Raw genomic sequence first — 72,089 nt, 5'->3', positions numbered from 1 at the left:
TGTTTCGTTGTCATGACAACAATTTAACAACGAATTATTAAGCGATGGCAATAAACTATGTATTAGATATATAAAGTTATAGCTTAAATAGTACAGTATTAAAAATACAAAATCGAAATAGTTTGTTTTTAGAAAGTTTTAAATAAATATATTTCAAATGCCATAGAAATTATTATCATGCCTTTGTTTTAACTTGTATAAAGCTAACAAGTAAATAAGAAGTTGCAGAATCAAAACTAGTCGGTTATAAAAAAATATTCAATAATTACCGAGTGAAATTCAATAATTGACCTTCAAGTTTGTATCAAACTCAAACGTTGACGGTACGTCAAAGTTCTGAGCGATTCGATTCTGGATTCATTGATTTAACCAAGTTAAATATCTTGGACTAACTAATTAATAAGGAATTCGTAAGAAATATAAGGGGATTACTTTTATATTCGTGTTTAAACAGCCTTGGCAAACTACAGCTGCTGCATTTTGTTTTTGTAGATAAGTAGGTGGTCAGTTTTGTCGAGTTTCAAGACTAAAATGCCGGTCACAGTTGGGCAACTTTGTAAGTTTTTTTTTAACACAAATTTTGTAAGTTATAAGTGTTACACAAATTGACATTTTGTCGTACTGCTTTGACTTCAAATATCTCCTCTTTGGTTAGGAATTCCAAATTCAATTTTTGACAGCTGTTTACTCGTGCATTTGTTTTACAAAAAGCATTCATGTCACTCTATTTATATAATGGAAATCATGATATATCGCGTTATTTACGAGTACGAGTTCCACCGTAGCACCAGTGCTGCAGAAACGGCTCGAAGAATTAATTATGTGTATGGCGGTGGTCGCAAAACAAAACACAGTGCATTTTTGGTTCCAACGTTTTCTGTTCTAGAAACTTCTAGCTAGACACACTGCCCAACAAACTGCTACCAAATTAAAGGAACTTCAATTGGTATATCTGAGACATCCACCGTACTACGTATTTTGATAACTTCTTCTAAAAAACTTCATCTCTGATGGGGCAGTCGAAACCAACCAACCAACCTTCAAAGGTTTTATTGATTCCGGTCCGAATGGTTTTTTAGAAAAGGGACCAATGAACTATCTATAAGATTGCAATGGTACATACTTTGGTTAATAAAATATATCATATTTAAAAAAAATACTTTTTGTTCCTTTCATACAAAACGCCTATTTAATGTGTAAGAACCTAATATTAAACTAGATGGCTTGGTGTCAAATCCCAATACAAAAATCAATGGCGCTACAAGCTTTTTAGGTCTGGGACTCAAATTTTTGTATCTGTTTCATGATCATTTGTTAATCGAATAGGCAAGTAGGTGATCAACCTTCTGTGCCTAAAGCACGCCGTCAAAATTTTTTGGGTCTAAAGGCAAGCCGGTTTCCTCACGATGTTTTCCTTCACCGTCGAGTTAATGTTAAAAGCGCACATAGAAAAATAATCCATTGGTGCACAACCGGGGATCGAACCTACGACCTCAGGGATGAGAGTCGCACGATGAAGCCACTAGGCCAACACTGCTCAAATCCTTATACAAAATTTGTAATAAACCGAAGATATCGGACCTCATACTACAGATATGAAAAACTTATTTCTGAAGGCATCTATAAATATATAATAACCATGTGACATAGATTTATTTCTAAATAGACAATTTATCAAAGGTTTCCCAGCTGGAACAGTTATTAGGGAGCGTTCAAGTATTACGTCTCGCAATTTTTGGAGTTGTTTGAGCACCACCCCCCCCCCATGAAACGGACCGTAACGTTTTCTGTATCCAATAGTAAAACGTTTCGTGTCCACCTCCATTGACTCTTTATACCTAAAACTTCCGATTAAATATATCGTATCGTAAATCAATCCCTGCTCCGCATCGTAACGTTTAAGAGTCCCCCCCCCCCCCAAATTCGTACTTGGGAGCGTTCAAGGATTATTGGAAAATCCAATTTTTTTTAGTATGTTGTTTCATTCGTGTCCACCTCCATTGACTCTTTATACCTAAAACTTCCGATTAAATATATCGTATCGTAAATCAATCCCTGCTCCGCATCGTAACGTTTAAGAGTACCCCCCCCCAAATTCGTACTTGGGAGCGTTCAAGGATTATTGGAAAATCCAATTTTTTTTAGTATGTTGTTTCACACAGATCATAATTAGCCAAATCGGTCCAGCCATTCTCGGGTTTTAGCGAGACAATCGAATATCAATTCATTTATATGTATTCTAGCGGATCCGATAGACATTGTCTTGTCTTACACTCGTCTTATATACAAAAAAAGATTTATATACATACCAGCTGTTTATTTGTTAAATAAATAAATAATATAGATACTAACTGCAGCGCCATCTGCCGGGCCGATTTGTGACTCTAAGCTATCCAGGGCGCCACCCAAACATTGTATATCATTCATTCAAATCGGTCCAGCCGTTTAAGAGGAGATCAGTGAAATACACCCGTACAGTAGAAATATGTATATATAAAGATAGATAATGATTTTTACTAAACGCACAATGGGGTATCGTAATCGACTATTTATCTAAAATAATATTAAGCTTTAATAAAAACATCTCTCGATTTTGTTAAGAAACAAAAACATACACGAAATAGAATATACTCGTAGGCATCGTCAAAATAAGGAGTTATTTACAGAACTAAGTAATTAGAAAAGGTGTAAAATAACAAAGCCTTAATTAGGCAAAATGGCGATTGAGAAAGTTTTGTCAATCCCCCTAATTCAGGGAACGTGCCTTTTACTACGTGAGTCTATCGGTATCTGGATTTGACGGAGTATTCTCGACATTCCTACACACATAACCACAAGCTTACAAGTCAATTGCATATGTGTGAGTGACCACCCGAATTTGGCGAGATAATAAGTGTATTTTAGAAATAAGAGATAGACTAAAAAAACTTTTTATTTGTTTAATAGTATTTATGAATAATTTTAAAGCGCCTTTTCTAGAAAACGTAAAACATATCTATATATTTATTTCTCCGTGATTTCAAGCGCTCAAGAAATGAGCTAAAAACTGATTCTGACTGGCATTTTTAACAGCTTAAAAAATGCCAGTAGGAGTTTTAATTCTGATGTATAAAGAGGGTTATCAGAATACGAGTGTGTACAAGCTTGGTAGGCAAGGTTTTTAAGTAAACCACAGGAGTATCTATTTGTGTACAATTTTATGCTGTAGTTAGAAATCTTTACAAACATCACATACATTTCATCATCATTTTGTTCCCTGTTCCTTGTCTACTTCTTTTGCCTTACTTGGGAGACATGTCGTCGATTGGACACACTACTTTGTCTACAATTAAGATTGAGCAGTAAATGTAGCGTACGCTAGAATGGCAATCTCATAAAGTCGTAATAGTTATTTATATATTTACACACATCGTTGTATTACAATATAAAAATTGAACATAAATATATAAAAAAGAGGGCAACTGGCGGCCTTATCGCTTTCGAACTATCTCTTCCAGGCAACCACTGTGAGAAAGAAAATGTATTAAATTAGATAAGGTATGCAAGATGTGCAAAAATACATATTACATATAGTTATTAAGACAAAACTAAACAGGAACAAAAAACGAACTAAATTAAAAATATGACATATTTATATAGTGGTCCACAGATTAAGTAGAAACGACCATTGAAATAGCGCATCACTAATCAAATGAAAATAAAATCTTTTATGCAATTCGTGATGACACTTTATGGCGTCGTTTACTTAAAAACGTATTTTTAAAAAAATCTTGATGTGTTACTATACACTAGGCGTATGCTTTTGCATAACCCGATTTTCTATTTCTGTAGTACAAGTTATTATTATAAACAAAAACATATTCCGAGGTCTTATCAAATAAGTTTAACTCAATAAGTTTCGGACCCGGAACGGATTCACACTTCCTTACTATTTTCTTATCCTAACTTTGTTTCTTCGTAATATAAATATTTTCACATCGGTTTACCTCGTATTTGCTCTCGTGGAAGTCCGGGTCTATTTATTTACTTCAAAAATGTATTTTTTCAAGATATGATGCTATTTTTGCTACTGTTCGCTTTATATTGGAACCTTATTCGTGTTTACGGTCCAATACGAAATTAAAAAGTGACACATTGACGATTTTTAAATAATGACGTTTGACAGTTCGCATTTATGTACAACGGTACGGTATCAAGTTGAGTTGAGAAATGACATATATGACATGTGCTATTCATATTGTCAACGTTAAGGCCGATAAACAAAGAATCATCACTGCTTACAGTTTGCCAGCCAATAGACTCGAAATTGTGTGCTCACGCACCTTCAGCTGTTAAAATTTAGAACAACCACGTGAGACGTGTTAGTACTTGGTCAATGTTCTAATGAAATTTGAATGTATGTAATACATTAAAATTATTTAGAATATTACTAGAGACTGTAAAAAGTTTGTTCCATGTACATTTGTCTGTATATTAGGTAAGAATATATAAGAATTACTATTTATTAAGTTTATCAACGCAAAGCGTTACGATTCAATAAGTGTGTTTTTGTAAGTTATAAATGCGACGAATTCAAAAGGAAACCTTCGAAGATCCATTAAGCAAGGGTTGATGAGAAAGTAAAAGCTGTTAAAAATCCCCAATCAGGAAACCGATTAATTATATCGTGAAGGGTCCATCCCTAAAAACTTCCCTTCGTCACTCCTAATTAATGTCTACTTAACTACTAATCAAAGAGATCAATTTCGTCGCAATTGTACCATTTAGTGGAGTGCCTTAGAGAGAATTAAATATTTCAAATTATCTATGGAACTTCATACTTTCTTAGTCTGTGAAGGAAAAAACAAAACGCACTTGAACGTTTTGTTTCGGATATACATTATATTATAAATAATATGTTTTTTATTAACTTCTTAATTTATTTGCTAAATGAAATTTGCTTACAAAATCTGGTCATACTTCATGAGATAATGAGCGGTCCATTTAAATGAAAGCAAATATGTATATTATATATACACGATTATAACATAAATCCCTTACGACCCAGATTGGGTGAAGAGGCCCAAAGCTCATTTATCTAAACTTCCAGAATAATTGAAAACGTCTGACAATAAAGTTGAGATGTCTCAACTTGTAACCTCTTTTGATTCCAATAAACTTTTCCCAATGTTTATGGCCAGTCTGCGATTGAATTTTGACAGAGTTATTTAAATGGATCGAAAGTTTCCTGATTTAATTAACAGAGTTCTGTGTTCATAATTTATTGAAGGAAGAGAGTTTAATCGTTTTCGTTCCGATTCAATTAGCGTTAGATCTTTTTTTAATTGCAACACTGAAGCTGTCATTTTTCAAAAAATAATCGCGCGTTAATCTATATTATAATAATTATAAAGCCTTTTTATTTCCGTATCCTTAATTCCCATTTCCAATGCCGTTAGTTAGTGCCGTTACAGCTAAATGTTTTTTTAATATAAATATAATTCCAGATAATTTCCCGACTATGTAATCGTCGGAGGTATTTAATAGCTTACGTATGGTATTGCTAACCTGGAAGATTAAATACTACTATCTATTTCTATTAACAACTTTTTTTTATGACTTTTACAGCAAATCCCACAAAGATGCCTCTTAACCTAATGTTGAACATTATTTCCCTTAAATTTGTCTCTGTTACTTTTATGCACATAGATTGTTCAGTGTTATACCTGTTATATCCATACATTAGACTATAGCTAAATGTTAGTAGTCATGTGGTATTTGCTTGTGGACATTCAACATTCAAAATCATTTATTCATATAGGTTATAATGCAACTTATAAACGTCAAAAATGTATATGAACTGAATTTTACATTTACTGTCAGTTCTCAAATCGAGGGCGTAGAACGGAAGAGAAAAACTGGCAATAAACTCTCCGATAGTCTTTTTAATCGCCAAGTTTTTGTTTTACCCTATTGTACCTTGAGTAAGGGCCTCCTAAAATCCTTTCCAAAAGTCACGCTTTTCTTTGCCAATATTTGTAATGAATAATCTCAAAACCAGTCCGTTTTCAAAACTTATATCTAAATTATTATAGATTTATTTGCTATGTGCGAAACAGGACATGTGATTAATACAATGTTAACTATGTTTGCGCTAAGCTTTATAATAATTGATGACGATTTAATGACTATAATATTCAATACTATTGTATGTAACAAGATTGATTTAGCATATTTAAATCACTTAGTAATTAACGCCAACATAAGCAACCGATATGGTTTTAAATGAATAAATGAAAGTAAATTTTACGGCACCAATTGAAAATGGAGGTTGGCGCGCGTACGAGTCTTCTAGCAGTGGCAGTCCATGGACGGCTTATATCACTTAACACCAGGTGAGCCTCCAGCTCGTTTGCCTCCTGTAACATAAAAAGAATGAATGTCAATCAATAAATTTTTCTTTGGTTAATTTTGAACTGAAATCGTATCGCCGTTGGAAAAAAAAATACCGTCACATTTTTCGGTTAAGCGCTATCTTTTTCTTGTCCCTACCACGGTTGAATCGAAGATTCGAAGCCATTGATAACAAAAATATATAATAACGATAACAGTGAGAGTAATAATTATATTACAATTAATGAAATTCTGTAATAATCTTAGTAGCAATAAGGTAAAATGAAATAATTGTATTAATGTCTATGATAATAAAAGCCTTTTGTTAAACTTTATCTAATTTAACTCTATTTAACCAATTTCTGTATAGTTGCAATAGAAGATCATTTTTCGATAAATAAAGTCATAAAAAAGTTTCACTTCTTACGTATGTACTAGTACACGTGTTTGTTTGTTTTCCTATAAGTTTGTTTGACACATTAAATATTGTGTTTTATTACCCTCATACCAATGTATCAATGCACCGAGCGATAATGTTTATAAATAAATAAATGAATTGTATCACAACTTTACGCACGTGCCGTTTCGGACACACTCTTTCTTCTTCATTTTTTCTAAAACATTTGCATCTGTTTACTGATAGATATAAAAACATTGATCAAATTGGAATACTAAAGTGCCCTTCCTTGTCAAGAGCGCTCAGATTTATCGAACGTGCGTAACTTTTATTAGAATTCTAAGCAGGCCAATAACCTCCACTTGCGAGAGACAGGGGAAATAGGGAAGAAATCACGCAGAAAATTGACGTTCATAAGACGGGCTCGATTCGAGGTTTTACTTCGTAATTTTCAAGTGCTACTTTCCTCTATTTGGTATATTTATTTATACAGCCAATTTAATTGAGATCTAAAAAGAATCGGATCACTTAGCTCTCAATCTAGCTAATGGCGCAATTGGAATTACGCAAGCTCAATTGAGATCGGCACCGGAACTCTGTAACTCTCAGTAGCTGCAGCGATTTCAACCTGACTGTATTGTTGAGTTTTTGTATCTAACCCGTCGTTTGTAATACGGATATTGAGAGAACTACATACCTGCAAGTATTGGACCCGATCTCCCCTAGCTATTTCTAATAGCGAATGTCCCGATCTGTGTAGGATACTTGCTGTGTCAACTATCTTCACACACTAACAATGCTCGTGGTAAGGCGGACGCAACCGCCGCATCGCATGTCGGAAAGCGAATAAACCTCTGCTGTTACCGCATCCCACCTAAGGCGATTGTTGGTGGCGCCTTAGGGCTTTAGTGGGTATGCACAATCTCGAGTCGTCATCGAGTCGCCGCGGTAGGATATTCGCAATGCATTTCCCCAAGTAAAAAAAAATCTACATTGAAATTGCATACAAAAACGTGTAGAAGTTCTGTGGTTGTCTTAGTTGAGTACTACACATTTTAAAACGGTAACGTTAAAGTGAAATTCACTCGTTAAATAACGTAACTTAGCGCTTACTTAGAAGATGTGCTCATTTAATATAACGGATACTTTAAGATAACTCTGTGTAATTTCTTTCGAAGTCTCAAGCACAAGTTAAGTTGCGAATATCGAATATTGAAAAGCTCTATAAGTTAAGACGTTGAGTTCAAGTATGTCGCTTGCCAAATATTTCTAGTTTCAGAAATGGAACGCGAAAGCCTACCCACAAAGTATGTCGAAAAGTTTTACGTCTAAAATGTTTAAATCTAAATTAAAGGATTGGATTGGGTTTTTCTTTTTTATGGAACCGGGGCAAACGAGCAGGAGTCTCACCTGATGTAGAGCGATACTGCCCGTTACTGATACGTTGACACCCTCAATGCCAGATGGCTCCAGAGTGCGTTGCTAGCCTTTTATTTTATATATTAGTGGACAGCTGGTTCCACAGAATGCTGGTGTCCGGCTTAAACTGCCTTACAAACGCTTAGATGTAGAGGAAGTCGAGGTGATACAGGTGGAATTTCGTATTCTCCCTAGACGGCCGTTGATCTCAGCTTCAAATATTAATTCACACCACTCCCATTTACAGTAAATGTGGTAGAAGTTGCAGATAATTAAATAAACCTTCAAATGTCAATGTCATAGTAATAATGGTATAGAAATCGAAATTGGAACCTAATTCGTTACCTTTATAAACCAGTCTTGGCCTGGTAGAATTCAGCGTGGAACTGTCAACCCTGAGGACGCATTTGCCTAAATGAATATGCGATAAACTATAATGTTATAAAAACATTTGACTTAATGTTCTATGAGACCTGGATGGGACAGAGAGAGGCTACGGTATTTCACCTCGCTCCAAGTCTTTTCGGCTCTCTTTACCTCATCTGCAACTATAGGTACTTCACCAGATTTGCTTGAGACGGTACCGCTTCCGGTTTCCTAGTGGGTTCAAATCACTTGTAGCGCTTGAACTGCTGACTAATCGGGTTTTTAGCTCGGCTCCCAATGTAACTTCTTAGAGATTCTCGGGCCAGTAGAACCCTAGAATATCGATACAACAGCGGTGGATATGGTATAATAATATATAAATAAAACGAAGTTCTGTCAGCAATCATGGTAAGATATAGAGGTACTCACTAACACTTCGAGTTTTGTATTTGATAAAAAAGTTTGTCAATTTTGTAAAGTGTTTCATGACTTAATTTGACATAAAGATGAAATGGAGTACATTAAATGTAATTCAACTGTTTAAGTGTTTAAGATAGATAAACGTTAATATTTAAAGTAATTTTAATGTTCTTTTGCATGTATACCTTTAGTAGTTTCCACCCAAAATATATCCCCGGAGGAGTTCATGTATTTTGGCAAGATTTTGTAAAGTGAAGAAACGCAATCAATCAATCAAAATACGTTTATTCAGTTTAGATGCGTCTGAGCGCATGCTTATGATTGTTAAAAATGTTTACAAAATTCGTGAAAGAGCAACACTACGCCATCCATTCGCAAAACTACCAGGAGGCCTTGTTCTGAGCAGAACGGGCAAGAAACTCAGCAACTTTTACCCTCCCTCTACATTAAAATTATTCTAAAGAAAATATCATAAACCACAACGTCATTAAAGTTACATAAGTAAAAAAATCTATTCTGTGATTTACAACAATGATCGTTATTTTCAATTATCCAAAGAAAAAATACTCGAAAAAACCGTAGCAATCGTACGCGAATAATTAAGTTCTTACCGAGAGACACGGCCAGTATTAATATAATGGAAACAGTATTTTAATTAAATAATTCATATGTTCATACAATACTTGGTTTTAAATTATTAATATTCCGGGAACTTGTGTTAATAGAAATAATCAAAGGACGCAAGAGGAGAGTATAACCATTTCATTACTTTCATTGCAAGGGCGTGTGGTTTGTAGAAACGTATGATTAATCTTGATATAATTTCTTGGCAAGGAATTATTATTTTACTCTACGCAAAATATCTGTCTGTATATAGTCAAAGTCAAAAGGAAACCCATGAATCATGATTTATGTAATATTACCTTATAGAATTCTATTTAGATATCTATATAATTAAATGATATCCAGATAATTAAACAAATAAGACATTTTTTTCCAAAATATTAGTAAAAATATTTTTATAGATACATTTTCTGTAAGTACATATTGAAAATCACAGTATACTACTCTCATAAAATTAAGGTTTATAATTAATCAATCTTTTAAGGTCTGGCCTCACATTTCTGTATCATTTGTTAATCTAATAGTCAAATAGGTGATCAGCCTCCTGTCTCTGACGATGTTTTTCTCACGATGTTTTCCTTCACCGTTTCACCGAATGTTATATGCGCACATAGAAAGTCCATTGGTGCACAGCCGGGGATCGAACCTACGACTGTGGATGAGAGTCGCAAGCTGAAGCCGTTAGGCCAACAGTGCTATATACTACCCTCAAATATAATTATACGGTACGGTCATGATCACATCTAGCAAGTATGCGTTTTCCATCGCGTTATTTGTCTTTAAACCAATTTAAATAACGCTTAATTCCTACGAAGTTCCATTCATACCCTACAGTTTTAATCAAGAACTTTATGGAGTAATGTAACTTTAAGATTAGTAGAGAACCGTAGAAAATAAATTGATGTGTCGTTTGTGTTTAAGACATTTATGAATCACGCGGAGTACCCCCAACCTTTTTAATAAATTTAAATTTCCTGTACCATCTACATACCTAACGCGTTTTGGCGAAAACTCACCGATTTCCAGATTCACCATTTCTTAATCCTTCGAGCCGTTTCTGCAGCACTGGTGCGACGGTGGAACTCGTACTCGTCAATAACACAAATAAAAAAATGTGTGCGTGCAGTGTACACACGTAAGAAATTAAACTTCTTTATGACCTTATTTTTCGAAAAATTATCTACTATATGCAACTTTACAGAAATTGGTTGTTAAAGTTAAATTAGATAAAGTTCAACAAAAAGCTTTTATTACCATAGACAAGAATACAAATATTACAATTATTTCATTTTAGCTTATTACTAAGATTATTACAGAATTTCATTAATTGTAATAGAATTATTACTATCATTGTTATCGTTATTATATATTTTTGTTATTAATGACTTCAAATCTCTTTGAAACAAGAGTTTACGGTAGGGACAAGAACAGAGAGTAGGTAGAGAACAAAGGTAGCGCGTAACGGAAAATGTGACGCGTAACCGAAAAATGTGACGCTAAATGTTTTTCCAACGCCGATACAGAAGTTTTACTTCAATAAATTAAAACGGGTAAAGGAAATAAATCACGGTTTTAGAAAAACAAACGTATGAGTAAATAGCCGAAAAAAAATTGAACTTTGGAATTCCTAACTAAAGAGGAGATATTTGAGGGCAAAGTGGCCAGTACGACAAAACGCCAATTTTTTAACCTAACACTTTAAAATCAATTTTCCTTTAGTTTTTATAATTTATTAATCGATGTACTTTTTCTCCCTTCGGGTTGTCATGTTTACACATTAAATCTTGTGTTTTATTGAATGTATGAGTTCCGAGCGATGGCAAGCCTTTGTAAGTAAAATAATGCAAATAATCTGTACTTTTTATATATAGTATACCAAAGAACTGAATCATCTGAATCACTGATATGAAATGTTTCGCTAACTTCCTACGTATCGAGTTTTAAAGAGCAATATATCTACGTATTTAGTTACGCGCCACAGCGTCGATTATGACATCGAATTCTTACACTACATTGAACGGTGTTTCGGTTCAAATAATTCGAAATTCCTTTATACGATTCGTTTGAAGTTCAGTAGATATGAACTCCATAACCATGCATGTAAACTACATACCTTGCATTTAAATTTAAAAATTTTCGGTATGTGCGGAAGGTCCCTCGAAGAAGGAATCATTTTACGTTTCATTAAATTAAACTCGATATTTAAGATATCATATAAATCAGTTTTTCACATTCTCCTTTGTGATAACAGAATTAATCTTAAATGATAATAAGTGTGTCATCTCTTTCTCTTTCGTATAATGCGATATGATGCAAAAAAAGATGGATGAGCACTTTACTTATTTTTTTGAACTTATATTACAGTGTTTGCTTTTTATTTTATTATTATCAGATCAATAGAGCCAGAAAGCTAAGCTACAGAAGACTTATAAGTCTTCATCTACTATATAAAATAATACACAGGTTTTTTTTATATTATTAAACCAGACAACTTAAATACAAAAAATATTTACTTTAGTTTAGAAAGGTGATCCTAATAGTCAAATATATTCACCTGAAACATAGTTGTATACAGAATTGACTTAACACACTTTGTAAAATTTTAATTACAAAGATGAATTTTTCCCAATACAATTTGGGTTTTATGTTATAAAAAAGTATCATTACACAAATCGATATTAACAGTTCAATGAACATTGTTCGATTATAAAAGTTAACATAACCCCACGTATGAAACTTTAACCGTTTTGAGATCAAAGGCCCATACCTCGCATTCACTGCTTAGACAGTCCCAAGGTTTCCGCATGGTTGACACTTAATTCGTCAAAGTGAACATCTGTGAACACCTGAATATGTATTTTAGCGTAAAGTCACTTGAGTGGTGGATTAACTAAGTTTAATATACGTAAAAAAAATTAAATCTCGTACATAGATTTTGGTATATTGACTAATACACAAAATGTTATCAAAATAAAATAATATAAAATTGGTAATATTTTTTTATATAGAACGGGGACAAACGGAAAGGAGCTACTGTTAAGCGATACCGCCGCCCATTGACACTCAATGCCAGGGGGCTCACGAGTGCGTTGCCGGCCTTTTAAGGATTGGTATATCTCGAAGGACCCTAATCGAATTGTTTCGGAAATATTTCAGTTCTGGGCAGTTGGTTCCACATATTGGTGGTGCGCGGCAAAATACTGCCTTAAAAAAGGCTCAGTTGTGGACGACGGACGTCGCGGTGATACGGATGGAATTTCGTATTCTGCCTCGACGTCTGCGCACAACTCCTCTGTACAAAAATTCTAGAAAAATGTACGTGATGATACCAAGCATCACTACGATTTACAGCGAGGCAATACCTTATGGCATATTTTATAATATTTTTAAAACTGTACATACAAGTATTAATAAATATATAGTATAACAATTTAATAAACCTGTCTCTGTTTTTAAAAATATTCAGTTATATTTAGAAGCCCTAATTATGTAATATTGAATGGATTTTAACAATTTTGTAAATCATAAATATAATTGTATTTATTACAAATGCCGCAACAACCTTTTTAGGTCTGGGCCTCAGATTTCTCTATCTGTTTCGTGATTCATTTGTTAATCGAATAGCCAAGTAGGTGATCAGCCTCCTGTGCCTGACGCACGCCGTGGACTTTTTAGGTTTAAGGCAAGCCGGTTTCCTCGCTATGTTTTCCTTAACCGTTCGAGCGAATGTTAAATGCGCACATCGAAATAAAATCGATTGGTGCACAGCCGGGGATTGAACCTACGACCTCAGTGATGACAGTCGCACGCTGAAGCTACTAGGCCAACACCGCTTTTAAATCATAAACAAATTATTATTATGGTTTAAATCCTGAAATGTCTTCATGAATTTTTTATAATATATACGAGACATGTCGGTACATTTTGCTCAGTCATGTTTTCTTAGTTTTTAAGCGTTACAATTACCTGAATCGTTTTAGAGACCCTAAAATAGTATAGCTAGACGCTAAAGAAAAGAGATCTTTTAGATGAGAAATCATAATTTTTTGAAGTGAAACTTTTTTATCGGCGTTGGAAAAAAATTGCCCGGCACACCGCATCACATCTGGGTGACATCGACTTAATTCGAATAGATTTGAAGCCATTAATAACAAAAATATATAATAACGAAAACAATGATAGTAATAATCATATTACAATTAATGAAATTCTGTAATAATCTTAGTAGTAATAAGGTAAAATGAAATAATTGTATTATTTGTATTCATGTCTATGATAATAAAAGCCTTTTATTAAATTTTATTTAACCAATTTCTGTAAAGTTGCAAATAGTAAACCATTTTTCGAAAAATATGGTCAAAAAGAAGTTTCACTTCTTACGTGTGTACACTAGTACATGGAAAAACATGATGCTGATGTAGTATTGTCTTTTGTTAAAATAGCTTTTACACATTAAGAAAAACACTTTTTGAACGGATTAAAGCTATGTATTATTATTAAAACTTATAATTATTTACATAATTCTAAATTTCAATATTTTTTTACCGACGTTTCGCGTGCTTTTCAGCGTGCGTGATCACGGTGACCGAAGACAAAAGGTGTTAAATGTCAAAAGTACCACAGCTGCAGAGAAAGTTGTTTTATCTGTATTTATTGCCCCGAAGTTGATATCGACTAAAAGAAATCTCGAATTAAAGCTATGTATTATTATTAAAACTAACAATAATACATAGCTTTAATCCGTTCAAAAAGTGTTTTTCTTAATGATGCTGATGTGTTGGATCAACAAGCAAGCAAAATAGCACTACCTGTGTCAAAAAGGTAACAGCATTTTTATGGAGTCCAGACATCAGGAATCTAAAGAAGATCATCTTAAAGGGGAAAAATAACAAAGAACAGGTCCGTTAAGGTACGAGAAAATATCCCGTCGAACTATCGAGTAGTAACATAGCAAGAACAGTCAAGAAACAATTGTCATAAGCTCTTTCCATTTGTTTTGAGCACTATAATTCTGAGAATTATTTAATTTATTTGGAACATTTTACTTAGAATATTATTAAGCATTTATTGACCATTATACAAAGGATTTTATTAAGAATTTATAAAGCATTGGTAAATTAATACTGAATAAAATGTTAAATATTTTATTAAGTTAAATAAATTATTTACTGTTCAAGCCAAGAGATATTCCCAGAAATCTAAGAGTTCATCTGCAAACAATCAATTGTATAAGTATGTCCAAAGCATTTAATTTACAATCGTCTGTCAAAATAAAGCTAGATACAGAAGCATTATTTAAATATCATTGATTAAAGTGAAACATGTTTAGGCGCATAAGGGTAAATGTTTTACGGATGAAACGTCACGAAGATGTGCAGTGTTTTTGTCGAAGAAAACGGGAGCGAGCGATTGAGACCGATTGAGAGAGAGTGAGAAAGGGAGATCGAGAAAAAATACACGCTATTGGTTGATGTATTCGTTCAGTAGTTACATATTAGAACTTTAGATGGCAATTCTGTCGCATAACGTCTTGTTTTTTGATTTATATTGTCATTAGCACGTATATAGTGTGTAAACAGTGGGAATATAGATTTACAAATAATATGGAGTGATCATATACATATAGTTTTAATTAATTTATAAAGAAGTTTCCCTTCTGAAATGTGTACTTTGTATGGACGCACTTTTTTATTTTCTTGTACATGAGTGGTAAATAAAAATAATATCAACTATTATTTAAAACAATCGTTGGTCCAGGAACCGTAACAAAAACAGTACGTAATATTGTACGTATCGTACAACACAGGAAAGTATTACTTTGTCTTTTGTGATGGATTTTTAAATACATGATCTGTATCTGTCCTTACCAACTTGAACAATTCGTCAGAGTAATGATTGTTCAGTTACGCGGTTTAATTTGTTAACCGCTATAATTATCTACTAAAAATTCAAATTCAAATGATTTCTTCTTAGAATTCTCAGTAAAGGCATTTAATTTACCAGGACAGCTTATTACTTCTTCCAATGAAAAATTGAAAAAATTTAAAAAAACTTGAAAAAGGTATAGCTAACACCAGTTTACTAAAAAAGTTAAATCTCTAATTGACAGGGTGAATTCCAAAAGTAACACCAAACGGGAAGAACTTCTAAACACTTCCACAAAATTCTACAGGGATCTGTTGCGAAATTGATGCTCAGCTGCAGAAACTGATTTCTTAAGAGGCGGGCCTGTGCCATGTATCTTATCAAGAGAGGTAGAAATGCAAAAGAAATATAAGGTGCTCAGCCTGATAATATTACGAATTAATCCAAGATTCTATCGTACCTATTCTAACTTTCTTATGCTATCGAGTACTATACATTGAAGAAATACCCAAACATTAGCTTCTATATATAATGGTGATAAAAGTGAAATATCAAATTATAGGCCCATTAGCCCGATGTCAACTATAAATAGATTAGAAATATATCAAGACAAATATATAAATACGTACATTCTTCCATTTTTACAGTGCCCTCACTAGAGTACAAGACAAAAAATTGAGGTTTGTCAGAGCTATGGAGATAAATTTATAAAATATAAACAAAAGAGATAGGATAGATTGCGTAAAGGATAAGGATTGAGGACTATACAATGAGTATTCAAAAGGACAAGATGGGTGGGACATACCTCAAGAAATGAAGCAAAACTATGTTAATATGTTGGTATTCAAAAGCTAAGTCTCACAGTTTAAGAGATCTTGTCCTTTTGAACTTTTTATATTTATTTTGTACGAGGAAAAACTTTTACGAAATAAAACATTTTTTTAATTTATTTATTTAACCCAATATGTATTAAGAAAATTTAAAAGGTGGAGAACAGGACCACAGAATTTACATCATCAATACACATAGGAATTTGTTTCAACGTGTATACACTAGGTGGCTATATAATATGTAAGAATATTATATTGAAATCTCGTGATTCGGTGATAATTCTTCTATATATCGAAACATGAATGGAGACAGCATCACGGTCATTGCGTATGAATTGGAACAGTGGCATAAATTAAAATTTTAACTAAAAGAACCTGTTAAATCTGGTAATTGGTTGAGAAATAAAATTGTTATTCTTTAGCATTTTTTTTCTTAAACTTAGGGTCAAAGTACATACACATAATGTTACCTTTTTTAGAATTTAACACGACCTTAAATAAATATTCGCCATAAAAAAACTGCTTCCCTATATACTGCGTCATCAGAACTGTTAGATTCATATCTGTGTAGTATACTTGCTGAAAAAATATTAAAACATAGTTTGTTTGCGTTTTTATTTTTGAAATACTGATAATATTCACTTTTCAAACCATACACTGTGTGTTTAATATTTAAGAAGTTACTAGGGGATTATTTCAGGAGCAATGCAGGATATAATTTAAGATTACAAAAAATAGGCGCAATATATTACTCCGTATCACCAATTTTTTTTCCTTCAATTAGTTTCTTTCGGGCCTTATCATTATGATAAATGATTTCTTCCAGACAACCGTAGTCTTGAGGATAAATTTAGATAAATAATCACTGTGTCAAGAATTCGATCGTTTATATTTCTAATACAATTAAATTGAGAAAATTACAATTATTGATTTATTTCTTTGGACGACTAATATATCTATTTTAATCATTTCTTTTGTTTGACAGTTGCATATTTAACGCCAATTTATAGTAAAATATGGAAATAAAATTGAAGTCTTTGACATCTTTTGTAACTATAAGAGAGGTAAACTAAAGCATAAAAATCACCTTTTTTGCAAAACAATTTTTCGTACCCAAATGAGATTCTAACAAAACAGCAAACAAATAATGCTGACATGGCTTGTTGATATTATAATTCCACTGCAGCACTTTTCCAGTCTCTTTCATTGTGTACACGTACATTTTTATCTGTCAAAATTGTAAATTAAATTTATTACTGGCAAAGACTTTTTTACAATCAGTTTAATCAACTAGCCCACGATTCTTAATGGGGATTTACTCGAGCGTCATAAAGATCTGAAGCTTAGATAATAATAAGAAAAAAATGTTATATAATGTAAACCTTTTAGTAGATTTTTTGTATTTGTTACAAAAAATAAAATAAAAATGCTTAAAAAAATAATTTTGTATAATTAATTGATCAAGATCATCATCTTCATCGTTATATATTCCATTTAATGAAGATTCTGTTGAAAGTTTAAGATTGTCGAATATTGTTCGGGATTATCGGATATTCTAAAAATTTTATACATTTTTCTAATATTTCTAATGAAAATTTTATTGTTTTTTTGCAAAGTCGTTTCACCAAAACATACACACTTTATGTTAATATGTTATACATTTTTAATATTTTTAAACTTTAACTTACATAAATTTAATTTAAATCACAAAATAAGCCAAGAAATTAGAAATAATATCATGCCACGTACAAGCTGTGATCAGCTGTGATGAAGGCAACACAAATAATAGTAGGGACGAAGTTGTAAGTAATAGATAGAGAAAAAGTGAAAGAGGAATACAAATACTGAGAGGGGAATATAGGCATCTTTCAGCTGCACGTATTAGACTTTATCAACGAATTTTTGTCACTTCGGCTTGTGTAAATCGTCAGTAGATATTATTCGTCATCTTGACTTATTTTCTTCTATATGACTTTTTTTACAACTTTGCAGGCCTCCACTTTCTTTAGGTCATTCCTTTATCCTAGATGGGCAGAAATAACCTATATGGGGCTCATATTTGGTAGAGTTGCTTAACCGAATATAAGGTATATCCTGCGTTTGTGAAGTTAGCAGAGCACAAATTAGAGTTCTAGTAGCACACTATCTCTCTGTATATTAATCTGCCATGCTGTAGTAAATCCCGAAATCCCCGCTTGGGCTGCCCCTGTCTCTTGAATGCTACTATAAGTATCATTCAAGAGACCGGCATCGCTAACTATCATGTGACCCTTTATCCCGGATGCCCAAAAGTACTTAACAATTTTAGTATATGTCTGCCGAAGCGAGTATATACTTAATAATTACCTCATCAATCGTCGCTTCTTCAAGGAAAGTAAAATTCAACTGGCCAATATATTGATTATTCTCATTTATGAAGAGTCGATTTTCGTAAGTAGTAACATTCTTCAATTTTGGACCTTTGCATTTTTCAAATTTATTCCATTCCACTACGTACGGACCCTGAAAATAATATTTATAGGTTTCATTTAGGTGACAATCTAACTGGGACCAATATTATGTTTTAACAGTCATGGTATGGTTATGAAGTCAAATACGGTTTACGAGAAAAGTCTACTGTGACACGCAAATTTCAATTGTGCGTATAGGACGGAAAATCGATTCGTGTTGTCAGGACTCGAACGCACGACCTAACCATCGAAAGCTGACTTGTCGGTTTTAGAACCCTGAATACCAATAACGTTTTGCAAGGTGCCATGAAGTTTTTTTAGGATGCCCGATCTTTGAATATACGTCAATGGTTTAAAGTCAAATATGTATGAAGAACTAAAAAAAACTTCATTTACAAAGTAGTATATACAGTTTAACAATAACTAACGTAATTGTTAATATTTTTCGGACCAAAATCACAATTCACCAAAACGAAAAGCGAAAGAATATACAAATACATGTTTATTTCATAGCTGAATATCAAATAATAAAATTTTGATCCCTCAATCCTACTAATTTCATTTTAATACCGGCTTTTAATAAATTCGTAATGATTGCTGAGTGAAAATTAAACACACTTTAATTTGTTGGTTCAATTATTTTATATGCGAATAGCGGATACGAATGTAATGATATATTTTGTAATAAAGTCATTATTGTATAGTGATCACTTTGAATTTTTGTATTCTAGAGTATTCCTTTTTTGAAAATGATTTTTTTTATCTGTAATTTGCGGATAGATAGACAAACGATGATGATGTTTGATTCCTTTGTTTCAATTAAAAATATTATCTATATCATTTTTGTCATGAACTTTACATGAGACATTTATAATTGTGACATTTAATTATTTTAATAATAAGTAAATTGCTACTGCCCCGGTAACAACACGCAAGTTAATAGCACGTGTCAATGTCAAACTGACAATGCTCCATGACAAGCAGTCATATAGCGCAAATAGGCAATAAAGATTATTTGTGTATACAGAAGTATGGGTAATTAATAATGATATATTCTGCAATTTCAAATGAAATCATCTTCACATCAAAACATTAATGAGTTTACGTTAATTTCAGCCGTTCTTATTGTGTCTGCGTTTACATTCGAAATTCAATTTAACTCCATCAAACAACATATTTAACCACGTCTATAGCTCATACACTTGTTACTTGTCAATTGGGGCGGTAGATAATTGTTAAAATATTTAACTTTTAGTGCACTTTAAGAATAAATTGTAAAGTAATAAACAAGTATTGATTCTCTTTTGAAGAGAAAATCTAATGACGGGCAAACGTTAAAGTTTCAGATGTCAACTGTCTTATATTGTTCGTAATGAAAACGAAAGTGTAAAAAGAAAGTATGTATATTGTAGGCATGTGTGCTCAAACTCCCTCCGTTCTTGTTATTTGTTTTGCAAACAATATGACACCATTTAAGGTGAAGCTTTCAGTTCGTGCAATCGTACACTAGGTACGTGTTTAATTTGTGTCATAAAGGTATTTTTATTGTCATACTGTTGAATTATTTCTAAAAGAGGAACCTTTACATATCTTTTAATAAAATATTATGTTTCGTTTTATAAAAATGTATCAATTGTGGTTTACAGTATATCTATGTGGATACAGGAATAAGCGGATGAGCGGGATGGACTTATTAGTAACAATATTATTCAGTTAATATTAGGTCCTTACATATGAAATTGGCGTTTTGTCGTACTGGCCACTTTGACCTCAAATACCTCCTCTTTGGTTAGGAATTTCAAATTCAAATTTGTACAGCTATATTCTCATGTATTTGTGCTTCGATGACCGTCATTCATTTGTTTTTTTCTGTTTGCGTCACTCATTTTACAAAATGGAAAACTTAAAGTATCGCATTGTTTACGAATACGAGTTCCGCCGTGGCACTAGTGCTGCGGAAACGACTCGAAGGGTGAATGATGTGTATGGCGGTCATGTTGCAAAAGAAAACACAGTTCGTTTTTTGGTTCCAACGTTTTCGTTCTGGAAATTTCGACCTGCAGAACAAGCCTCGTGGACGGCCTGAGCCGACCCAAGCTGATAAAGAAGTATTGAAGGCTATTATGGAAGCGGATCCATCGCAAACCACGTCCGAGTTAGCTGCAGGCTGCGGTGTTAGTGATAAAATTATATATATATAATTATATTTTAAAATATTCGACTTTTTGTTCCTCCCATACAAAACGCCAATTCCATATGTAAGGACCTAATATATACATTGATATCTTTTAATGATGTGTTTATTTTGGTGTATGCCACATTTCAGTAGGGTTTGATCGTAGTCTCAACTTATATTCGTTTTGAAGGTATGATTATCAAAAAGGTGTTTATTTAACAAGTTATTTTTTTTTAATATATAATATTGGATTGGATTGATATAATATTATTTATATGAAGTTCTTTCATACTTCACAATGTTTTTTTTTGGATTGATTTAGACAAATTAAATAAAATTAGATCTCAATTCTATAATTTACATTATGATGAAATTACAATTAAAATGTGTTTAAAAATTCAGGGTGATATGTCATATGAAGTGCAACTTATTTGAATAGGTGTAAGAATTATACTTTATTTACTAATAAATCGTAAACAATAAAAACTGTGCCTTAACTAGAAGCCTACCGAATATTACAATAATCACGACAACCGCATGTCAACGTTTTACAGCGATTGCATTTAAAACAAAACGTATATACACACTGACAGGTGTATTTTTAAAATACAATATGGATATTATATAAATGTTTTTAGTCTCGTATATTTCAAAATGGGCTTAACTATACGTTTGAATAATACAGACATTTGTATATGCAGTAAGCATACGGTTACGGATGTTTACGGATTGCCTGTTAAATATTGGTATGTTTTTGGCTTACGCAACATATTTCAAGTTTATTCACAAGTTCAAACATTATAGATTACATAGATGCATTTTGGTATGTTGTTTTAAACATTAAATGAGTAACCTAACAAGTACAATTTTCTAGTTAAAAGGTTTATTGATAGGATTAGTACTTACTACTAAAAACACTTTTAAATATTTCACGGAAATCCTAAATAGCATCTACAATTATTAAAAACCAATACTTGCCGTTTCTGTGAATTGTGCAAAAATCGCATGCATTTAAATAGGACATTAATACAGAGTACCTATATCGAATATTTTTTCGCGCATGTTTTATTGATGAAATTTGAACATGATACATTTTTTCTTTAGATGATATGATATGATGATTATTCTCCTAGAAGGGGTACGGACGGGACTTGTATTTGGGGCGTTAGGGATTAATGGTATAAAAAAAAACATATGTTGGTGACATGTCAATTACGGATCGGAGGATCAAGGGCGTCATGTCGGAGCATATTTCGACCTGAATTAGGTGAACGCTGGAGTCTCACTAGGAGTATATGCGGAGGATAGCACTGGGCATACTCTATACACTATCCGTGCAGGAATTTCTCGGCAAGTTCTTAATCAGAATTGGAACAGACATCTCTCAAATTGATACTCCGCTGGAGTGTCAACCTTGGATGGATTTAGTCTGGTCCAATGTAACCCTAAGAAAACAGAAGTTTACTCGTCTACCGCAAGAAAAGAACATCCTTTGTCACTACTCCTCTTTTTGAAGACACTCTCCTTAAAGCCATATCTAGCAACTGAATACTGGGCGTTAACATATCGAATAACGTTCAGTTTCGCGGTCATTTGGAAAAGAAGGTTAATTAGCCTCTAAGAAGTTTGGTGTGCTCAGCAAGACAAGACGATTGAGTCACTTTCCGAGCAGCTTAATCTCTTGGCGATGCGTAGGTATATGGATTCTCTCTGCATCGTCAACCTCCATTTTTCCGCTGGCTAGGACAAGCCAGAAGTGAATAAAGGCCTATTTCACGTCAGACTCTAGTGTTCTAAGGCAAATCTGACATCAGGAAAAGATACACTAGGGCAGATTTCACAAAGGTATCGGTCTCAAGGTCACAAGGGTCTTGGGTCGTATTATTACTATAGCGGCTGCATTCGATTTCGTATGGATATGTATTCCAGCCCAAATCCGTCTAATTACCTTGTATAAACTGTAATGTGTCCCGTTAATTAATCTATATAAGTAAGTACCTATTATGAGCCTCATTCCATAAGTTATACAAAAGGAATCTGCAACCCACACATATAAACTGTTTCCTTAGCATAATAATGAGATACAAAATCTTCAGTCATATTGTGCGGGTCACCAGTTCCACTGGATTTTGACTAATCTTTCTTTTTTCTTTGAAATAAGATTTCAGCCTCTCGGGATATAATTTCAAGAAGGATATAAAGAAACTACCCTTTCCGGATTATTGCGTATATAATAATAATAATAACGTGCCTAAGTCACTGCTATATAATAATTGATATCCTTGATTCGAATCCCAATGAAAAGATTAGATGGAACAAATAAAAAAATATAATCAGGACTTTTTGCACAAGTTCGTTTAACAAAACTTTCCAAATACAAACTTAGTTTACAATACAATAAAATTATGAATTTCAGTAATATTTTTTTATATCGATATCGAACTTTCAACTTATTGAGACGTTTATTATTTTATTATTGAGATAACATTGGCTCTTTTCAAACTGGACTTACTATATTTTGCAATCCAGTTTTATCTGCCAGATTCTAAAAAATCGTCGTTGCAAAACAAAGTGATCGTAATTCAGAATGTTTATCGCTAGTACTTGTTGCGTGCTACGAAACAATGTGAGGCGAATTAATGTTCGGCTTGCATCATAAACATCGCACCCTATATCTTCATATGCTCTGGTAACCTTAGATCAGAATTTATAGCTTTATTTGAGATTAAATTAAAACGTGAGTTATGTAAAATACATTAGTTAAATTACATTTTAGTTAACAATTAGAAGCGCAAACTAAATATTAGCAATCATGGCACACTTTATGCCAAAATGAGCTCATTAGTTTTTTCCGCATCCATAAATTTAAATAAAACATTTTCGTTTCCTATAACGTCAATTAAGTCATATACCTAATACCTTTTTATAGGTAATAGAAGCGTCATTTATATTTAAGAACCCTTAAATAAATGAAGTTAGTTTTTTGTTAATCCAGCGTCGCAACCCTAGTTTTATTTTAGTTATAAGCTCATATTTTAAGTCGGAATTATATTTTGAAATAAGTGGCACGCACGTGAAATCAGTTTTACGAAAGTAGTTTCGATATATCCGGTAGTAATTTCTTAAAATAATAGTGTCTATGACTAGTGTCGTAAAATCCACAGTATCGCAGTGACCCTGGCCCCATCAGCATCTAAGCTATATTTTTCTATATTCAATGTAGCTCAAGAGATCCTTATCGTAAGTCGTTGGCGGCTACGATAATGGTTAACAAGAAAGAATTTGGGTGCAATGAAGCTAGTCTGATATAAAATATATTTTTGAATTAGTGAAGAAAAAATTTTTTTTTTTTGAAAAGAGTGTCTACCAAAATATCTAGACAAGATAGACATGTCGAGATGCGTTACCAGCAAAACTTATATTTTAAAATACACGTTTTTAGCAACTGAAAATAGTTTTACATAATTTAGTGGCATCAAAATACACGCGTCTGCGCAGCACTGATGTTTTCGCGACACTACTTTCACGTCATCAAAAAATCTATATTTTTAATTTTTACGATACAACATACAAAAATACACACAGCCCTTAATTTTCACCCCTCCACTACCAACCCCTATATTTTATTTGTTAATTAGAAAATTATGACTTGAGCTCTGAGGTTTATACAGAGAAATATTCACTGAAAAAAGTAATAACTTTTCATTCCGGAAAACCGAACAGTCTCTGGGGTAGCATAGCAAATGTTCCATGTTGGTATGTACTAAAATGGTAGGCTAAGTAAAATCACAGTAAGGAGAAACAAAGTTCATTTAAATTATATATCAACAACCACAAATAACCGCTACTGAATGCGTTGTCCATTTTTGCCCGGGCGTAATGCGAGCTCACGACCTCAGGGTTGAGGACGCCCACTCAGGCCATTAGACCAACACAGGTCAAGTTAAATATGAGTGAATAAAAAAATAATCTTAATAATAGAATAAGCCGAGGAAATCAGTTAACAGCCTTATCCTAGTACTTACAAGAATATTTTATTGTGGACAATATTGTTCCTAACAATAGCCGTGGGTCAAGAGAGGCATTCAGGAAAAATTGTTAATATATTTTATTATGTCTGAAAATTATTTCCTTTGTTAATAGGTGTTGTGGGAGGTGTTTGATTGATGTTTAGTAAACTACCATTCAAAATCATTTATTCATATAGGTAACACAATATGAACGAAAGAAATATATATGAAATTCTTCTAATTTTACATTTACTGATATTTTACATTTTTAGGTCTCAAATCAAGGGAACGGAGGAGAAGAACTGGCAATAAACTCTCCGCCACTCTTTTAATCGCCACGTTTAAAACAAAAACGCATTGTGCAACGATTTTACGCGTAGGTAGTGGCTTCTCCGAGTATTGTCTGTTATGTGTCAAAAATATCGTTTGGTAGGGGATTCGTATATCCAGTAGCTATAGCCTATAGCCTATAGTCTATAGCCAAGAGCTATATACATAAAGAAAAAGAAATCGAAAATGCCAGATTTGATTATTGTCGTACAGAACATGTATTAACAGGGGTGTATTGGTGATGTTATGTCAGGGTATGTACATGAGTGTATGTGTGCGTGCTCACGAGGCTGGCTAATTAGCGTATGACGCGAAGACGAAACAAATCGGTATTTTAAAATTATGTTTTCAAGCATGCCCGATAGCGCTTCAATCGTAGGGCTACAGAGTGTGTATGCATCATAATCGCAGGGCTTTATTGTTTTCGAATTTTTTATTTTTACAGACATTTGAACATTTTATAATTTACATCATTAAAATCGAAATCGAACCGAAGCGTGGAGATAGCTTATTTTATCTTTTCTTTCTTAACAGTCTTTATATTTTTCGATTTCTTTTTTATCACTTGAGTACTACTTTAGTTTAAATATTGCTTTACGGGTCTTGTTTTGACTATTTGTGTTTTTGAAGTGAAACTTCTTAATCAGCGTTGGAAACAAATTTTCCGTCACATTTTTCGGTTATGCGCCATCCTTTTCTTGTCCCTACCACGGTTGATTCGAAGAGATTCGAAGCCTTTAATAACAAAAAATATATAATAACGATATCAATGATAGTAACATTTATTAAATAGTATTGTAACTATTCTATTAAATAGTATTGTATTTTGTTAAAATATCTTTTACACATTAAACGTCGGAAAATTAAAATTATGTAAATAAGTTTTTAATAATAATACATAGCTTCAATCCGTTTAAAAAGTGTTTTCTTAATTCTATTACAATTAGTAAAATTCTATAATAATCTTAGTAGTAATATGGTGAAATGAAATAATGGTATTATTTGTATTCATGTCTATGATAATAATAGCATTTTATTAACCTTTATCTTATTTACCATTATTTAACCTATTTCTGTAACGTTGCATACAGTAGATCATATTTCGAAAAATAAGGTCATAAAGAAGTTTCACTTCTTACGTGTGTACACTAACTAGTACACGCACACATTTTTGTTTCTAGCATGATTCTAAATAATTGAATATCTATGCTTTACCCATCAAACTATTTTTATTTTTAAATGCAGTAAAGTCCATGTACAATTTTAAATGTTCCAGTAATAGCCATTACTTGTAAAAGCCAGGTAATAAAAGCCTTGTAATTTTAGTTACGTACGCCGCACTTGATAATTTTCCAATTCTCATTGCATATTTATACAGTCTAATTCCGCTGCACTTAAGGCAAAATTATACCTTTTGCTATTTTATGTAATTATTTATTTTACCTACTAAAAATGCCGTGTTAGCGCAGTGGTCGAGCGTTTTACGTTTATTAGTTGCTCGTACGGTGAAGGACAATTTTGGGAAGGACCCACAGATGACATAAATGTGTTGAGTTTGACATAAGGGTGACATACTTAGCTTAAAGCGTCGATTTTGAAGCTTAGTTATATACCTAGAATGAATAACGTATCAGACAGAAAAGCATAACTTATTTGCCAGATAGTCTGCTCTTCAATCTTGTCTTTTTATAAAGAGTTTTGCTTTTACTCTAAATTTTTGTACTAGAACTCAAAACTAAGGATAGGACTTAACTGCATAACAAGAGCGTGCCAATTCCTTAAAGGCGGACAACGCATCTGCGAGCCCTCTGGTCCATGGGTGTCAATTCACTTATCAGGTGAGCCTTCTACCCGTTTGCCCCCTGTTTTATGAAGCAGAAGTATAGGTATTTAGGAATAAAAATACACTTACTTATAAAGTAAAAAGCCTATTATTACATACAGCTTATAAAAAAGAAAGTTAAGTCAGTTAATTTACATACAATTATTAGTTTTGTTAGCAATTAAGTTTGTATCCTAAATTTACTTGTGTTAGTTTTTCCTTAACTCTATACAATTAAACTATTAGTTTTCATTCTGTAAGTGGTAGGTAGGTGAAGGCCTCCTCCAAAGATAACCTCTCTAAATTGGGCTACATGAATCCAGTTGGGGGCAGCTGTTTTTTTGATGTCGTCTTCCCAGGTCTACTTCCCTTACTTTTTCCCTGTGGACCCGCCCAAGTGGACGACGTTTTTTTCCATTTCTTGTCACGTAGACGCGCCACGTCCGGCTCATCTCCATTTTAGTTACAACTCACTAATAAGCTGTCCAATAGTACAGCAAAACCAATAAAAAATATTTGTATGAAATGACCACCGTGTAATTTCTAAGCTCTAAAATGCCCACCACCCGAGTGGGAGAATGTGTCCATGCGTCTAATGGAAGCAATGGTGCATGACAAGAAGTCCCGAAGCTTTGATTTTAGCTTTGGAGATTAATAAGATGGATTGCAAAGCTTTTTTTACTAGTATAATGTATTCGTTCAATGGCTTTTTTATTTCATAGGAACTGGATTCTAAATTGCATTATAAATTTGTAAATTAATGTAAAATTATGGTACCTACATATATTATTGGCTTACGCTAATACGATTTTAAAACTATAACTAAATTGCTTTCCGAACTAGTTTCGTATCATGTTTATTTAGGTCTACCAGTCGTATCTAGAGCGCATGCTCAAACATGAACGTTCAGCGTATTAACGATAGAGCCCATTGACATGGCTCAAGTATTATTTCATTTTTAATTCTGTAAAAAGAGACAGACACAAATTAAATTTATAAGATTTAACGTGGAAGAAAATGAGATAGGAAGCATTGTACAGTGTACGCTTTCACTTCATAATATCTCAATTCCAATGTATAATTTTGTTACTAGTTTCAGATATATTCCTTATTTATTATATAGCTAACCAATCTCTTATTATTATTGCTTTAAATAAACTAAAAACCGAAAACACCACTAAGGGTTGCCAGCTTTGGTGCCTGAAAGTTGTTGTGGCGTCTGTTTAAAACCAACAAAAACTGATAAATACAAAGACGATGAGTGCTATTCGCATTCTATATGTATCTATGTATTTACCAAACAAACTCTCATGGGAACTCGCAACGAAATTATTACTTCTGAGAAAATAAGTACAAACATATTTTGGGGTTTCAACCCTGGAGAGGTGTTACACGTTAATCGGTGTTAATTAGCCTTGTAAATTTTGGAACAACCCGTACTAGCCTTAATATATGATGCATATACTTTGAATGATCTATAAACCAAATCTTTGTATCCTCTTCCAGGCCCGAAAAAGTATGCTATGCTCAGAGAAATAATTTTAGCATTACCCAAATTCAGAGAGTAACACCCCTCTCACTTGGCAGGTACGATGATATAAAAAGTCGAAATGTATCGGATACTAATTAGTCACAACAATTACAAACAACATATTTATTCCACTGTGACAAGTATGATAACTTAAATTCCTATAAATGAACGATAGTTTTCTGGCTCCGTAAAGGGCTGGACCTACCAATGTGGGTATGAGTTGCAAGAGTAGTATTCGCTGCGTAAAATTTAACTATTAAATAAATACTTATTATTATTCTTAGCGACAGAAATATTCTCATTGTACAACTGATTCCGTTAACTTACTTAGGCGACGATATAAACTGGGTCTTAGGAAAATTCAAACAGCTATCCTAATATAAAGATGCCTAGTGGTTTCAGCATGCAACTATCATCCTTGAGATCTAAGTTGGATTCCCGACTATGGACCAATGGACTTTTTTTCTATATGCGCATTAACTCGTTTTCAAAATATCGAAAACATCGTGAGAAAACCGGCTTGCCTTAGACCAAAAAACTCTCGATAGAAAAATAGATGCAGAAAAAGATAGACAGCTGTAATATCTAAGTTCCACAATATATTGTTTTGCTGCGTTTTTGATAGTTAAACTAATAAAATCATCGGGATTGATTACCCAGATGTTGACAGGTAACGGCGGATTCTTATAGTATCTTGATAGTTTCTAGGTTACTCAAAGTGCTGTCCGCAATACAACTGAAGAGACGTTCTTGACCGAATGTCCTCTGGATACGAAAGGTATAACACTGAACAAGCTATGGGAATAAAAGTAACAGATACTAAGTTATAAGAACTAATGTTTACCAATAGGTTGAAAATATATTTAAAAAAACACCCAAATTGTCGACGGTGTGTGTCAGGTACAGAAAGAAGGCTAATTACCTACTTGCCGATTACATTAACAAATGATCATGAAATAGATACAGAATTCTGAGGTCCAGGCTAAAAAGGTTGTACTGCCATTAATTAATTAATTTTTTATTTAATTCTAATGAAAAAGTAACTATACACTTTATATACCAAACATACACACACGATCTTCAGATCATAGTTTACATGGATATATTTTGCCCACATTTTTGACAAGGTGAATAATTACCCAAGTATGGAGGCGATGAAACATCACATGTTATGAATTTTGCATGTCAGTTCGAATGTTAAAAAAAAAACAATCTAAAAAGCTTATATCAAAAAGCAGAAAGCAAGGTGGCAATTTACTTAATTGGCTTTAGACTTGAGCGGTATCATTTTACATTTTAATTATTCTACAATTACTGTGCAAACGTTTACATACTCTAGTATCGCGTTTTACAAATTATCAACATAATCTAATAAACAAAGATTTATATTTTTAAATAATTGGTGGTGTTTTTAGTCAAAACTCACTTAAAATTATTTTAACAATAAAGGTTATTTCTCTAGCGCCTCTCATAAAATTAGTAGCAACTGTGCTATTTGTAAATTCGTAATCTTGTGTATGTCTATAAAATAAATATAAAAATATATACTTCACTCTTCAAAAAGTCAATTCAGCTTGTCGGCATAATCATTTTTATTCAATACAAAGCAATTGATGTTTATATATTGAAGGGAAATAGACATTATAACGAAATAACCTTCGACTATTTTTATTCTTATAATAAGTAATCTATATTACTTTTTTCATACTACGTATTTATAAATTCTTATTATTGTTTCTGTATATTAAAAGGGTTGATGGATTAGTATGCGTAATTTTATATTACCATCTCCTGCAATTTCTATACTCAATTCTTTTCAATCCCAAAGCAACCTATCTTCAAAATTAATGTAAATCATTGGGTCCTTATTATTTTAAGCTCCCCTAATAGATGCTTTTTGGAAATTCCATCTCACACCTCATCCTTTTTCGGTAAATCGTTTAGGATCTCCGCCGAAAAGTTGTGGAATACGCCATACGGCCGACTTTCTCGCTAACCTCTTTTAAAAGTCTTCTACATAAACAGTTCTTAACCATAGTCTGTCCTGTAAGATTGGATAATGTATTATTAATTTTGTATTATTTTCGATTAAAGTTAGTGATTCTATATTTCTTTCCTTATTAGGGTTAACAGATAGAGATCGCTTCTTGCGTATAAGGCCGCCCGTTGCATCCCTTATATTTTTGATGTTACTTGTTTTTCTTTAAATACAGCGAAGTGTCGATAAATAAATAAAACTAAGTGTAGGTAATTATATATATAACATATTATGAAAATAACTACACTTACGTGAATATTTAAAAAAGTTAGATTTATATTTACATTTACTCCTAGCAAGAAACTCTCGTTACTCATTGCCAAGTTTTGTACAAGGAAAATGTAAGCAACCCACTATGTTTCCTAATATCATCGGGAAGAATAGAACTACGTATTTACATTATAGTGAAAACAAACATACAAGTAAATAATGAGTATTTAGCAACTGAAAAGTGTAAATTAAGGGAACACTGTTACATTCAGACTTATTCAGCGCTAAGTATCGACTCCCGTACCCATGTTACGAGGACATTTGGAGAACACTATTTTTGAGGGATAAGCTGATTAGTTAGTAATAGGGTAATTTCCTGTAAATTTTTGTGAAATAAAATACTCCAGAATTCCAGAAATAACGCCTTTATTAATTATATCGTGACTCCTGTGTCTTAAACACCGATTGAATTACACATACATATGAGTAAGTCCCGCCTCTGTATCGTACCTTGAGGTAAGAAAAGTATCTTACTATCTCTTATTTATACTAATAGTAAAATATAAATAAAGCCATATTCGAATACCGAACATCAAGCGCCGCTCAATATAAACGTATTAAGATGAAAATTGTATCTTGAACGATTCCCTTACAAGTTTATCACGATCAAAAGGGTAAATTCCAAAGTAACGCAATCACGGTGGAATAAGGGAAATCAGAAAATGCGTCATTGGTGGTGAAATGAGTTATACACGAATCTCATTTTCGTACTATAGAGGCTTCGAATGAGTAATAAGAGTGAATGGTCTATTGCGGTGGAGTATTAACATCCGCTTCGAGGGATCACGGCTACCCGTACTATAGGAAATGCTATCGAGTATCGTTATATTTATGACTAACGTTTCAAAGTTTTATTTTGCGCTAAGCTTTCATTATCGTAAAAAAACTTTAAGATATTACGCCAGAATACCACTCGCAATAATGATTATTTAAATAGTGAAATTATTAGTATACGGATTCCGAACCTTTACGACTTAGGTGCCTTCAAGAGAAGAGTGTACCACTATATTAAAGGCTGTCAATGCACTTGTAAACCTCCTTGTGTTGCGGGTGTCCATTAGCGGTAGTAAGCACATAACTTTAAATTAACTTAAGCAGTTGCCGTGACCTGTGAACTGAACTGTAAGCCGACTTTTCGTGTGATTCCTATCTAAATAACCTAAATAGCCTAGGTATCAAATTACTTCTATGACGTCACCGCTTTAATCGCGCTAACTAAAGGTAATACAGATATATATATATATATCTAAGACAACGCTAAGTCTCAGTCTTGTATTACAAAAATCTAGCAGATTTTTACACACAGGAGATAGTAACGGAGTTACTGTTAAAATAGATCCATTTCTAAACCCATTATTGAATGTTTTGCTATAAAAAAATGTTTATACCAATTTAACATTAAAATTTTCTTTTTCACTGTACCATTTGTCGAGCATAATTGAAATGTTTACTGCAGCTCACCTACGAAGGTCCACCTTCACCATAATGTTGAGACTATTAAATTTCTTCTACCTAGAAAAAAGGTTATAGAAAAAAACTGCCAGCAAAACATTTGTCATAGACATCCTATATTCAAAACCAAATATATTACGCAATGAGTCTTTATAACGGCTAGCTTCCTCATACGGGAATCAATAGAAGTGGACCTGTTCTAAATACACCAGCAAAAGTTTTTATGTAGTTTGTAGAAGTAACAGAGCATAGCAATTATATTTTTTTACTTTTTATGTTTTTAATAGGAATTAATAAAAAAACATAAGATTGTCAAGCAATATCATCATTTGTCACATAATTTTTATTAAAGCATCCAAATACGGGGTTATATGCTCCGAATATCATTTTGTCCCATTCGTTGTCGAGACCCTTGGTCCGTGGGGTCCTAGCGCTATAAAGCTTTTTAAGGAAATAGCAAAAAGGTAAGGTGATATCACAAGAGACCGAAGAGCCGGCAGCTACCTCGGAACCCTGCCTAAAGGGACTCCATTTGATAATATATTTTAAGGTTAGTTCAATAACTAATAAATGAATACATAAAATATATATATATATATATATATATATATTAATTTATGTTAGCTTTAGAAAATACGTTAATTATATTACGTTATATTTATTTATTATATGTCCTATTATAAAGTATATTTCTCACTTTTATTATACGTAAATATCAGTAGTAGGGGTCGCGGTGGCAAGTGAAATACGCCGGGTGAATTTTTAAGGTGCAAAGTTTCGTCTCGGCTCAGTATCATTTCAAAAATCTTAGGCTCTGAATGACACTTTGTACACCTTTTGAGGATTTCACGACTATACGAGACGGTCATTTTAAAAGAAAATGAGATAGGAATTTCTCATTTTTTCTCCAAGTATTTTGGCACTAGAGATTTTAATAAGAGCTTGGGGGATCCCATTTGCATACGATGCGGGGACGCTCCGCAATTTTTCCCTGTGCCAGCACTATCTGGGTCTTTGTTACATGTTATAGCGGAACATTACTATTCATACAATGTTTATTGAAATAAATGGAGAATAATATGTTAGGTAAAACATTCGGAGTCTTGTCTTTATTACAATTCTTTTTTCTGCCACATTCACCTAGGTGACTGGTCAGAAGAGTTGCTCTGACTAATATATGCAGAGTTTCATTGTCGGACGTCAAGGCAGAATACAAAATACCATCTGTATCACCTCGGCGTCGTTCCACAACTGTGCGTTTCTTAAGGCGGTTTGCCGCGCTTAAAAAGCTGGCAATGCACTTACGAGCCTTCTTCCGAAGTGAAGGTCCATGTGCGTCGGTATCATATACACCAGGTGAGCCTTTCTTAAAATGTAATAGGGGTAACGGACAGGAGGCTCTCTTGGTGTTAAGTTGTATTCTGCTTACATGGCTAATATAAACGTATTGGTGTTTTTATAAAGATCAGTATTATACCAACACTCATATTAAATAGACGTGTCCTGAAGAGCCTCGTTCCATTACAATACTCAGTAGCGTAGAAGAAAATACCAATACTAAATAAGGTACAATTTCGCCGCACATGGACACTCACATTGCCAGAAAGCTCGCAAGTGCATTAACGCTATTTTAAGAAATTGTACGCTCTTTTCTTGAAGGTCCCTTGAAGTCGAATTACAGTACATTACAGTCAATATCTGTTAACAACATCGAAGGGACCTTGGTCGACTTGGTCGTATAAACCGATAGTCGTAATAGTCGATGACGTTTTCATTAAGTACCTAATACTTTTACCCGACGGGACATTTGATTTACGTCAATATAACCGGTATGCTAAACGTTGTCGTCGTAAACGGTTTTGACTGTAGTTTAAATTGTATTCTCTATATATCTAGTATATCTTCGATTAGGTACATTATCCCTATTTGTAAATAAAAAATCGTTTCTGTATACCAAACTTTATTTGTTCATTTGTTCAATTTATACATTATATAATACACCCTACACGCAACAAATCCTTTATTATATCTAACATTAAACAATCAAACGTGAAATCGCATTTTATAAGACTATCTTTATTTATTTGTACAAGGTAATTTATACAATTCATATTTTATACAAGTAAAATTAAAATATCTTATGTTTATGTAAAATGCTTTGCGGTTACTTTCCTTAGCAGTTGAAGCATGATGTTGCCTTAGTAACTATTGAATACTGCGCTGGTAGTCTGTAACTCCCGACAGCAGCAGCCAAACTACTTCAATGTTGAGCTTTTATTACGCGCGACCAATGAAGCCACATCAGCGCTTCATATTTTAAAAGAACGACATCGCAATTGGGTTGAGTGTCGCTATAGAAAGTCACAGAAATGACTGAAGTCGAACGCGCTAATTTAGGGATCTACTTTTTTTTATATGTTACAAGTGGGCAGGAGGCTCACCTGATGTTAAGGTTTACAACTATTTTTTATAATGTGTAAGCCCATTCAGGATCTGAGGTGGGTGAAATCGTGGGCGACAGCTAGTGTCTGTATACTAAGAGTGGAAAAGTTCCAATGAAATGTACGGAAAATTGAACCTGTTAAGGACGTAGTTCAAAATAGTTTACAATATTTAGGTCGTAGTCGAGAAACATTTTTCATGTTGACCGTAAACATATTTTCAAGTATGAAATTTTCAATAAGTTGAAACCCAGCCAAATGCGAGTTACAAATACTGGGAGAAAATACATTGCCAATATGAATATAGTTGGCAGGTACTATTTATAAATGCTATCACTTTTATTTGAAAATATGCAAATGGCCTTAAATAGCGAACCTAATTGTATATTAAAGTAATTTGACATTCAGAAATGAGTAGGTAAATTAGTGAAGTAGACTGTTTTTAAATAAAATAGTACAGCTTTATAGAGCCCGATATGATACTCGTATCTGGTGTGTCCATTATCATTCTGGATAACACCAGCGTGAGATTCCAAGCCCACCGTAATTCCATACAAAGCGTCAGAATCATTAAATGTTACAGAGTACCAGTACACTTCTTGTTTCTAAAACAAGCCTTTTTATTATATCAAAAACATGGCTGTTGAGATTGGAGAAGTATAATAAAAATATTGAGTTATTTTAAGTACTAATACTAGTAAGAACATACTAAACACTAATTTAAGCATCTTACGAATGTTTAAAATCAAACGTTACTATAAAAATAAATATTCTTATACACGTTAGTTTTTGCATAAATTTTCCGCTTGAATTTCATATATTCTATGTACATACTAGTTATTAAAAGATGGTATCTATTCTTATTTTATAGAGCGGAATGTTGAATAAAATTCCCTTTTCTCAATTATATTTTAGTGAGGAAAATATGAATATCGCGTTAAAATGTTAAACCTATTATTTTTATTTACTGAGCAACAAGATTTAAATATATCCGAAAACATCCTTCTAAATTCTAAAGACAAAATTCGCTGTCACCAACAGACTACTTCCTACAGAATAATTTAATTAAATATTCTTAACCAGTCTTTTTTCCTTACAAAAACAATTGATTAAACGAAATAAATTACGTTAAACTCTTAATGCAGTAGTATTGTTAGAATCAATAAAAAGCAGTTCGATAGGGCTTTAACACTAGAACTTTGTTGCCAATAATTTTCATCTTTTGAAGACAGCATCAATGAATCTTCCCCATTGTGACCCAACTGTCCTGGACACGGGAGTGTCTCCGATGGCATGTCCACGAGAACCACTTGATTTTCTAATTTGTCGTCTTCATTCTTAGCATCGTAGGTTTCATCGTCATTTTCATCCTGTTGAAGTGAATCACCCTCGGAATCAGCATCAAACAAATCAGTCTGAAGTTTATCATTCGTATTCATCCCATTATCGACATTTTCCGGAATATTTGGTATACAAGTGACTTCGTCGAGCGCCTGTCTGAGGGGTTCACTTTTCGTTTCATTACGCAATACTTGAATCCAGGATAACCGACAATCACATCTTAATTTGTTACCTGCGAATAAATATTTATGATTACAAATAAATTTATGCAGCGTTAAGGAATATTTGAAAGCGGAATGAGATCGTAAATTACGGATGAATCCACATGGAATCCGCCTACGTAATCTAATAAAGCAGGGCTTATACTGGCTATCGACGTCCAACAAAAGCCATAATGAAATTATCATGGGAACAAACCAGTAATATTTGTTGATTTTTAATAATTCATATTTCTTTGTGTCTAAATCGTGTTATAACGCCATTGTTGACTTCGTATGGGGAACTGTTACACTCATTAATTGTGCTTAACACGAGAGGGGTGCCTTACGAAGGGCTTTAAGCCCTATAGGGAGCGTGCCATTGTTTGCTGAAAATATAGTTATTTATCTTCTCGTGAACGTACTTGAAATGTGTCTGGTGTGTTATTTACTGCTAAATGACATGTCTACATCAGTTTAATACATTTGAACTTGTAATTTAGTGAATTCGGGTACTGAATGTCATTTAATACGATAAATAATTGAAGAGTTATTGAATAAAGAGGGGGAGAGCTATGTTGCCAAGTACTGATAATAATTATACTAATAGAATAGATAATTCTGCTAGCTATGACACAATTAAGGTGTGTAAAGAAAAATAAAATAATTACTCACCACTTAAATATAAAACAGACGTTTTTAGTTTTAGATTTTCTAAAATCGGTTTTATCGTTTCATAGGAAATTTGTTTAATTTCATTATTTCTTAAATCCAGCAATTCGAGTCCTCTGACTCCCTCCAAAAGTACTTCGTTAATGGTCTGTAATTTGTTGCCAGTCATAGATAATTTTTGAAGCATCGTCAAACCATCAAAGGCCCTTTCCGATAAATATTTCAACTCATTATTGTCTAAAAGGAGCTCATTCAAGTTCCACAATTCAATAAATGTCAAGTCTCCTATCATTGATAACTTGTTTGATCTCAAATCCAATCTCGTCAAATTACCGAGACCTCTAAAAGTGTCTCTAGTTAAAACCGAAATTAAATTAGCTTCCAATACTAGATCGGTGAGTAGGTTCAGATGTTCGAAACATCCATCGTGAGCTAGATTAATACTGTTAAACGATAAATCGAGATATCTGAGACTCGGTAAATCGACGAAAACATCCCTCTGGATCTCGGTCACTTTATTTCCTTTTATAGTCAAGTTTACGAGCGAAGGGAGGTTTGCGAACGCGGAGAAGTCCAGCTCCATTATTTTGTTGTTCATTAACGTTATTTCTCTTACTGTCGACATGTTCGTAAACGTCTTTTTCTCGATTTTGTTTAACGTCGCATAGTGTATTTGCAATTTTTGCAATCGCTTTAACTTATGAATTACGTTGAGAGGAACGAATTTAAGAGCTCCATCCGAGCGTATATTGAATGTAAGCTTTTCCAGGAAGGGTTGAGAGTTAAAACTGGTCCATATAGGATCTGTGTCGTCAATACCACCGTTGAACACCCAACAGTCAGCGCGTGTTGCTGTTTTTATTTCTGTGTTCTCACAGTAACAGTGGACTTTCGAATCTCTGTTTGCTATTTCACACATGTTGTCTTTAGCCTGAACGGCGTGGTATCTCCTTTCAGTTTTATCTCGGCGTTTTTCATTTAGTCGACTCTCAGTGTAGGATATTTGAACTGAAGTCAGTGCGAGAGTAAAAAGTAAATATTGAACGAGGGTCTTCATGCTTCTCAGCTTTCTCAGTATGCCTGGAACAAGTAAAACATATAATTAAAAAATGTTCTATTTTCAAATTGCTTTCAGTGAGGCGAGGTTTTATGCATGTGTTTTGTTCTTTTTAATATGCACAAAATTGTGATATTTAATTGCATTTTTTAGTATCAGCTATGTTTACTATTAAGTAATTAACGTCATAAATTTAAAAGGCTGTAAATAGCGGACTTTAGTGGCGGTCGCGTCGCATGCACTCAGACTAATTATTGTAGAGCAGGGGGAGGTCGGTTGAATCATGCACTTCTATTGTTTGACTGATATTGTGTCCTTTGATCCTGGTGATGTATTGTGGTGACAAGCGAGTCTATTATTGCTCAACGTATTTCCTTTGTATGTTTTCAGCGTTATTTTAACTATGAGCAGAGAAACAGACATTTTCCTAATGATAAGTATCTCCAGTCATTCGTGAGCCGGTAGTAAATGTAAATAATAACAATTTATTATAAAAATTAATTAAGTGACCGATACCCTATGTCTCTTCATAAACAGCCTATTAAAATATAAAATTATACAGACAGATTTTCAAAGTGTATTTTACACTATAAAAATTACGATACATTGTATTTCTTAAAAATGGAATTTTACTAAAAAATAATTGAATTTAAAATAATAATACAAAATCTTGAATTTAAGACCAACATTATTCTTTTCGGTTTAATAGAAAAAGGTTGCCATCTAATTAAGTCTACTTTTAATTACTTCCTTTCATTCCCGAAGGCTTAATAAGAGACAAAAAAGGCCGTAAGATGTCCTTTGTTTCATCAAATGATTATTACGTATTGGATTTTTTGAACCCTTCACAGGATTCGACTTTTTTAATTAAGGCCACCGCTTTGTTAGCTACGGTAATGGAGATGAAATATTTTAATGAAATAAATACATTTTTTAATTTGGAAATAACTCATAAGGCACAATTTTATTGAGGTATGGTGTAGAAACTGAACTAAACTTTTCTAATTACTTATCCATATTGACCAATGTGTATATGAAAAGGAATATATACATAAATATATTTTAGTCTCCACATTTTACTTGTTTTTAAATAAAATCATTTCTCAATAAATAAACGTTATTAAATACATAAAATTGTGAAATAAATTTCAAGACACACAGGTTGCTACCATTAAAACAAAATTTTACAATACTTTTTCTATTTAAGAAGACAAAGGTATTTTGCTGACATCAAGGGTTTATCGTGTACCTAAATGGGAATTTTAAGCGTGTCTTTATCAGAATTAGCGCTACAATAATAAATATGTGTAAATGTTTTTTTTAATTAAAGCGGTCTTCTTAATAAGAACACATAAGGAAGACAAATGAGTCTATGGAACAAGGCAGTCACCGCTACCCATGGACACCCATGTTAGTGGTTACGTTGCCGCCCTAAAGGTATAGGACTTTTTCAAATGTATCTTCTAGTTGTCTAATCTAACATTAATTAAGGTACCGAAACGGTAAAATTAGTTTAGGATTTCATTTAAAGACTAATAAAGATAATAGCCACTGTCTATTATGTAGGCATTTTTGCATCAGCGTCACTAGTTACATTGTCCATAGCTATAGCGAATCCCCCAATATTTTTAATGATAAATCAACATTACAATGACACAGTTAACATTTATGGATTTCTGTGTTGTGCTGACATGGAAATGGCAATCATATTGTGGTGTAAGTATAGTAGTACAGTATTAGATTGTGGCTTTAAAAGCGTGCATCTCTCAACCCTGAGGTCGTAGATTCAACAATCCAGCTGTGCCACAACTATGCCATACTATTCTATGTGCGCATACAATTGTCGTTCGTACAGTGAAGGAATATAGCGTGAGGAAACCGCCATGCATGCGAGCCAAAAAGTGGACGGTGTGTCAGGCACAGGAGATTAATCAAATAAAAATCGTACAGAAATATGGCCAGGACCTGATAGGATGTACAATTCTTTGTTCACGTCATTTGCTACACATAGTAAATTTATGACATTTTTACAAGTTAAGATAAGCCGCGGTACTTGAAACACAAAAGATTTGATGTTAATTCGCCTCAAAGGAATTAGTTCGTGAAAGAACAACTTCTTTGTTCCTTACATTTATTTTGTCAAAGAACCGTATACATTTAAATATTGAAAGGGCTTTGTATCAATGCTCTTTGGATGTTAAAGTTCGACTCTTTGAGCGAGACAGGAGATTTCGATTGCAAAACATAAAAGTTGGAGCAAGTAAAATTGTTACCTATTTTCGACTTACAACGATTCCGACGTTTCCTTTGCCGTTTACCTTTTATGTGAAATGGAAAGAGCAATATATTCAACTATCTTGTGGCTTTTTCTTTACTTGGGGAAATGCATTCCGCATACCCGCGGCGCGAATGCTTAGTGCATAGGTTTTGTGGGACTCGCTCTTGTGCATACGCACTGAAACCTCAAGGCGCCACCACTAACTATATTGTAGCTAAAGTATCAATTCTCAACCCTGAAGTCGAGCATTCAAATCGCTGTGCAGCAATGGATTTGTTTCTCTACGACTATGTGCGCAATTAACACAAGCCCATGTGACTTTCGAAAGGTCCAGGTGCTGGAGCTCGAGACTGGCATGAGGGTATACCGGGATGGGCTATCTTACATGTTGCTGGAAAATTTCTGCGGCAAGATTGTCAAACGTGTCGCTAACATAAATAGCACGCGAGGTAACGCGGGTAGCGCCGGGCAGCAGGTTCTGACTCGCCCATAAATATCATGACGATATTTCCGGAGTAGTTGTCACCCGGGCCCGGCGGAAACGCCAACCCATTAAGTCAATAATGTCCCTTTTTAAGAGTTTTCGACACTCCCCTACTGCTTAGCTACTCGGTCACATATCTGCCTGATTGCGTGCCTGATAGGCTAGGATGTAGGCTCCCCTGTTTATAAAAAACACAAGGTCCAATGCGCTGATGTTCACTACATAGCTATTTATTTATTTACAAGACACACTGACGAAACACATACAGAGAACACACAATATACAAAAACACAATACATGCATGAGCATGACACACATTCAATTATAAAAGAAAAAAGAAATATTACAACAAAAATAAATGATAATAAACTAGATTAAGAAATACTATTAATCAAATATACAATTTGATATATTTTTCCTTTGCCATTGGTTTGGTTTATAGGTTATAATTTTTGAATAGTGATTTATTAAATGTATAAATTAATGCAATCAGAAATAACAATTTATTGATGATACACATATAGATTAGTTTTTTTTGTTAAAAAAACATGGTAAGATTATAAATTCCCGAGTTATGTAACCTAACATTAATTAGGTTAAATATATATATTTTGTTAAAAATTAGAAGCGCAAACCAAATGTCAGCAATCATCACACACTTGTAGCCAAAATGAGCACTTTAGTTTTTACCACTCATACATTTTAATATTTTAAATTAGGAACAATTTTAATGTAGTGAATATCAACGCATTGGGCCTTGTTTTTTTTATAAAAAGGGTAGCCTACATCCTAGCCTATCAGGCACACAATGAGGCAGTTATGTGACCGAGCAGCTAAGCAGCAGGTGAGTGTGGAAAATTCTTAAAAAGGGAAATTATAATAAATTAAAATATATAACATTATCGACTACACGTATATTCTTTATAGGTAACTTTGTAACTTAAGACTAGTCAGTTTTTGTTAATCCAGCATTACCTCTAATTTTATGTTGGTAACAAGCTCGTAGTTTAAACAATTAAACCCAGTTGACATCCAGCTTCAAACAAAGAGATTCATTTAACATACATTTGAACATCCCTCCAACAACCGCCACCGAACGTAACTCCCGTAATTTAGAATATACGACAGACTTCAAAATCTAGCGCTAGTCTTTATAACTGGTTTAAATACAAACTTATACAATTTTCTTTTCAGAGTTAATGTAGAGCTGAAATAAACATTGAATTGCGAAGCGAATTTGGAAGTTATTGTGGAAATATCTTTACAATTTCCACCGTTATTAATTCCAGGATGACCGATTAATCCATAAAAGCTATTCATCCGGGACCAGCGCAAAGTTAACTTGTTTAAACTTTTCTTACATTAACGCTGAATAACAGCTAAAATTTTAATTGATTCAAATAATTTCGTTTTAGTAACAAGCAAAATGATTTAAATTAATGTAATCATTCATATGCACTGATTTTAATGCCATGCCCCACTTTAGCCTAGTAACATATTTTTTTTAATATAAACAATTTAACTGTTTATTTTAAAAACTTAAATGATAGGTTTTAGGAATAAAATATATAAACATATAATTAAAAACGTCGAGTCCATTTTCAAATTGCTCCCCTTAAGTCAAATACTGGTTTAGATAGTCCTATGTATATGGAACTATACATTATAAATTTGTAACCGTAAATATCTTTATATATACTTCTTGGAAAGAGAATTTTATGACATCTTCGTCCACTCATGACATCTATTTTGCAAAAACCCAATGTGAAATCTAGTCATCTAAAATATAATTGTCAAAAACTTTGTTTTGTAAAAATTTAATCCGGTCGAACTGTTTCAGCCAAGAGAGATGGTTAAATTTAAATAATCAAGATACAACTGTTTTTATAAATTTGGTTAATAAGCGAATTTTAAATTCAGCCACTTAGGATTAAAATATTATTTTAGCTAGCACTGTGCGGTCGTGCCATTTTAAAAATTCATTATTATAACAGCCTTCCCTCAGTCTAGAGAATTTTCTCATTTAGCTTAAAAGACAATACTCTTATAACTTAGCACTATTCTCCATTTCATGCTAAAAAACAGCAAATATTCTTTATAAAAATATACTCTTTCTTTATGGCGACATTCAGTGGCTTAATTATATTTGTTGGGGCCTGTGACATGGCCGGAGAGCATTTCTATTTAGAATTCATTTAGGGGCCTTTTAGTGACGTAACTTCCCATTGTTACGCTACTGGCAACGTAGGATCGGGAACAAAGAAGATTTCAAATAAAAATATTTATTACCTGGCCGTAATTACGTTGTAAGGCGCTTAAAAGCGCACTAGTAATGGATTTTTATTTTAGACTGCAAATTGTAATAAGCTTTCGTAATAAATGCACTTAGAATTTAATGTAAAATGAAACACTGAAAACGCCGCAGGTCAGTTGGCCTTTTGTTTGGTATAGTAGTTTTGTATCGGGAAGAGTATTTGAAGGCATCTCCTAAGTATGGGACATAGTTTTTGTCATTTAATTTAGTTTTTTTTAATTTGAGTAATCTTGTTAAAGCTATATTAACCTTTATCTGTCTCGTTTCGTGTTTGTATTTTTGCATTTTGTTTAGATTTGAATGGTAAAGTTTACCAATTACCAATGCAAATATCTGTAAGAAACTGTGTTTAGCAGTAAGATGTTTAAAATTATTTGTCTATTTCTATTGTTATATGTTATTGTTCTATTGTTGCCTATATAGCGCGCATCCACAAGACCCGATAGACCCAGAATCCTTGAATGATATTTCTCTATCCTTTACACCTCGGCAGAACAAAAGACTGTCAATATAGACTTACGACACCACAAAGCATGCTGCAAATGGATGCAAAGGCGCAACGGTCGAGTTGGAGAAAAATAAGGAGTCAACTAAAGATGGACCAAAAAGTCTGCTGATGATAATTCATTTGTTGCAGTCTCTGGTTACCAATGTCTCTCAAACAACATATCCGTTAGGTTTATCTGATAAAGAAGAGTTAGATATAGTAATATCTCATACATAGAACTCGGGTGAACTAAACAGACATATATTTTAGTATATATATATATATAATATATTATTAAATAGTTGTCCCTTTATATTAAGATCTACCTTTATTATTATCCCGAATAGTTCACGTTTAACATTTAGTGTGGACGTGAAATAGCTTTGCAAATACGGAGCTTTCATTAAGCTTTCATTGCGCAAATTAAATAATGACTTCGCATGCAGTAGGTTTAGACAAGAAATTGTTTACTTCCTGAACGGATATTGTTTTTACCAACATCACCGATTATTTTAACCATTAAAATCTAAATAAAATAAAAAATATACTGAGGATGAGGATTCAAATACTTTCCTGATACAAACCCAATATACTTAACAAATATAATAGACGTGGCGATTCCAGTGTTTCATTTTACATTAAATTCTAAGTGCATTTATTACAAAAAGTTACAACAGTTTTGACCGATAAAGCGGAAATCGCAATTTAATCAGAATTTAGGCTTGTTCATAGGTAAATAAATAAATAGTTAGGAAACTGACAGGTCTTGGACCATAATTTTGCAGCTACTTTTTAAAATTAAAGGAAGGCGGTTTGAGCTAAGGTCCAGATCGATAGTGCTAGCTACAATTTTTTTATTAAATTTATATATGGCGTACCTACTACGGACTAGATGTGTATGGTGCATAACAAGCAAATTTAGTAGCAGTATTTAAGATAGCTTATAAACAAAAATATAATGGATGAATGTCATTTACAAATTAAAAGCTGAAATCAAAACGAAATATTAGTTTGTTAAATTGCCTATTTTGTACCGTAAAGAAAATAATAGTGACTATTTTCAGCCAACCATAATACAATGTTCAAATTTAGAACATTACAAAGCTTCTATTGTGATTTGATTAATAAATAGCTGATTTATTTGGAATATTGATATATTTCATTAAAATACCACAGTCATTATTAAAATTTATTTATAAATATTAGAATTATTTAGTTAATTAAGCATATTCAAGCCTTTTGTTTAGGAAATATCGGTATTAAGCTAGTAAATGTTTTTCACAGCGACATCTATTTTTGCACAATGTGCAAATGCGCATTAACATTCATTCGTACGGTAAATGAAACATCTTTAGGAATCCGGCATGCCCGTAACCCAAAAAGTCAACGGCTAGTGTTTATCGAAAATAATGATGATGAAACAGATACATAAATCTGAGGCCCAGGAAAGGTTGTAGCGCCACTGGTTTGTTTTAGAATAAAAAAATGTACATTTAGAAGAAAACATTGAACAGAGAACTAAATTAATTACAATACTTATGTATAAGCGCTACTTTCAAGGTCATACAGATTAAATCGCTGGAAATCTGCTAACTTCACACCTTAATTCAGTATATAATAATCCTCATATATTATTTTACCTTTTTCTTAAAATGTAACAACTTTTTCACAAAGAAAATTATCAGGAAAGTGTGGCATTACTCAAAAGGCTTACTAACTTACCTACGTAAGTGAAAAGTACCTATCACGAAGCACAAGTTAATCCCCCCCACTCAAAACTTCTAAGACACATCTCAGGCATTTTGTTGGATATTCAACTTTGACAAATTAACGTAACTCGACTTAATCTTTAGCGAGTGAAAAGTTTCAATACAGGTTTTCACTTAAGTCAATTAGCTGTGTTCATGGTACATTTGATTGATTGCCTCTTACAAGTTTATATAAAGGCTTTACCAATGTATGAAGACTTTAACTGAGATCCGGGAGTCATATTAAACTCTAACTCGTCTGTCTCGTCTTTGAATTTTACCTACACTCCATAATATACAGACACATAATAATATCAACCAGTTTTCTGACTATCAGCGATGGTGTGGACTTTACATCCCACAGGAGCAAGTGATTCATTTCTACCTCGGACATTAAAAACGCCTTTAAACCTCACAACTTTGTCGCCAGGTAGGTGCACTTAAACTGATTATATTTCGTCAACAGCGCGGCTAGACTTTTCACAGACACGCAACACGTTTCGTATTTGAAAAGTGTATTTTGACCTGTTTAGATTCTCTATATTGAAATAGTTATATTTCATGTTTGTTTACAACTCATAATATTTTTTTATTCCCTAAGCGTAACAAACGCAAACATTCCTCATTTTATCAAAAATATTTTCTATAAATTATTACTTAAAAAGTATTAACTTACTTTAAAAGAATAGATGCATACATAATACCAAAGACATAAATTAACATAAGTACTGATAACATTTCTAGGTAGGGTGAACAGTTCACCGAACACCTTCAACCTACAGGGAATATCCTTGCCCAGTCTAACCATTGCAGGGAAGCCGGCCCAGTGTCTTGGTGGAAAAGCTGTATATTATATAATAGGTTGCCGAAATAGCCGCAGTGATTTCATTACAGATATTGTAGAAATCGACACACTTAGGAATCTTTGGATATAAAGGATAGAGAAATATCTTCCGCTACTTTTAAAGGTATTTGTAAAGTAAATACGCTTATATAACGGTAATAACAATAAATTGATACAAACAAACTTAACACCAATGAAGTTATAGCCTCAGATAGTTTTAATAACGATACGACGGTGAGCGTTAAATCAGGACATGATATAATAAAGTTAAATCCTTTGTAATTAAAACTCAGATATAACATTTAGTTTCTAATGGATATTGTATAACTTCACAACTTAGTCTAAAGACTAGGACTTTTTCTTAAAAGGCCGGCAAAGCACTTGCGAGTCTTCTGGTAATGTGAGTGTCCATGGGTGGCGGTCATCACTTAACATTAGTTGAGCCTACTGCCTGTTTGTCTCGTATTACATTAAAAATAGTTTTTTTCCTCCCTTATAAATATCATTTAAAATGTGATATGTAATGTTATAGTATATTATGATGAAAATAAATAAAATAATGTTTCAATAATTTAGTAAATCTCATTCTTTCTTGTAACCTGTGGTAAAGGCCTCATTCCAAAGGGCAAATTCTGTCTCTATAATTAGTGGAATACAATTCCTGAAACTAATCCGATTAGATTTTATTTGACATTTTATGTGGCATATTTAGATTTTATGTGGCAATAGTAGATAAGAGAGATATAATAGTACTATTTACTACATGGTACTTATGCTATGTAACATTAACACGGGAATTTGAAGAGAAAGAAAAAACCTAACTTCGCTCCAACTGTAATGTGTGTATGATCTTCATCACTTTATTTATATTTATCTGCCTCATGACAAGGACAAACAGATAAAGTATTATTGATATAGCGTAGCGTATTATTAAAAGAAATAAACTACATTTGTCGCAACGAATAATGTAATAAATTATAGTTTATATAATGGGACTTCACGCCGAGGATCTATTTCTATTTGTATTACATTTATTATAGGTTTGAATTTTGCTAAAAGCGGTAGTATTATGTGTAAATATGCCTACGGGGATACCTCGTTCGATTGTTCAAGCACTACCTTCTTGGCTTTTTGGTTAAAGATTAACCAGTGTTCTATAAGGATACAATTTCTATAAGAGCAGTGTTGGCATAGTAGCTTCAGCGTGCGACTCTCATCCCTGAGGTCGCTACTTCGCGGCTATGCAACAATGGACTGAGAAAACCAGCGTGCCTTACACCCAAAAAGTCCATGGCGTGCGTCAGGCACAGGAGGCTGATCACCTACTTGCCTATTAGATTAACAAATAAAACAGATACAGAAATCTGAGGCCCAGACCTAAGAAGTTTGTAGCGCCATTGATTAATTTTTATTTTTTATAAAATTTCTAACTGTAATAACTAATAAAATATGCACAAGACCCTCGTAATTTATGTATTTACTTTAAAAATTTCATGTTCAAACTTGCCTCCAGCCAGGTATGCTTTATTCCGTGGGGTGACAATTTAACAATAGAAGATTAACAAAAAATAAGCAGGTAGAAAGCAGGTATGTGGGGCTCAAATAATTTGAGTGAAAAGGTTGTTGGAATGTCTTTTATTCCGTATTCGTGGTATGAAATTGGAAAACAATGATCTTAGAGCGTTTTGTTTGGAATGTATCGGTCAGCCCAAGTTTTTTTTCAAACGTAAACGCTTAAAAGTTTGATGGATTAAATTTTTAAGCGGTTTAAATAATGTACTAAGTATATTTGTGAATTAGGTGGAATTTTAGTAAATGTAAGGCTTATTTACTATTTTAGGTCCTATAGAAATTATATTTTTTCTGTTTACAATATCTAAATATTTGGTTTCCCTTAATTCTCCTATCTAATTGTATTTCGTTAAATCTTTAAAGTATCCAAGCTAGCTAAATATTTATATGTAAAAACCGTCACATAGTTTGTTTCCGTGACATTTTTAAAACCCTCTGATAGATATATTTAAATCTTTGTATAAATTTCTGTTTATACAAGGATTAAAGATATTAGTAAAATACGTTTTCAACAATATTTTCTTTTAAAAATGTCTTTTATCCTACAAGCCTTTTATTAAGGAGACAATTTGCGTTTGCCTCTAGTTAGAACGAGAAAATATGGCGGCAATAAGGTAATATGAATGGGTGGGCCGGAGACTAAAATTACCAGGGATCGTTCGAAGTGATTTTTTAACGAGCTCTTTCCATTGTTTATACCTGACTCAAGAATGTTTAGGGCTTAATAGCCTACTTATGTTTGAAATGATATTTAAATGTCTATTCAGATACTTTTACTCCGATCTTTTTTAATCGATTTTCGGTACAGATAACATTGTTTAAATGCTTTAAATATCAAATTTGAGTGCGTTATTCGACTTTTCAAATTAGTTCTCTTTACTTTTTAATACTGAAAGGTCGGTAACGCACTCACGAGCCCTCTGGCATTGACAGTGTCCATGGACAGAAAGCCATGGAAGCCGTTTTATATTCTTAGATAAAAAGCTTTATAGATATCTATAAATTATCTCTTATTTATAGAAGATAAGAAAGGATGTTTATCCTTATCTAAGTTTGAAAGCTTTACCGGTCCTAATCAGCTTAATACAATATTAACGTAGTTTTATTTTGATATATATGTTTCGATAGGTCACTTTTTATTTTAAATAATATTCTTCTTTACAAACTCTTGCTTAATCGTTAACAAATTACATAGCATTAAATTTAAAGCCTGCAGAATATTCAGGAAAATAAAGAGAGGTGAATAAATGCGTTTTTCAATTTTATAGGAGCATTTAGATAAAGTGAAATGGCTTCATTTTTGTACCAACACCGCAGGAAATTCGTACCACGCCTTTCCGGTTTCAACCGGAAAATGTAGGTATAAAAATAGTTCACGTTAGTGTTTTCATAAAAAATATTTTTTAAAAGCCACTTTTATAAATGGGCACGATTTCAATTAAATAAAATTGCGAGTGATGTCACGTGAAAGGGTATATTTCTGTGTACAGTGTCTGTTATATGTCCGGGCTAGTTGATAGAGCCGACTTTGTGTTTTATGTTTATAAAAATATTTCATAAAGAAGTGAACAGTGAGTGTGTTTTGCAGTATCGAATTATAAATAAAAGTTCTATTTCTATAGAATAAATAATTACTGGCACAGGTTATCACAGAACGTTATATTAATTTTTTTTAACGTTTGTCCATCAGCAATAAGCCTCTTGGCTTTTATCAGATTTAATGAAATTATGCCAATTAGGGAACGCAAATCCAATAATTTTGAATTTCCCTCTGTAACAATCTAAAGTTATAAATATAATTTCTGTATTTAGGAATGCCCTATAATAGAATTTTATTAGATTTTTTATTTTAAAGCTTGTCAATTCTATTTACTATAAAAGTACTCGTCATATTACAGCCGTATCTAAGTGTAAGAGTTAACGTTTAAGAACAACTATGTGAGATAATGGTCCTATTTAAAAGTTTTTGAACGCTCGGCCATTTTGGCGGCAAAACTACATGGTTTGTTAAAAAGTTTTCACAAGTTTTAATGGTTTTGTAGAGGTGGCTGTTTTATAGAGACATTTTGTCTTCCCGTTTAGTATATCTTTACATCGTATCACAAATTATTTCGCCTCTCTTTGACGCCGATTTAATTGTTTACATCAATAGTAAGAATTTTATCTGAAGAAGTATTTACAATAGTCTTTCTGTAGGAATGCAATGTCCTTTTGTAGGAAGTATTCTCTACATACCTACATTATTCTTCTTGACGCCAAAAGTTTCATTACGCAATGGGCTTGAGTGGCGCGAGAATCTTTACCAGGTAGCAAAAGAAATCCCGAAAACTAACACTGTGTTGGTGGAACCGAGTTAGGGCCTGGAAACTTTAGGCGTCAGAATAAAAAGGCAAAACGCACCGCGTATGTACAACATAGTCGACATATACTAAGAGTACCAGAATCTGTTTTCACAATATAAATTGCATAAATAAATCAATGGCGCTACAACCTTTTTAGGTCTGAGCCTCAGATTCTGTATGTGTTTCATGATCATTTGTTAATCAAATAGGCAAGTGGGTGATCAGCCTTCTGAACCTGACGCACGCCGTCGACTTTTTGGGTCTAAGACAAGCCGGTTTCCTCACGATGTTTTCCTTCACCGTTCGAGCTAATGTTAAATGCGCACATAGAAAGAAAGTCCATTGGTGCACAGCCGGGGATCTAACCTACGACCTCAGGGATGAGAGTCGCATGCTGAAACCACTAGGCCAACACTGCTCTATAATATGCATAGGCTCTCCAATATTCCCTTTAAAAGTCTGCTTCAATACCATGCTTATAATAAGGAACAATTCTAAAAAAATTGACTTATTAAAAAAAATTTCTTTATTTGTTTAGCTATGTACAATATAATTTTGATTGAGGCTAGTAAGTCGGAGACCTGTGACAGTGAAGCTTCGCTCTTCTTTAAACTAACAAAGTTTCAACAAAAATAACCAACACAAGCGGTTTTAAAACGAGGGTAGGTACCTAATCGAAAAATTATAAATATATGAATATATGATGATGACTGTACTTGTGTGTGTGTGTGAAAGATGAACCAAATGTAAGTCAAAGTGTGAATAAAAAAGATGGATTAAGGGAAAATTTATATTACAGGATTTATCAATGATTCTGTTCAATGGTTGTTACAGTTGAGTGTACCGAGCCAATGGTTTAAAGTTGTTTTACATTTGTGGTATGTAAGATTATGCAATCTAAGAGTAGGGTGGGTGTTCAGGGTCAGAGCTAAACGCGTTTTAAGTTTGTGGTCCCTCTACCATAGACCATATATACATATATTTTTTTGTAAAATCTATTTAACTAGACATAATAATATCTATATAGCTACGAAAGTGGTAGATGAACGCTACGTAAATCCGTAGTTCTATTCAAACGCTGTTACAGATGTCTTTTTGTTATAAATTGAATGACAATTTTGATATTTTATTTATCCATACAACAATATTTACCTTTATAAAATTATTTCCGAGCCGAGGGATATAATTAGATCGCTATTAATTGCATTATAGCATCCAAATTATTGCAAAACGGTTTTGTATATTTGTAGCGAAAATGCTATTGAAATTAACTAGTTTTTATATTTTGCTAAAGAATAATACGTTTTAAATAGAAGAATACGTTTGAATTACATTTAGTTTATCTAATTATATTCAGAAATTAAGCTTAAATAAAAATAATTAGGTACAAATTAGGTTTGAGCTAGATTATTCAAAACTACAATTTTATTCATCGGTAACAATGATTTTTGTGATATAGCGAAAGTTTAAATAGATTATATAATATGATATTTCTAATTATATTTATAAAAAAGCATTGAAAATACTTACAAGAAGACAAAAGAAATAAACTATAAATTACTAAAAATAACAAATATAAAAGCCGATTATTATAAAAAATAATGTTAAAAAAAAGACACTCAACGTATAATAATATAAAATAAAAATATAAATTTAGAGAGATATTACGATGTATAAATCGAACAAAAAAACTGAAACGCCTAACAACGTGAAAAACAAGGCGAAATAATGAACTTACCTTAGAGGATTCCAACTTTTGGCACGCACAGCACAAATTAGGTTCGCACAAACTTTTACATCAATGCTCTGATTCGAATTTCGGCACACGTTCGGTTTGCGCGACTCTGCTGCGACTACTGAACTAAACGGATAAGGGGGTGGACTGGGGCGAGTTTTTGACAGATTAGGAACTTTTGGCTTTATCTATTATCTATGGCTTATCTACGCTTTGTTTAGGACCTTCGGGTGTTTGACTTGTATGAGTATATATCTTGAGTGAGGTTTATTTAGTCTACATTTTTTCAAGAAAATTATGAATTGCTTTTTGTATGTATTGCCCAATGAATTTACTATTATCTTACAGTTTTGTAACTCTTCACAGTATTAAATTTGCTAGATCGGATTTAATAATTATAAAAGCTTGCCAACACTCGGCTCACTGATATATTGGTACAAGATTTATTTTTTATGTTACACATAGGCAAATGTAAGAGAAATTAAACAGAACAATTAAATTATAAAAAAAACTAACCGCAAATTGATTTTAAAGTGTGAGGGAGCAGCTATGGATGAACCCAGCTCGTTTAACAGAATGCTTAATCTGGACATCGGTGAGTTTTGGCCAAAACGCGTTCTCCGGAAAGATGGAATGCCTGGAGTATCTAGTACACGAAACTTTAATTTTGTTAAAACATTTGGGCAATCAACCTGATCAATTAATATTCTACGATTTTCCAATGAAAACATCTTGATGAGACATAATATCCATAAAACTTGATTTAAAAGACATGGAGACATCAATTTTTTATGTTAAATCTTAACAGGTTCCTTCCTGATGCTTTACCAGGGTGAGTGTAATTTTTGTAACTAATTTTTTTAACTTGTTCAACAATATTTCAGTTACTTTAAGTAAGATCATAAACGCATATTATACCTCAGATATAAGTTAACAAAACAAAACGCGTTTGATAGCTTTTGAGTTTATCGCGTTCATACAGACCGACGCGGGGACTGCTATTTATAATATTATGTAAATATTTCGCACTTCTAGCATTTCATCACAATTTGATGTGATGATGATTGATATTATATTCCAGTACCCTGACATTTATAAGCGAATGCCATTGGATTACCGTAATTATTATTATCAATGTGAAATAGAAACATTATTCTATCTTTATAATAATTATCTACATCCCCTACATATACGGTTGATAACTATAACGATAAGGCTCCCTAATGTGTATTGTTTTGGAAAATGGCCACCCCAGCAATTATATGAGTCATCACCTGCCCGGTTTAATGGTATTGAAATTCCAAATTTGATTGAATTTCCATCAAACTTACCTATTATCGTACAGTTTTGATAAAATATTTCATATTAAATCGCTACATATTAGTGGGATTGCTGTTTTGAATTGAAGAGATAAGTGGTGGTATTGAAACATTTGAATTTCGAATAATATTTTTGAGGCTTCTTTTTTTAAATTGTAGTGTTTGTAAAGTGTTTTAAATTTATTTATTTATTTCGTCATCTTACCCATCCTATATTGCTTTCAATATTTGTGGAAATTCGATTCGGTGCTTTGTTAAAGAATATTTATTTCAGTCTTAATATTTAGCTGTTTAACCATACTTCAAACTTTTTTTTATAGAACAGGCGGAAACGAGCAGGAGGCTCACCTGATGTTAAGTGATACCACCGCCCATGGTCACTCTCAATTCCAGAGGGCTCGAGCACTTGAAGGAGCCTAAGTATAATTGGTTCATACTTAATATACTTCAGTAGGCAGCTGGTTCCACATAGTGGTCGTAAGTGGCAAAACCTGCCATAAAAATGGTAAGTTGTGGTTCGAGGTGATTTTCGTATTCTGCCTTGACGTCCGACAACGAAATTCAGCTGCTGGTATTAATCCGAACACTCACCATGATAAATGTAGTAGGAGAAGCGGAGTGACCCCACATCTCTACGCAACGCCAAGGGACGAAGCCGCTCTTCGTTGAATAAGGTCAAGTGAAAGCTGGTACAGGGGAGCTCCCGCCTAGAGGTGAGAACTATATTCCATGTGAATTGGAAATTGGCGAATTTGCACTTTATACTTAGCGTTTTTTTAGTTGTAACTGTAATATAGTTTATTAATAAAAGTTACAAAGTTCATTCATATATTCATATATTTCATTTTATTCATTTTATTATGTCGACCATTCCCAATTTCAATTATCGATACAAGTTTATACTTATCTGTTACATTTTACAGATAAAAACGGGAAAACTTTGTCATTAATGAGTGATACGAACAAAATTTAAATAATAGATTTGCGAATTATGGATATTTTACACAAGCGGCGTGTTTGGATAGAACGACCATGTTCTATAGTAAGATAATGCAATAGTAAAAATACTATCGGACAAGTGTTCCTACTTCTGAAAACAGTCGTACATTTTGGTAAGATTAAAAAAAAAATTGTAGATCCATGTAAATGCTTTCCTCGTTTATATAGAAATGCAGAGAGGAAATGCGCCCAGCATTAAGGGTGTGACCACAGACAACAAACATTTTTAATGTATTTGTTTGTTGTTATAAGTTTGTTTAAATAAAAAACTAGTAAGGACTGTAAGTGGCGAACACTGTTAAATTCGTATTAATAAGTCAATACTATACGTACGTATATAGGGTGTCCATAGTACTTTGCCATAGTTCTGAACCACGCACTTAATTTCAAACCACGTCAACCTAATGGCTCGTGCTTCGGCCACCGCTGAAATATTAAAATATTGAATTACAAATTGTGTTGTTAGAGAATTTTCTACTGGCTGATTTTATATAACCGAAGGGTGAATGAACAATGTAATGAGCAAGCAAATATTAGTAACAATTATATACATAATTTAATGAGGTCAATTATCCTATCTGACAAAAACGTTATCAAAATAGAAAATAAATCACATCTATTTTTAATCAAAGAATGTAAATGAAGATTCTTTAACAATAAAACAATGTAATAGACAAGTAGGTGATCAGCCTCCTGTGCCTGACACACGTCGACTTTTTGGGTCTAAAACAAGCCGGTTTCCTCGCAATGTCTTCCTTCATTGTTCGAGCGTAGGTTATGCGCACTTAGACAGAAAGTCCAATGGTGCACAGACGGGGATCGAACTTAAGGGATTCGCACACCGGAGCCACTCGACCAACGACCAACAATGCTACAATTATGCACCTATTTATCAAGATCTTTATTTTGTATGTAAGGAGGAAACTCGCAAATTACTAGACCTGCAATTAAGCTGCACTGAGTAACACAAAAATAGATAAATATTAAAAATATTTCTTCTGTACAAAAATACCTGTCCAAATCGTATCTCTTACTTTCTTACTAACTACTAACTAACGTGAGATTCATGTGCCTTTTTACCTTTTTATTTTTCATGTATCCTTTTTTGAGTTTAGTTTGTTTTATTTGTTCCTGTTTAGTTTTGTCTTTATAACTGTGTGTAATATGTATTTTTTATTATTATTTTACCTAATTTAAAAAAAAAATCTCATCTAACAATGCTGGAAGAGATTGCTGGAAAGCTAAAGCCAATTGCCCTCCTTAAACCTAAAATCAAAATAACTTTATTTATATATGTAAAAATTATACTTATGAACGTCAGAGAAAAAGTTAAATAAATTGTGAAATTGCATTTACTACCAGTTTTCAAGTCAACGGCGTAGAGCGGGAAAGAAGAACTGGCAATAAACTTTCCGCCACTATTTTAATCGCTAAGTTTTGTGTCATACAAATTGTTTGAACTGGAGCAAATCAATAACCAGGATTAGGATCATTTAAATATTCGTCAAGTTTATAAAAAGCTTTATTTATTAATTTACGTTTAACGAGGCTCTGAATTTATTTAGTGATAATTGTCTAATTTTGCTTGGTAGTTTGTTGTAAAAACTAATATAATTTCTATGTAAGGAGTGGTTTATCTTCTAGAACCTGGTTGATCGTACACTCAAATTGGTACTGTTTCGAGTATTATACTGGTGACAGTCACCAAATTTTGTTATAAAATCGTTTATATTTTTTGTACATACAACAAGGCTCCGAAAATATATGATTGAATTCTGTTCAATTTTTATATTGTAATCCAACGAAGAGTTAATAGATAAAAATATACATGTCCAGCCGTGCACTGTGACAGGCCGTCCACAATTTATATAGTCCACAACTTAAGATTTGCTCTTGGTAACTCTTCAATTACTTTAATAACAATAAGATAAAAGTCATACAAATAGTCTAAAGTGAGAGCTCATTTTCTTAAATTTTTTACCTTTAAAGATATTACCTGCTTTAACAATAGCACTCAAAACTTTTGTTACATTCACGATTGTTTTATTCTTAAGTGTTATATTATGAAAAGTAGTTTTAAGTTTTACAACTTTACACATCTATTGTAGTTTTATACCTAATTGGAGATGTCAAGTGTCTTGAGTGGATAATTTATTGTACACTTGGAATTTAAGTTTTTGGTAACATGATTTGGACTTCCTAACACGTGTCACTAAAAATATTATTTAATACCATTCGAATTACTAAGAATAATTATTACTCAAGAAATATGTTTTAAAAATTTATTGAATTGTTAAAGTATTGCATTTATGTTACCGATTTGGCTCGCAGAACGGCACAGGGCAGATTTGTTAATCTCCTTTTGGAATCGAAACAAACTACTTTATCTCAGAAATATGGTACTGCTGTATACATAATATATATACAGCTAACTTAAATAATATTATATATAACAAATTACAGTTATACTATTGATGGAATACATAATATTTTATATACACAAACGTTTGAACATTTTCGAAATTTGGAATGGAAATATAAATAAAAAGTTTACTAGTTAAAAAATCTAATACAGTCTTAGTATACCTCGAATCACCTGTCTACCATATGCCTCCAGCGAATTGTATTTTATGTCGGCCATACAATGGTAATGGCAAAAGGTCACGAAGCCGCGTCCTCAATACTGTACAATATGAGACTTGATGGGCCGAAACCGGTGGAAACAGCGGATCTGTTCCAGACGCTTTCATGCTGACGACGGACATGAGCTGCCAATTAAAGAGAGTCAGAAATATACCTAATTCAGATGTGTTGTGAGATGGTGTGTAAGTTAGGTTATGTATTTTTTTATAGTGTAACCTTAAATCAGAATGACATTTATTATCATTAAATATATTTCAAAATAACATTAGACAGCTCACAAGTAAGTAGAACTCTAATTAATCGCCTAGGTTTTGTTTAGGCGCTGCAACCATTCTGAAGCGTGAAAGATACAGTAGAAACGGTTATTCTAAATTACATTGTCAATAAAAGGCATTCCCACTGCGTGTGTCCACATCAATGGGAAACATGAATCCATATTGTTGAAAGGGCTTTAAAAAATCAAAATACGTGCTATATTAGAAACCTTGCACCCCTCGTTATGAAATTATGTTAATGCGGCAATATTTTGCATCTAAAGATTGTACTCTTTGTTTGTAACATAAGGTATACTTTCGTGTGATAAAATTTCGGTCACGCTCGTCCCCCTAAAAGAGATTATTATAAAAATCTTCTATACTTATTGTCAAAAGCGTATTATATTCAAGGACTGTTTGGTTCATATTTTTATTAAAGAAATGAATTATGGTGTGTAATTTTTCTTATTTATTGGAGCGTTTCTGAATACGCAATTAATATGTTTTGGTTGACCTATTTTTAATAATATTAATAAATGTGGCATTTTTTATACCAAATAGTTTTTCTAAGTGGCCATTTTTTATGCTTGATTTATATATTAATTTATGCTGGGTTTTTGAAACGTTCATTCGTATGAAATTTATTTAAGTTATAAGCTATTTCTATGTTATTAAATTAAATGTATTGTATTTAATTGAGCTAATATAAATTTGGTAAATAACAAAAGGTTTTCATTACTTCACGACTTTATTACGCTTAAGGCTTTTTGACTTTCAGTCATTAAACTGAATTAAAAACACTATTCATTTAAGAGATAATTATAAGAAAAAATATACAATATGCTCTGATCTGAAATCAATCAGATGCTCATCATATAGGAACGAAAGTGGTACATTCAGATTAGATAATTATAAAAATCCGCACATTCAGCCATATAAAATAGGGATCCAAATGTCATATTAATTATCATGTCATAATAATAAGAACAGTTCATTTATTTACTATTGTTGTTAAAACTTATGGTAATTTACTACCCCACTATAAAAGCACCTTACCTTGCCTGTAAAAAATACTCACTAAACACAGTATAGTTAATGTTACCTGGAAATAATAGTATACAAAATGAATGCTATTCCAGTGGACATCGAGTCTAAATGTACCAAAATCACATCACAGATCATAATAGCGGAAATCCCACACGCACCGACGGACACGCTTAAACTAACATAAATAATCCTGACTGATCTACCAGGGGATCATAAACAAAAGACAATTCTTTTGTCTTATCGTCTGTTTGGACCTATATTTCGTAAAGTATTGTGTTTAAACTCAGCTATACATATTATATTCATAAAAACATAATTAGCATTAAATCGAAGTTTGCTATTATCATAATCCGATAAGTCACATAACGTTGGATGTTCTTTAAAATTTTAGATAATCCTTGCACAATCGTGCTCTGTGAAATGCCACCACAAGTATGGTATCTAAACCTTTACAATTGCCAAGTTTAGCCAAAGTACCCGTAAAGTTCCATGTTGATAAAGTGCATGGCTATTGTTCAATCACTTTATGTAATAGACCGAACAAAAACACTAGTAGGTATATTTCAAATAAACGAATTCCTTATAAATTCCGAATACAATGAATCTTCACATAGCATTTTCAAACGAATAAATGTAAGTAACAATACTGTATAGTGATGGGGCTTTAAAATATTGTAAATTAAAAATCTGGTAAAAATTTAACTGTAATTTTTCACATCTACTATTTTGTGACGATTTAAGTACATAATTAATTTCCTATACTAATAAGTTAAATTTTTAACATATATTTTTTTTTTAATAATTTAATACATTCGATTTGGATAATGCACATTTATATATAATATATATTATTAATATTTAGCGATAATAGGCGGAAATAACACAATTTTATTTTAAATATTAATTAAAAATCCATGTTACAAATTTTAAAGCAGTAAAAGTATATTTCTGTATCTAATTTTAAAGTTGAATGAATATGTAATTAATATATTATATCACGTTGTCATATACATATTCTTATTTTTTACTTGAATATTACTTTAAAAAATATCAAAATATTAAAAGTTGGTTAAGATACGGTATAAACAATAGGCGACATGCAAATTAATTTAAGCCGTTTAGTGGTATTTGTACAAACTATATTAATAAATAAAAAATACTAAATACTATAATATCGATATTTAAACTGGCAACATCACTGACACAAATGACAGTGTTGACAATGCACAATAGTATCAGAATTGTAATCTGATGCTCATGATCAATCTTCGCGCTGACAATTGGTGGTTGAATGCAGTACAGATGGCGAGATTATCCTCACTGTTGTACTATAGACTCGTTAAATCTCTTGGAACCTGTCACTATTAAGCCTTTTATCTGTCTGGCCTATTATTGCGATAAAATTTAAAATAAAACTTGCTCTAAGTGCGTTAAATTAACTATGAGTATAGCAACACTAAGTAAAGTCATATGTAAATTGACAATGACAATGACAGTGGACTGAATGTTCATAGAGTGCATTTCTTCAGACTTTATTTCGTACTTCGAATAATCTTAACTGGCATTTAATAAAATCAGAAACTTGGAATACACACAACAGTGTGTCAGTGTTGTTGTACTGTGTTGATTATTATCTATATTTTGGATTGGTATTTAGAATTAGATCTATTGGCTATTTACGTACCTCGGTCACTTTATATTAATATTCAAAATAATTAAGTACTATACTGTAAAAGAGGCATGGTGCACGTTTCACTTTGATATCTGGCGTTCCAAAACAGTGTTTTTTAATACATCCCATCTTAAGGGAACAAGCTACCAATACAGGTCTTTCCGAACCTCTAATTAATGTAAGACTTATTGGGTGGCGGTAAGCACTGAGTGAACTGCTCGAACCTTTACCTCTTGACCGATTAAAATATAAATTGTCTACTTCTTTACGTTTTGTTTTTGCCAGATGAGCAACAGGTTAGTCAGAAATTTTACATTTTTACATCAATTTTACAATTTTACAATACATTGCATATACAATTAATAATAAATATACTATGAATCTATATATACATTTTTATAACATAACTAATAGCGGTAATTATATAATACACAAAAAATTTACTGCTCGAATAACAAATTTCGTAATGAATGCAACTTGATATTATCCGGGCGAACAGTATTTTTTCAGCCAGAAACTATCATTGATCACTAGGAACCTAGTCTTAACTGCTTAGGAAGATAATAAAAAATACATAGCTTTATGTGGCCCCTACTGGGGCAATGCAAAGGCTTTACAGATGTGATCGAACTTAACTACCCGACGTATGAGGCATAAGGGTCACTGATGTTGGAGAGCCTAAGTTGAGACTCATGTCCGATTCGGGCTTGAATAATGGGAATAATTGGAGACAGCGTTTTCTAGTTTTAGAGGTCCACTTTGGATATAAAATTAAAAATTTTAATTTTAATTTAATAAAGATATTTAAAATGTAATATAAGAAGTTTATGGGATACAAAGCAGTGCCTATTCAAGTGATATAAATCATTTTGATCGATGCCGTTGGGTAACTCACGCGCGAAATGCGAACGTATTGTTACAAACCTTATTATAAAGTAACTAAGTCATAAGATGAAGCGTTGTGAGGATATTTTGAATAATTTTAAATAAAAATTATAATAATTAATAATGATAGGAAAGTGATTCCACTTAGCTACACATGACATCAAATTGTCCTTATCAAAATTTTTAATTATCACGTCAGTGTCAGTTTTTATATAATATTATTAATTTTGACTTTTTAAAGGTAAACTCCAACCTATACCTATTACAAAAACCTTACTTTTATATGTAAAACTCTCGTGTCACAGTGTTCGTCCCCATACTCATCCGAAACTCGCGACCCATTCTAATGCTTTTTATGCATATTCAATAAGTTGAGAATCGGCTACTATCTATCTTTCAAGCCCCTAAGTGGTGAGGGTGTTCACCCCAAATAAATATTTTTGTTATTATACAGCATACAAAAATACATACAATCCTTTATTATTACCCCTCTACGCCCTATATTTTATTTGTTAATTAAAAAATTATGACTTGAACTCTGAGGTTTATATAGAGAAATATTCACAGAATAACATAAAAAGTTTTCATTCCGGAAAACCCAACAGTCTCTGTTGCATGTACCAAAACCACGTACAGGTGGGCTACGTAAAATCACACTAAGAAGAAGCGAAGTTCGCGGGGGCAGATAGTTTTTATATACTTTGACGAAAACACTTTATCTCTTTTCATCACAGCGTTTACAGAACTTGGCAGTTAGAGACGATCGATTATTTAGTATTTTGAGTTTATATCATAATCTACCAATCCTTACTGTAACTAGCCTTTACTTTCTACAAGAACATTTACAGTTAAGTATCTAATAAAAATCTCGTGAAATAAATATATAATTTTATTTAGTTCGCAGGAAGATTATGTGGAGGTACTCTGCCTGTTGCAGCTATTAATTAAGTATATACGTTTACTGGTTTTGTTGTATAAATAATTAAATATATAAATACTATATGAAACAGGATTATTAATTTTCCGAATTTAATTTATTCCTTCGTTCTTATGACTTGAACTATACACAAAGCAACCGTCATCCATTCGGAAGAGGAGAGCCTTTGTTAGACCATACGCCGTCCCGATCTAACTTATAATACGAAATACCCTCGGATTAATTGTGTGATTTTTACACTGCCTTTGAAACTCATTGAAACGTTATAATTTGTTTCTAAAATCGTTTTTTTAAACACACTTTCTTTTGTTGCAGTTTTGATAAACATTGTCGATCGTTATTGAAAAATAATGACGTTAAAAGTTTTTGTTACTAATGTTTATTTTAGTGGTATATAGTACGGAAATAAAGGTGGTATCCAGGAATCATGGAGATTGGCTTAGCGGCTTGATCATCTTCTTTTCACATACTCCTTCAGTCAAATTGTAAAAAAAACAATGGCCTCAGATTTCTGTATCTGAGTCAAGCCAGTTTCCTCACGATGTTTTCCTTCACGTTCGAGCGAATGTTAAATGTTCACATAGAAGGTGCACATCCGGGGATCGAACCTACGATATCAGGGATGAGAGTCGCACCCTGAAGCCACTAGGCCAAAACTGCTTTCAGTTAAATTGTGCTTTTGCAAAAAGCGGTGAAATTGTTTATAATCAAAGCCCTTGAAGAAATTATCTCAGAACTTTGATAGCTAAATTAATCACAGCTAATAAAATTTTAATATACAGTATTTACAACATACTTCCCCATTAAAAAAAATATAAATAGAAAATTAAAACAAAATAAAAATATTGTTCCCTGTTTACTTAATGCTTGCAATTCATTGCTGTAGTGCGATACTTAATCGTTGAGCGAGGAAACTACCAACTCCACTTAGACACATCTAAGTTTATAAACTATTTTACCCACTGATGTTTCTATACACCATGTGCGTGAGTTAACATCATAAACGTCATATTTAAGCGTATTACCAGACAATAACTCATAGCTGCTCACAGCGATAGCTGAATCGTGATAAACAGCCTTGCGGAAAGGAAACAAAAATAGAACGGTGAACACCTCGCGGTAGTTCTATCAATTATAACTTAGAATATAAGTTGCTTACAGTAACCAATTTCCATTGTTATAATAATAATAATAAGTCGTATATTTGCAAAGAAAGTGGTAAATTTAGATTGAATAATTAAAAAAAACCGCAAAACCAGATAAATAAAAAAAATATCATGGTGTATAGTAATAACAGTTAATTTATTTATAATTGTTGTCCGAACTTACAGTCCTCATAAAGCGGCAACAAGTCCCAAATAGTTTGAAGGTTTAAATAATCTTATGTAACAACTATTACAATAAATAACATTAATGACAACAATTGGTTTTGTTAGTAAAAAATAGAAAGATGCCGACGGAGGAGTTCAAGTATAGCTCTTCGGTCTGTGGGTCTGACTGATCGTGTTAAATAGTTGGAAAACTACCTATTTTTTAGTAGTGAAACTTTTTGTGGATACATCCAATGTGTTTATTTTATGTCTTATTTTTAACTTATTATATAGATGTATCTGTTATGTTTCCAAATAAATAAATAAACACTGTAACCATATCCGAGTAATACAAGGCCAATCAATACACATATAATATATAAAAAAATATAATGTATTACTTTTTTAATTTTCTAAATTAAATTTTAAGCCTTGTTATTTTGTACAACTAAGAATCTTTTAAGAAAATTGTAAAAACTATTTAAAAAAAAATCATTTTAAAAAGAAAAAAAGACTTTTATATTACTTACTATTATTACCGCTAATGAACTTGTCTCTTAACAAAGGCTTTCTTCAAATGTCTCCAAGTTGATCTGTCCTTGCTATTCTGTACCATTCTACCCTGACTATCGTTTTCGACACACGACATACGCCCTCACAACGCCTTACCTGCAAATATCAAATCTTTCTATTCAGTCGGTATCTCATGTGCTGAGCGTCGCATTATGCAATTACTAATGTTATTTTTGACGTACTTTTAAAAGTTTATTGAATAGTATAAGAGTGTAACTTTAATATCATGCAGTAAGTCATGATTTTCAATTGGAATATGTTTTTTTTTAATTCCGCAAAGTATGTCTATTTCCGGTCTGTTCGAAATCTTTTAAAATTAATTGCTTTCAAATTTAGTAATAATTGTTATAAAGTGTAATACATTTTTAGAAAGCCCCTGGAATGCAGATTTTAGAGAAAATAATAATAATAGTAGGGTTTATGATTATATTTATAAACCCGAAGCTAGTTCCGGTGCTTTACATATGATTTACAAGACTTTACAAGTAAGGAAACAGAAAACCTCTATCTATTATGGTTTCTAATGTTGAACTATTTAATTGATTAATATACATATTTTTTTAAGTACTTAAGTATAAATTTCACAAAATTTGTATTTTTTAACCTTAAATATTTTATAAAATAAATATTAGTAATAATATTAATAAGCTTTATCATTGATGTTTTTTTAAAATAAAGTTATGAAAAAAGTAACATTTTATTCACCATATTGTACAAATAAAATATATAATATGTACATACAAAAGTAAAGCATCTGAAGTTTTGTTTGAACTCCTATTTAATGGCATTTAAATATTCAATCGTCTTTCTTGACAAATAAAAAAGTTTTCAATTTTTTATATGAAACCGACCTCTATTTTCCATAGTGCGTCAGCAGGGAAACACCTGGAGCGAACACTCTGTTTTCACTGGTTTCAGCCCAGCGGCTCGTTTAAACAGTTTAGAGGACGATGAGTCTTTCACTTTATCGATCAATCTGGTTATTGAACGGCTACATGATCTGAAATATGTTAGGTGTTAAAATAATGAATATACTAAGGAAATTAAAACAAATTTAAAAAGTTTGGTCCCTGTGGCAGTGCACCTTTAACGCTGGCAGCATTTCCTCGCTGTATTGCGATACTTATTCGTTCAGCCAGGAAATCACCAGCTCTGGAGCTATCTACCAGGCGCCAACTTAAATCTATCATAAGCGCCTGTGCACTTGAACCTCACGGCCCATGAGTCTTTACTCCAAGTTGAACCAAACTAAATAAAATTTGTTTTGAATATCTTTTTAATTATTTTTATTATTACTTTGTAGGTTAAGAAAACTGTATACTGTACACTTGATTGTAATTGATATATTTTTTTATTTATTTATTAACACTTCGGTACATTACAATATTAAAAAAAGTAAATCAAAAGGAGGGCAACTGGCGGCCTTATCGCTTTCGAGCTATCTCATCCAGGGAACCACTGTGAGTAAAGAAAAAAAATGTATCAAATTACATAAGATAGGCAAGAAATGCAAAAATACATGTTATACACAGTTATTAAGACAAAACTAAACAGGAACAAAAAAAACTAACTAAACTAAAAAGATGATACATTAAAAATAGAAAGTAAAAAGTAAAAAGCACATAAATCACGATAATTTAATTAATAAAATATACTTATGATTATACTAGATAATACGTTCACGTAAGAAATAAATACCGTAACAATAATGTTAAAACTATGTTTAGTTTATTTAAAAGTATAGTAATTGCGCTGCTTCTAGCCAAGATAGTAATAAAAATTATTGTTGATAAAAACATTAATTTGACCATTGTCGAGTGTCCTTATATTATCGCTACCTCAAGACTTTGATGTACAGCTGAAATCTTTATTCTATATTGTATTTATCGTAATAAATACATATATAAAAAAACTTTTATAATTTCTTTTATCGACATTCGAATGCTGTTCAGAAGTCGCAGTTCAAGTAAAATTAAGTTCAATAAAGTACGAGTGTCCCGTTAAGTCGATACTATGTTTTAATTGTGTCAACTTTTAAAGTAAAATATTTAATACATAAGCTATATATATAAAGCTTCATACCAAGTTTATAACAATAAGATCATATAATTTATCCTTATAACATGAATCGCATTCGATCTCAGAGGTATTTTAACAAAGGCTTACAATTAATACAACTCAACATTTATTGTAAAATGGATTTCAACAGAGCATAGAGCTTTGAAGGACTTATGTTTCTGGTATTTCACGATAACAAGGAACTTAAAATAGTTGTAATATACATTTCGTGTATAACATATTAATAATTGTTAAATATAAGAAAGTAGCGGCCAGTCTAATTGTTAATATTTTTTTTGTAATATAAACGCTAAACTTGTTTTTATCGGACGTAATAAATAATTTTAGTTATATTTAGTAAGTTATCAATTCGATGTGATTCTTTTTGACTAGAGACTACAAATGTCATTTGACAGTTTCTTTCGCTAAATTTATTTTTAGTATATTAGGTTAGTTTTTTAATACTTAGTCTTAGGTTAGGCTAGATCGTTATGTTAAATTATATCTTTGTTCAGAGACAATATATTAAAAAAAAAGTTCAAGCATCGCTCGTGATCTAGATGATCGAGATGTCAAAACTTGCTCCACCGCGTCGTTATTAGTCGCTTATGAATCGACTGTTTATTAATGTATATTATGAAATGAAACAGATATTTATAATTTTTTTAATCAAAAACAAGTCTTGCAATTTCCATTTTAAATCATTTTAGTTCGTCATTACAGAATACCTTTCACATTCGGCCTGCTTGTATCAGTATATTAAGTCCATCTTATTTTTGATTTATTACTTATAATATTATAAAGTATGTATAAGAAATAGGCAACAACACACACCACATCCATTCACACATAGCCACAAGATAGTGAAGGAAATACTTGCAAATATTGTGTACAATAGAAATTCCTAGTTAGTACAATACTACTTATATTGTCTCGAGTCAACAATGGTTCACAATGAATTGAATCTGAACAAAGCCGTGTTCATTAACTTCTAACTTAACACACAGCAATTATATCATTTTCTCAATTAAGAAATAGATTCTTCCAACTGTCTTAGTCCCTGACCTACTTATACGAGAAAGATTCTATTGAAACTCAATACAACGAGAGAGCTATACTTGCATACAATTTTCAATTGGAACATTTCGTATTAGAATGCAAGATATATTTTTAACCTTATATTGCTGTAATCTGATTGGGACAGAAAAGACAATTTTTTTTCTCTAGATCGCTATTGGCAAGTTAGTATTACGTTCAATTTCGCCAGTAATTTCGATTACCAGACGAAAACCTAGTGCAAAATATTCACGAATGTTTATATTACAGCATCGTACTTATTACTTAATCACGTAAAGTACAAAAGTACGGGGTACAAACTATTATGTATATAGAAATTTCATAGTTGAGTTTTGAGGGAGAAAATAAAATTGTTTACGCTGTTAATTCCCGAGTTCAGGGCTCCAATAATACGACTAAAAAGATTAATTTGTACTCGAATTTTGAATTAAATAATTCGAAAAAATTAGTGACAATGCATCTACCATAAATACTAAATATTAAAATGAACTATGAAATAAAAGAACTCGTATTGAAAAACAAAAGAACTTCTTTTTTAAGAAAATTAAGAGTTTTATATGTTATTAATTTTTAGTTATAATGTTTATGTTTAAAGAACTTTATTTCTCATTAGAAAAAATGTATTTTATTTACATGGGAAACTTAAAAAAATGTATTTACCCAACCATACTCAACTTCAGTCTACTCATTCTGATATGTATCTTTATTATACTTTTTGAACTGGTTAAACGCGCTAATATTACGAATTTTAGACGGTAATTGATTAAATAATTGCACACCCTCATACTTAATATTAATAGACTTCTTCAAACAATTTGTACGCGGCTTCGGATTCAAGATAAGCAACTTCAGTATTGTCGAGTCGTGTTTGATTTTTTTTAAATGATAAGTTATTTTTAATTTGTTTAATTATGATACAGGTGTTTTAAACAAGTTGTTTCATCAAGTCACAATTTTGATTTCTTGGTAGATTTTATTAGTCTGTGTTAAAAAATTGTAGTGCTTTTAGTTATTTTATTATGTACTTAATATAGCAGACGAGTTTTTTTAACAATAACCTAGTGACACTACAGCACTATATGTGTTTTGGCCGTAGATTTCATCCGTGTCATCATATTTATTTTATGGATAAGCAGCTGATCAACCTTCTCACTTAGCTCTGACTCTTCTGGTTGAGCTGAGCTGACACAGAAGATTTTGGGATTTTTATGAAACCGGTGCTTCTCTCAAGTGTTGATTGTGCATATAGATATACGAAATTTAAGAGTTGCAAGGTTAAATAAATTTATAAATCCGGTACCTTTGTCTCAACTCTACTGTGGATCTAACCGTTTCGACGTTAGTTTTCTTAGAGGATGCCGTTTTATGAGTGTACCCCATAAAACGAACATTGTAAAATGTACGATTTTTACAGTTCAATATGAAGATATTGGGTACAAGGTTTATTTGTGAGATTTTTATTGGATACGTGATTTACCACTTTCATAGGACAAGAGTGTATGTGGTTTTAAATATTTCTTCATCGTGCCTACGTTATATTTAGTCTGATGTAGCAGCAATCCATAGTGAGTCTTGGACTCCGTAACAAGTCACCTTCGATGTTACTTGGAGTTTCTCCAAGGAACCTTTTCTACCGCCAATAGCTGTTGTAATGTGAATTGTAACACGCAATTCAATTTGTTACGTCAACTCTACATATGTTGAAGAGACACTTAGTGAGAAATTCCAGTTAGGTTAAAAATGTACATCGTGTACAACTAAGTATAAAATAAAAATATTAGTTGCGAACATTATGTACAATATTTTTTTACAAAAGTGCAGGTAGGTCGCATCGAGGTTACAACACGCATTGTGTGAATAGTAAGAATTTCTTAGAAGCTCGTTCACAGTTATAAATAAATGCTACAAGTGACTTTTTTGATGTTGAGTAAATACATATTAATTCTAATTAATTTTTATTGAACTTTTACGATTTTTATAGACATATATACACATGTGTGGATGTTTTCATTAACCTGGAAAGCAATTTATTACATTACATTGTTTCTTTATTATTTGGTTGGAATTTATATTAATTCCATAAAATATTTCGATCGTTAATCGCTTTAATTATATTTTTATTTCCGCAACCAGTTTCATAATCCAAGTTCAGCGCACATTCATTAAAACACATATCTCACAGAATGCGAAACGTTAACGTACATTAATAGTATTTACATAAATATATTTGTTAATAGACAAAGAAAATAAACACGAAAGGATATCTATGACCCACGACACAGGTATGTCCCTAGTGTGGAAACTAACAACCACGTGTTTTTGTTATCTAAAATAAAAATATTTTAAAGATTTGTAGTAGAACTATTGATTTCAATCCTTTTATCATAAGAATGCTACGTACCTAATCCATAAATGTCTTACCCTGAGAAGCCGTTACTTGTACTCGGGTATTCAACGAAAGCCTTCGTGGAAAATGATAAGCTTTCGGACAGTCCTGAAGATCTTTACGGAGAAATCATACATGGATTATACCTGGAATTTATATTATATTTTATAGTATGTTTAACGCAAGGTCTTATGAGTAACAGTCTAGTGGATAGTTAAAAAAAGTCAATTTTCTTATGAAGACGCAAAATAAATTATAACTCTGCAGGGCTCGAGTTTAAGGACCTCCTGGAGAACAATTTTTGCAGCTGATAACCCCATATAACCCCTAGTTGCGTTAGATCCATGACTTTTTGACCGTCCTGTATATCTACACAAAGATCCCGTCTGAATTCTACTGCCACGATACATAAATGCCAGTGTTAAAGGTACACTGCCCCAGGGACTAAATTTTATAAATTTGTTTTAATTTTCTATGTAGTTCGAGAAAATTGTTAAAATTGGACATACTGTATATATATATATATATATAAAGTGTGTTTGTAAAAATATACAGTATAAATCTAGCTGTTAAGTGTGGCTAATTTCGCACAATTGTACCCCGGTTAAGCACTAAAAGATTTTTGTCTATGTGTTAAACTTAAAGGAACTTGTAACTTTGGCTTTTAAACTGGTAGTAAAAGCCAAATCATTTAGTAATTTAATCACAGGTAAATAAATGTAATAGATGAAGAGTAGTATTAGCTTAGTGCCTGGAGAATGTGACTCTTATACCCGAGGTTGCGGTCCAATCGATGGCGACTGAGAATTAATATTTATGTGTATGGTGAATATAGTGAAAAATATTTTTCACAAACATATCTGAGTTTAAAAAAAGTAAGCGTCCGTAGTGGTTTTAACAATATAAATAACACATTCCTTCCATTTTGAAAGCCTTTTAATCTAATTTCATCTTAGATCGAGCATGCTCAGAAGTGCAGAACTATGTTTTCGCTTTTCTATTATTATAATATATACTTAATAGATAATTGAAATTTCTAATTTTCTTTAGTAAATGAGCTTACATTTAATAAAAAATCCATTTGTAATCTTAATGCTGATTAGACTTGTAGGTAATGTTAGAATGTTATAATTTGGTAGTTGAAACACGTATACTAACAAAACAATAATTGACCTGTATAGTAGTTTTATTCTAGGAGTACATTGTATTCACATATAATTATTTAACTAATGTATAGAAATATTGTAAATCATATTTTAAAAGAGTACGTGTGGAGTTTCTTGCCTTTTTTGCCAAGTTTTAGCAAACAATGGCAGAGCCTTACTATACACCCTATAAATTTTAGCCCTTGGAACCAAAAACGCAGTGTTTTCTTTTTTGACACCGCCTCCATACACATCATTGAATCCTTCGAGCCATTTCTGCAGCCCTGGTGGCATGGAGGAACTCGTCCTCGTAGATATCAAGATATTACATGTTTTCCATTTTATAAATAGAGTAACAAACAAATTAAAACGGGGAAATAGAATAAATCATTTTCGAAAAACAAATGCTCGAAAAAATTGCTCTAAAATTTGAAATTGGAATTTCTATCGAATTACGAAATATTTAAAGTCAAACTTACAAAACGACTTCATACGTAAGGACCATATATTTGCTTTTCCAACCAATTATACGACGTTTTGTGGCGCCGACAATCGGAAGAGCATTGTAATATTACAAATAAAGAATAATGTCGGTAATTATAATAAAAAAATAGCACATTCTAATTTCAAAAGTCAAACATAATAAAAATTCAAGTTCAAGTATAGATATTATAGAAGCAAGCGTGCATACTCGTGCTAATTGAGTTTATTTCACCCGAGTGGGAGTAAAATACCTGTGGTATATATAATGTAAAGCCAAAGTAGAATGTATAAAAAGGTGAGGTGTGTATTTCCTTTGGCTCGCTTAATTATCTACGCCAAAATAAGCCGATCACTCACCGAAGGATCTTCACGCTAAGTAAACAGGGTGAGGGTAAACTTTAAAAACATATATTACTAGATGTGACTAATAATGGAAAAATAATAATTCCTCTTTTGTATTTGTATTTTATGAATCCGTTAGATTAGCCTTTTAGTTTTAACAATATTTTTTTTGTATCACTTTATATTATTAAGGTTCTATAATTTTCTAATATAACATTTGGATATGCACTTTTTTTTAAGTTTTTCTCTTACTAGATTTGCCTGTAAGAGATCGCTTGTCAGCGATAAGGCCGCCCGTTGCATTACGTATATTTTTTATGTATTGTGTTATTTGTGTTTTGTTAACGCAATGAAGTGTTAATAAACAAAAATTAATAAATAATGAACGTAGAAAAATAGATAAAGATATTTTCGTATAAATGCTGCTCCAAGACCTGCTTATTACGTTAGAGAGACAAATATGATAATTAATTAATTATATAATAATTTATTAAATCATTCATTTCCAATACATAAATATACAGTATATACAATAATCTTAAATTACATATTGCATTGTTATATTAATTTATGTCAGCAGTATTATGTTATTTTTATATGATTGTATAATTAACGTAAATTTTAAAAATTTGCTCCCTGCAGCAATTATAGGCCCTTAATGTTTTTGTCCTGCTTAATGTGTACGATGTGCAAACTTTCCCCCACTCCCTTGTTTAATGCTCAAGAAGTTTGCCGGTATCAATACCTTCTATATATGTTATTTTTATAACAGAGCAGTCATTAATATATTGTTTTCAAAAGTAACACTGCCACAGTAACCAATATTTTTAAATTTATTGAAAGTTCTATTTATTTATTTTAAATTATTATTATGTACAGTTTAGCATAAGATACATATTTTATAGAACATGGGGCAATCGGGCAGAAGACTCAATTGATGTTAAGCGATACCACCACCCAGTTTGCTAGAGGGAGCATGTGTGTTGCCAGCCTTCTAAAAAAATCTTAAGGTTAGTAGCCCTGCCCGTCCAAGACGGTTCTACATTCATATGACTGCATGAGTTTATTCTTTACA

The 72,089-nt window shown here is 32.3% G+C and overlaps 1 protein-coding gene across 1 annotated transcript; it reads right to left on the bottom strand.

Annotated features, from left to right (window-relative positions):
• Positions 1-35,846: 35,846 nt before the first annotated feature.
• LOC123714400 (connectin-like) lies at positions 35,847-51,971 on the bottom strand. The gene is made up of 3 exons (XM_045668640.1): positions 51,888-51,971; positions 37,027-38,103; positions 35,847-36,386 (listed from the first exon to the last, which is right to left on the bottom strand). The coding sequence occupies exons 2-3, from the start codon at positions 38,078-38,080 to the stop codon at positions 35,950-35,952; spliced, it is 1,491 nt and encodes a 496-aa protein (XP_045524596.1). The 5' UTR covers positions 38,081-38,103; positions 51,888-51,971; the 3' UTR covers positions 35,847-35,949.
• Positions 51,972-72,089: the final 20,118 nt, after the last annotated feature.

Source organism: Pieris brassicae, chromosome 9, assembly GCF_905147105.1.
Source record: "Pieris brassicae chromosome 9, ilPieBrab1.1, whole genome shotgun sequence".
NCBI classification, from domain to species: Eukaryota; Metazoa; Arthropoda; class Insecta; order Lepidoptera; family Pieridae; genus Pieris; species Pieris brassicae.
This window is presented reverse-complemented; position numbering and strand designations above follow the sequence as displayed.

What these genes read in the sequence shown, in the direction of transcription:
- LOC123714400 (XM_045668640.1), bottom strand. Translation starts at nt 38,080, where the DNA reads ATGAAGACCCTCGTTCAATATTTACTTTTTACTCTCGCACTGACTTCA. An exon ending in GTCTGTTTTATATTTAAGTG is followed by an intron (nt 36,387 to 37,026) that starts GTGAGTAATTAT and finishes ATTTATTCGCAG; the next exon opens with GTAACAAATTAAGATGTGAT.